The 72,089-nt window shown below is 43.0% G+C and overlaps 1 protein-coding gene, 1 long non-coding RNA gene and 4 pseudogenes across 5 annotated transcripts; 5 read left to right on the top strand and 1 right to left on the bottom strand.

The window, feature by feature from the left end:
• Positions 1-1,031: 1,031 nt before the first annotated feature.
• On the bottom strand, positions 1,032-11,813 carry LOC140582353 (uncharacterized). Of its 4 annotated transcripts, XM_072706727.1 has the most exons (14): positions 9,146-11,813; positions 8,627-8,716; positions 8,383-8,411; positions 7,970-8,121; positions 7,542-7,685; positions 7,168-7,264; positions 6,594-6,740; positions 6,353-6,513; positions 6,083-6,219; positions 5,853-5,946; positions 5,063-5,393; positions 4,778-4,949; positions 4,515-4,642; positions 1,032-4,412 (listed from the first exon to the last, which is right to left on the bottom strand). In XM_072706727.1, exons 2-11 carry the CDS (start codon positions 8,659-8,661, stop codon positions 5,118-5,120), a joined length of 1,272 nt encoding a protein of 423 aa, XP_072562828.1. In that variant the 5' UTR covers positions 8,662-8,716; positions 9,146-11,813; the 3' UTR covers positions 1,032-4,412; positions 4,515-4,642; positions 4,778-4,949; positions 5,063-5,117. The 4 variants fall into 4 exon arrangements, 2 of the variants coding, with proteins under 2 accessions (XP_072562828.1, XP_072562827.1); XM_072706726.1 differs by having other exon boundaries at positions 8,383-8,716; XR_011985288.1 differs by having other exon boundaries at positions 7,163-7,264; positions 8,383-11,813.
• A 6,921-nt stretch (positions 11,814-18,734) lies between these two features.
• Positions 18,735-25,513, top strand: LOC140582412 (uncharacterized). Its single transcript, XR_011985380.1, has 3 exons — positions 18,735-20,181; positions 22,086-22,187; positions 22,940-25,513. It is a non-coding gene; the product is annotated as an uncharacterized lncRNA (long non-coding RNA).
• On the top strand, positions 21,657-21,785 carry LOC140582576 (U2 spliceosomal RNA; annotated as a pseudogene).
• LOC140582598 (U5 spliceosomal RNA) lies at positions 22,207-22,337 on the top strand (annotated as a pseudogene).
• A 21,392-nt stretch (positions 25,514-46,905) lies between the features above and the next one.
• Positions 46,906-47,085, top strand: LOC140582600 (U2 spliceosomal RNA; annotated as a pseudogene).
• Positions 47,086-67,322: 20,237 nt separating this feature from the next.
• On the top strand, positions 67,323-67,555 carry LOC140582553 (U2 spliceosomal RNA; annotated as a pseudogene).
• The last annotated feature ends 4,534 nt before the right edge of the window (positions 67,556-72,089 follow it).

Raw genomic sequence — 72,089 nt, 5'->3', positions numbered from 1 at the left:
GCATCTTACCTTTAGTCTTGAAAGAGATGAGGGATATTATTAGCCAACCTTTGACTTTAATATTCCAGAAATCGTTATCTGCGGGTGTGGTACCATCAGATTGGAAGCATGCTAATATAACACCCATATTCAAAAAAGGGGATAGAAGTAATCCAGCAAACTATAGGCCAATCAGTTTAACTAGCATTACTGGAAAAATAATGGAAGCTATAATTCAAGTGAAAATGGTAGATTACCTAGATGCAAATAACATTATAAAGGATAGCCAACATGGATTTAGGAGAGGTAGATCCTGCTTAACGAATCTGCTTGAGTTCTTTGAGGAAGCTACAAGTGAAATTGATCACAAAAAGGCCTATGATGTGATTTACTTAGATTTCCAGAAAGCCTTTGATGTTGTCCCCCACAAACGGCTCTTGTTAAAGCTTAAAGCTGCAGGAATTTTAGGAACTGTGGCAGCTTGGATCAAAAACTGGCTAACTGATAGGAAGCAGCGAGTAGTTATTAGAGGCACTATGTCACAGTGGGCCTCCGTTTATAGTGGGGTACCGCAGGGTTCAATTTTAGGACCACTATTGTTCCTAATTTACATTAATGATATTGACACGAATACATACAGTAAACTGGTTAAATTTGCAGACGACACTAAGGTGGGCGGGGTAGCAGATACTAATCTAGCAGCAGAGAGGCTTCAACGGGATCTGGATTTAATTAGCGAATGGGCTGATACTTGGCAGATGAAATTTAACACAGATAAATGTAAGGTAATCCATGCAGGGAGCAGAAATATACAGTACAGATATTTTATGGGTTCCACTGAAATAAAGGTAGCTGATTACGAGAAAGATCTCGGTATGTATGTTGATGCTTCCATGTCCCACTCTCGCCAATGTGGGGAAGCAATAAAAAAGGCGAACAGAATGTTGGGTTATATCTCTAGATGTGTGGAGTTTAAGTCAAGGGAGGTGATGTTACACTTATATAATTCCTTGGTAAGACCCCACCTAGAATACTGTGTGCAGGTTTGGTCACCACACCTCAAGAAGGACATTGCTGCCTTAGAAAAGGTGCAACGAAGAGCTACGAGAATGATTCCTGGTCTTAGAGGAATGTCTTACGAGGAGAGGTTAGCGGAACTGAATCTGTTCAGCCTTGAGCAAAGGAGACTAAGGGGGGATATGATTCAGGTCTATAAGATTCTAACGGGTCTGGATGCTGTTCAGCCAAATGACTATTTCAATATTAGTCTAAATACTAGAACTCGTGGCCATAAGTGGAAATTAGCGGGAGAACATTTTAAAACAAATTTGAGGAAGCACTTCTTTACACAGCGTGTAGTCAGAGTATGGAATAGTCTTCCTGCTATTGTAGTGGAAGCTAAAACCATGGGTTCCTTTAAATCAGAGCTAGATAAGATTTTAACAACTCTGAGATATTAGCTAAGTTCTCCCCAAACGAGCTTGATGGGCCGAATGGCCTCCTCTCGTTTGTAAATTTCTTATGTTCTTATGTTCTTATGAACGCTTGTTACAGGTCCACACTCTATACTCTTGAAAGGCTGAGATTCCCAGTGGTATGCGATAGCCATTTGATGTTTAAGTGCTAATGACTTCGTAATGTTTTTGAAATTCTTTACACTTTTTTTAAAAAAGCGATGCTTTGCTTCGTAACGCATCCCCCAAACATGAACAAGCGGGCCTATCTTCCTGATGCATCGGGGATAATGGATCATGAAGTGATGCTTGGGAATAAGATTCCTTGGATAGAGTTCTTTGAACAGCGTGTGGTGTTCACAGATCAAATGTTTCAGATAAACAGTCATTCCATTCGAGATGACTGGAGAAAACACAATATTTATTATCTGCAGTAGAAGCAGCAGTAATCTCCAGTGCTTATTTTCTACTTCAACCAGATCTCCAAAAATCAGTGGCAGATTTCTAATGAGGCAAAATGTCTGGATGGCATTGAGACCCAACCCAGTCCCAGCTTGTTCAAACTTAACCATGGTAGGTCGGTTTTTACATTCAACATAACCATAGTTAAATTAGTAAATTCTGTTGCTCGCAGACTGTAAGGATACAACATTGCTCTCCGACAGATAATCAAAAAGCAATTTCATCTCTAACTGTGCTACTCCCTCTAGTAAATCGTGCATGATATCCATGGCATAGTTTTCAGAAATATTAACACTAGAAAGACTGACTGGGTCAATTGACCCAAATCAAACAAAATCACTGCTATTTCTCATTGAAGTTCTTGCTACAAAAATCTGAAAAAATCTGACTTTTATTTTTTTATCATTCTTGAACAGAACATGGTAACACAAATGAAGTTGCTGGTGAAATTAGTATTTTACAGCAGTATATACCTAGAAAGACTGACTGGGTCAATTGACGTAATGTCATGCAAATGAATTAGATAACCAAGTCATAATAACAATAACATAATAGTCATAACACCATCACCGACAGGGCAACTTGAGAGAAGAGTCAGCTGTCAAGTCACGGTCGCTTGTAAACGCAACAAAACTGTCACTACCTGTGACACGTGCAAGCGTCCTGTTTGCGGCAAATGCTTGGCCAAAATATGCATGAGCTGTCAAACGAAAGCTAACTGAAGCTAACTTTTTTCAGATTTTTGTAGCAAGAACTTCAATGAGAAATAGCAGTGATTTTGTTTGATTTGGGTCAATTGACCCAGTCAGTCTTTCTAGTGTTAAAATACTCCAACTCGTTAAGTAAACATGTTCTTTTGACACCAAATGATGACTGTAAACCATCATCAGTAAGGAGGCTTTGACAGTGCTCAGCATGTAAAACTCTGTCACGCAGTGTGATGTCCGGATGATCGTCAAAGAAAATGGTCTGAGAAGAAAGCTTATCAATTAGACAAAACCTGCAAAAATAGTTTGCGCTAAATGACTGTACAAACCCAAAGAGTGTGTGCACTCCTAAATTATAACCAGTTACTTGAGCTATTGTTCCACGTATTGGTTCTTCAGAGAGTGGCAACTTAATTCCAGAACTCTCAAGAATTTTAATATCACACACAATAGGCTCCAGAATTGCATTAAAGCCATACCACTTGAGATCTTGTGTGTGAAAAAGTGCCAAGAGATGAATATTCATTAGGGCAGAGTTGACCTTAGGAGACATGTTTCTCAAAACAAAATACATACTCCCAACCTTATGAATGCCATGTTTGGATCCCAGAGGATTTGAGGTTTCAAAGTCATCATAAAAAAGTTGTATTTGAAGAGACTTCTTTTCTTTGGAAAAAAGGGAATGCTCTTTAAAATAGCTACCATCACAAAACTCTCTTAAAATTTCCCTCTCCTCACTTGGCTGTACAAAATGTTTATGGATTTCTTCATTTCGGAACATGAAACTTAACGTCTGCAATACAGGAACATATACGAATTTATCAGTGACTGGCACTTGATCATATGTACCTGTAGTTGTATTTCGCCTAGTGTCATATCTCTGTCCTAAAGGTATTTCAATTGGTTCTACAACACCCTAAGTCTCAAAGAAATACTTTTTCCATTTTGTTTCTGTTGTGAACTTAGAGAAGGGATTCTCAAGACAGTCAAAATATTCTTCAATAGCTTTCCTATGTTCATCAGTTTCAATCAAGTTAACAACATCCTCTTTAATGTTTGAGTGCAATTCATACACAAGTTCCTCCATATTTTCAGCCACTGATGTAACAACATTGGTGGGTACTCCACTACTCTGCAGTTTTGCAATTAGAGATGCACACATTTCTTGGGTTCGCAATGTTCTCTCATGGCCACTTGTGCTTGGTTTTTCTGAAACTGTGCGGGAGGGCTGCATTAAAGAGGGTCTAGAGGGAGGTTCTAATGAATGCATGTCAGAGCTTTTACTCTTGTGTCTACTTTGGATGTGTTTTCTGAAGCCGGAGAATGTAACAAATCTTTGACAACACCCATCCTGATCGCATACCAACTGTGACTTTCTGCCAGGAAAAATAGCATGAGTAAGCTTGAGATGGCGAATTAACTCTGTTACTGTATCAGAAATCAACTTGCAAATAAAGCACCTGAACATGTTTTAAAGATGACTGTGTAACAACGCTTAATTAAGAAACTTGGCTCGAAGATCTCTGACTCGTGGGCTTTCACGGGTAATGCCTACATCAATGTTGTAAATCGTGGTCTGAAGAAAGGTAAATATATTGTGCAAAGCGGCATCATATGAAATGCCAAACACATAATGAACTTTGAAAAGTTCGTCAAAGGCTGAGAGAGAGGACTTAGCCATGCAGGGGATGAGCCACTTATCCACAGCAATGTAGTAGTCATGGATGCTACTCTTCGAAGTGCCAACTGCCAAGATGTAGGGCTGTGTTGTCTGTGTTGATCCAAGGACTTCTTCAAAACTGCAACAGGACTGAAAACAGAAAAAAGAGTCACATTTAAATTAATGTACATCTAGATGTTAAACATTCTAGGCATGACATGCAGTTCTACATAAAATTAAGAGTAAGCATACCTTATGAAATCTTACTACGCGATCCAAAGCTTCACGAACACTGATCTTGACAAACTTCTTATTTCCGCTAGAAGGTGGTGGCAGGAGATAGACCAGCAGTAACAGGGAAGACATATCACAGTCCCAGTCTAAATTCAAAAAAGAAAAAAGCAAACCATAACAAATCTATATAAGCATATATACCAATATACATAAGTTATTTTATATACACATAAAATGATTATCATTACTCTTGATTAGCATACATAATGAACTGTCTGTACCTTCTTGACAGGTGTTGCAGTTTTCTGCAGACTGAATCAGACAACTCAAAAGTGGTGACTGAGTGAGGTTTTTGGCTTCTTGAATTACTTTTTGCTTCAGAGTACAGTCCCACTTCTCCAGAAGTTTAGATGCAGTCTCCACTCCAAACAGTAACTCAAAGTCTTGAAGCACCTAAAGTTGTATACAGTTAAAAGCAAGAAAATAATTAGTTACATTACAGAGTGTTGCAGCTAAATAGTCCATTCAATTTTGAACAACAACAACCTATTGTGTGCAACACTTACAAGTCCTTTTGTGTCAAGAAACCTTGGAAATAAGGAAAGAACAGATGATGATTTTTCAGGATCTTGGATCATTTTCTGGCGATACTGGAAGGTAGATTTCATTTTTGCAGTAACTTGTTCTGGATCTGAGCAATGTTTCAAAAATGAAATGGCTTCTTGACAGCGATCTCCTTCTAGCTGCTTTTCTGTTGGGGAAGACTCTTTCGGTTCGAGGACCCCTCCTCTCACATTTATCATCAGAAGTGGTTCTGCTGCAGCGGTTGTTACGTTGAACTGTCTTCAGTCTCCAGGCTATATATCCTGAGTTACCTTCTGCATCATAGAAGTGTTCCTACAATGTAAACAATAAATGTAAAAATTACAGCACTTACATGAAAGACAGTTTTACGTTGATAAATGAAATATATAAACAGACCTAAAAGTAGTGATAATTATATGGTAGGGGTGGAGCCGAACCCGAATACGGTATTCGGAAAGGCACAAATAACGTGTTTTTTACGAATACTTATTTCAAACAAACATCAACCAATATTGCATATCCATAATTATTATAATGGATATAATTAAAGAATACATACACTATAATGTAAATTAGAAGTCTAATGCAAAAAACTGAATTTTTATGCCTATTTTGAATTTTACTCAAATACAAATACAAATACAAATAGTTTTCCCCCCTCAACAAATACAAATACAGATACAAATACCGGCTGCTTTGCACATCCCTATTATATGGCATGCTAATAATAACAACATGCATCCCTACTAAAAAGTAAATTAGAGAACTCACGTAGCCTTTTCTGGAAAAGGGATCTTTGAGAGAGGGAAACAGAGTCACAATCCCAACTGCATATTTAACTCTGATCTCCTTAGGTGGAATACTCCTAAGTAAACAAAAAAAAGCTACATTGTTCTATTTAGTCATTAAGTGTGCTTAACTGAGTAGTTAGAATGGTTATTCACACACTGTATAGTCAAATTATTTAAACAGAGTAAAGGGAACAACATCCTTTACCCTACCCATATTTATCGATCATGTCTCCAACTAATGCGTTCACAAGAATCCGTCTTGTGGAATCTGTGATTTTCCCAGTTGTTTTGTATTCCTGCAATATCTTCTCCCCAGCAGGCTTTTTTTCTAAAACACTTTTCACAAGCTTAAAAACAAACAAAAAATAAATAAATTGTAAAATCATCTAACAAAACAACATTCACATTTTAGTAGGATTGCGACGAGCCTGCAACAAGTTCATCAGCAAGTGGCACATATATAGCAAAAGCACATATTACCTCCTTAGCTTCTTGCAAATGGTCATCAGAACGAGTTCTTTTAGGTGGGAAGAAAGGACCATCACTGTCTGATGGCTGTGTGTCTGACGATGATGCAACTGAATGAAGTGATGGTGCATCTGTCTCATTTGAAGATGGATAGCTTGTGTGTGCAGGAGAGTCTTAAAATCAAATAGAAATTTAGAACAAAAGCATATATACACATTTACACACATATACATATAATTACATCTTTTCATACCTGTTACAGCCACAGCATCAATTACCATCCAAAGAGTGTCAGGCTTCTGCTCAATAATGTCAGCAAAAACATCTTCATCTACTTCTGTTCCAGTCTCGTCAGCTAAAAAAACCTTATGATCTGTGGAGATGTCAAACTTCTGCTTGACTGGAAAGACAAAATGGAAATTACGGAACAGAAATAGGTGAACAGGAAAAAAGATTTAAATAAAAGATCTCATCCATCATGCAAAAATCATGCATTCTTAACCATTTCCCTCAAATTCACTGATTTTGATTTTGAAGTTGACAATTTACAGCAATTGACAAAAAATCCCTGAATCTGATCTGGGGAAGTTACCTTTTTAGTAACCTAACCTATCCACGTATAAGAGGTGAAAAAGAAATAATTAATATAGAATAAAAAAAGCAATGTTTCTGCTTTTACATTATAATTGTTCTTTCATTTTATATTTACAAAAGAAAATATCCTTGAGCATCAAAGTGGGGGAAAGACTTGTTATTAACAATGGAATGCATATAAACCATATTACAATTATTAGCCAGATATCACCATTGAGGAGCACTTACAGTACCATCCTTGATTACAGAATCATAAGACGATCCAGTAAGCTTTATGTACTTTTTGTGATGTTGGTACTGCACTTTTAACAGCATAATGTTGATGTTTTGCTTAAAAAAACATGTTTAAAAAAGCATTCCTACATTAAAATAGGCATATAAATTAAAAAAAGGTGTGGAACACGGTCTTTGTATCAGAAATTAACTAATGCTTAGGAGTGTAACGGTACACAAAATTTATGGTTCGTTTTGTACCCATTTTAAAACGTAAAATTGATTGTCTTTTAAAATTTAAATTAGTAAAAATCAACAGTTCACATATATTCAATATGAAACACTATAAATAATTTTATTTATCAAAACAAACAATCAGGAGTGTAAGTCTTACCTGTGGCTTTATCTTGCATTGATTTGCGAAAAGACCATAACTGTCCTTCAAGCGCGCTGTTTCAAACGACCAACAACATGACGACTGCAATGTCCCGTATGTAAAGTAAGCACCGAACCAGTGTAGATGTTCGCGCCAAAGTTTCTATGCAAATTGAAATTATTCGATTAAAAAACAGCCTACGGCCATATATGAAATTCAGTTTTCACTAACAATTAACAGTTACAAAACGTACAAAATAACTTACTAAAATGCAGAATGTTTTAAACAGCTTTAACATTCAGGCACCCTGCTTCAGAAATAGGTATCCTCTATAATAACTTTTTAACAACTTTACTTTTACACACTAACCACATATAACTTACTCAAATTATAAAAATAGATTGGCCGTCATTTAAAACAAACATAATCAGAATTGTAAGCCTTACCTGTGTTTTTATCTTGTATTGAACAGAGAAAAGACCATAACTGTGTGCTTCAAGCTCGGTTCTCCTTTCTTTCAAACGACCAACATGACGACGGAAATGTCCCGTATGTAAAATAAGCACCGAATCAGTGTAGATGTTCGCGCCCAAAATTCCTATAAAATTGAATTAATCCGATCAAAAAATAAAGCCGTATAGTCACAATAAATAACGCAGTTCTAATGTTTCGAAATGTCCGATTTCACTAAAACTAATGTTACAAGATAGGCCTATATAGCCTGCCAGTGACTCACTAAAGCTAGTTTACGTTGCGTCTCATGGAAATAAAACATATTAAAATGAACTCTGCGTATCAATTAAATGTATATATAGTTGTATTAAAACAACATGTTAAAAGTGAATATTCTTAATCTTACCTTTGTGTTTTGCTTTCGATCGCAGGACTCTACCGAAAGAGACGCCATTATTTTCACAGTCAAATGCGGACTGCATTGCCTCAATTGCTCAAAAGTTCCCGTATGTACAATTAACACTGGACAGGTGTTTGGAAGCGCAACACCAAAATATTACACCACTTGGGGGCATCATTTCACACAAGCTGGTGTTTATTACAGTAAATGTACACTTTTATTTTAACACTTCAACACCATAAGGCCTTACACTGAAATTTTAACACCACCGAATTTGCTGTGCATCCCTCCTGGTCCCTGGCTGGCACGCAGGAGCCATTTCTGGGGTTTTTGTTCTTGCCTTATTCATCACAATCGCGGTGGATTTAAAAAAAAAAAATCTATTAAATCAACAACAGTACTGTGTCATGCTATGCAAATATACATCCAGCACCACTGGTCTACTGCGGAGGAGGTGGTACCAGGAGCTGCACAAAAAAAGAGTATCACAACTTTCCTGACACCTTTCTACATATGTTAATCATCCAAGGGAAGGACTGGCAATCAAACATATCCCCACGCCATTAGAATATAGACTACTCCGGAGAGATACCCTATACTTCTGCAAGAGTCTTTTCTCTGACTCAACAGCAAGATGCTATAAGACCACAGCTCTCTATTCTTCAAGATCAATCACAAGATCATTGGCCTCACAAATAACAAATCAATGAATGAACATTAATAACTTTTACTTTAGATGTTGGTCAACTTCATGATTGCCTATGCTTACCTTTTGGATTGCCTGTGCCTAGGATCCACCTCTTCGACAGCTTCCAAGTGTTTGCAAAACCAGAGCAGCGCTCAAGCGGGAGACCGTTGGAGAATGCAGGAAGTGCGCATGCGCGAAGGCGGTTCGGCGGTCAGTCCAAACCGAGAGATTACAGCATTTTAAAAAAATATACCTCCAAAATATTAATAAATGTTTGCAGAGTGCTACCAGAATGATTTTTTCAACTTTTTTAAAAAATATATTATATTGTTATATTTTGACGCAAGATCAGCATAGTGCCAACGCTGTTCCTGCTTGCTCACAGCAGGCATTGAAATCTCAACATCATATTTATGTTGAAACAATGTTGTCAACATAAAGACAGGATTTCAACTGTCATTCAACGTTGTGACAATGTCGGATGCCTGCTGGGTATGTATATTGGTTTGTATATTTAGTGTCTGTCCTGTGCTGCCTTATGCTGTCTTACACAGTCTTAATTACTTCTGTGTAAGAAGTGAAATTTGCTTTGTGTTATCCTTATGTTGACTATGTGCATCTTTTTATGTCTGCACATTGAGCCTGGGGATATGCAATTTTGTTCAGCTATGCTTCCGTTGTTGTACTGTTGTATGGAGTGAATGACAATAAAGTTCACTTACTTATATAAATGATTTGATTCAATAGTCAGTTCTTGATGCCAGCATTTGGATTGAGTGGGCTGCTAGCCTTGGTGCACATGAACCTTTCCAGCGTTGCCATTCTCTATAGTAAATGCTGTTCTGCATATCAGGCAATCTGTGCACTGACTGGTGTGTTTTTATAGGTGAAGTACCCCAACGGAAATGCAGGCGGCCCAATCCGAGACCAGCGCGTAAGTCTCCCAAGCATTCGTTTCCTGTCTCCAATGAGACAATGAGACGGCAGTATTTTTCTCAATGTGCAGTACTGACTGCCAAGTGTGCTGTCTGTCTGTCACTAACAGCCATCAATTGATTTGACTCTTGTATTTTTACACTTTATTTTGCATAATTGTACCGTCATTCTTTTATCAGGACGAAGGAGGAAACCTAAAGGACGGAAGGGGGCCATATACCAAGAACTTACAAAAGCTGCCTTCGATTCAACCCATGTGGGATCGCTACCATCCTGCATCGAGTCCCAACTATGTCGCACCCTGAGCCCTACTCACCAGCCTTATCATCAACTTCCTTCTTAGTTCCCTCACCAGTCCCATCCTCTTTTGTTTTACCTCCTTCTCCATCTCTTTTTATGGACTCCCCTCCTTCATCCCCATGCGTAGCCTCACCAGTTAGCCCAGCTCCAGAACCATCTTCAGCTCCAGCCGTAGTTCATCCCACCCCTCTGCCTCACGTTCTGGTGCAGGCCCCCTCATCTCAGCTGGTCATGGGTCCAACACCACCGTTTTTGTCCCCTTCTCTTGTTATTGAAAAAATGGAAAAATTCAGTCATTACTATATAAGCAACTACAATAAGATGACCTATGATGCCAAGTGCTCTGCTCATTACTGGTGCCAGGAGTTCTGGAATGACTTCATGAGCTCAGCTCACATCTGCAAGCAACAGAGGAATGGAAACTCTGAGGCTCACTATTCGTACGGGGATAATGAGGGTGCCCCTGCGACCGAGACTTGATGAAGATGAGGTCAAATTTCCTAGTGATGTGCTGGACCAGCTGAGTGACATCCCTGGGGTTCTGGAGATGGCTGTGGAGATGGGCTATCTGTCAGATGTAAATAGCGACACTTCACATAACATAAGATAACATAGGATAAGATAAGATAGGTAAAGGTATGTTTAAGAAACAATTGCATGGGAACTTCCGGTTGACGTTCGACATGTGAGGCTGTGAGGTCCTGGAGCTCAGTGAGCAATTTCATTTTCATTATATTTACATACTTGCAGAAGCCATATTGATAGATAAATATTTATCCGAAAAGTTTAACATCACTAATTGAAGGACTAAGGCAGCAAGAAAACGCGTTTAAAAGTTTTGTTTTCCTCCTCGTTTAAAAATGGCTAGTCACTCACAGAAACCTGCTACAGCTACAGTAGCAAGAAGGCTACCACTGAGGGCGATGCACAGCAACTTTCTTCGGATTCGGTTGAGAAAATTATGACAGCGATTGAACTATTGGGCACGAAAATAGATACACAAACTGCTGTCCTCTGGCAAGAAATAACTTCTATCCGCCAAGAGTTGCATTCTATGGCTAGCTCCTTACAGACTGCTAATGCACAGCATTCCGAGCGTTTGGACGACCTCGAGCAGTCTACCACGGTGTGGAGCTCTACAGTCTTTACTTTGGAAACTGCCGTGAAAAAACTGCAGTCAGATGTGTGTAACCTGACAACTAAATGCATTGTTGGAATAGAGGAGGGCCAAGAGGGGACCAACCCGCGGCAATTCTGCGCAACTGCTTTGAAGGAGATACTGAACCTGGAGGAAACTCCACGTCTGGACCGGGGCCACCATTCATTAGGACTGAGGCCATTCATAATCCGCGTACATCATGGTGACGTGAAAGATCGCATCCTTCGTCTCTCCAGCCAGAAGAAGCAGCTGTTTTACAAGGAGAAGCGTGTGCACATCTTTCCGGACTTCACTCTGGCGATAGCAAAGAAGCGAGCTGCCTTTAAAGAGCAAAGCAGCTCCTTAGAACTGTTAAGGATGTGAAATTTGGTCTCCGTTATCCAGCTACATTCCGTATCACATTTGATGGCGAGGAAAAAACCTTTACCAATCCCCATCGGGCCATCTCGTATATAAAGACTACCATTCTCCTCCATCATGATCAGGTACAGACATAACTTTCAAAAACGGTCAGTGTTTTTTAAGTGACCAAACTGTACAGGTTTATTTCACCGTCAGTGTCAAAGTTGAATTAACCAGGTCTATAGCCTACTAAATGCAGATAGTGCTATGTTGCTCAATTTATGAGAAAGACATTTATTTTCCCTTTTTTCTCTCGGTTCTTATTAGTCTATGGAAAGGTTTGGTGTAGGCACTTTTTTCAACATGCCGGGAATTCTTGTTCTCTTCCTCATATAAATGGGCTATAACATATGAATAGTTGATTTTCTTGAGCTGCTTTTGTTTACTATAATTTTAAACCATTAAACCATAGTATTTCACATTAGGCTACTGAATTGAAAACCAATGGGCTGCTCTTTGATAGTACACTATGTTTAGTGGCCTAATATTAGTTTAGGCCTACTTCATTTGAGACATTACAAAATACATGGTATTTTGCACTATACAGTGGTATCTCGGTTCTCGAACTTAATCCGTTCCGGACTCCAGATCGAATCCTAAAAAGTTTGAGTTCTGATCTAATTTTTCCCATAAGAAATAATGGAAAACCAATTAATTGGTTCCCGGCCCCCCAAAATTACACCTAAATATGTGTGTGTGTGTGTTTTTAAGCATTTCAACACAAAATGAACAGGATAAAACAAGAAGAGCATTTTTTTTCTTAATGACTTCCAAAACGATAAAGATATTATCCCAACATTACCCCTGTCCTGCCCCGATCGTCCGCTCCTTCCGTGTGCCACGCCCCCTCGTTAAGCTCGTGTGGGATCCCCATGTGATCAGCTGTTTCTGGTTGTTGTCATTAGTCCTCTGTATTAAGTCCGCTTGTAAATTTTGTTTCCCCAGTCCGGTCATTGGGTGCGTTCGACTTGCTTACAGCGCTGGCTTAAAGCAACGCATTCTGATCCTGACGCAATGCATTACGATTAGATGCATTGCGACCTCTCACCCGGCTGCACAAACTGGAACCGCCTCCGTGACGACACACCTTTGCCCTTATTGGCTGAAGAGTTTAGTTACATGCATGACGTTTGTATCCTAGGCAGTTCTGATGCGTAATCTGCTATTTCTCCCGAATATCACGTAAAGCAGTGAGAAGTGGTTTTCAGTTAATTTACCTGGTAAAATAAAGTTTAAATAAATGACATAAATGCTCTAATAGTACACGTAAGTTAGTGGTTTATTTATTATTACTGTAATGTTGCGCTGTTTTATTTGGTTAATCATCCAGTCTGGGAAGAAGGCATTCAAGTAAGAATTGCATTGTAGTATGACTCATGGCACGTACAATTTATATTAGGTCAGTGTTCATGGTTCGACTTCTGATATTCAGATCGAGTTCTAGGTCAAACTGGTTTGTTCGACTTTCAAGAAATTCGAGTTCTAGTGAGTTTGAGAACCGAGGTACCACCGTATATATATTTCTGAATGTGATTGCTCGCTGTGCTTTGGGTAGTTTTTGGTTAAATTAGAGACCCAAGTTAGAATTTTGCAGTGTTTTGCTCTTGGGATATGCACTGTGTTCGGGATAGTGCTGGGGGGTGGGGGTGGTGGTGTTTTTGTACTTAAAGTCTCTTTTTTATTTTGTTGTTTTTTTTGTCTTTCATTTTGTCCATTAGTGGTTACACTTTGTTTCGAACATGACATCTACCAGAGTCACAGAATTAATTTACTGCAACTCAGATTATGTCTGCTGGATATTACCAGTATTAAATATGGCTAATTCAAATATGGCTCCTGGGAGGAGTGGCCAGTCAGTTAAGTTTACTAATTGGAATGTGAAAGGCCTAAATCATCCTATCAAACGCACCAAGGTCCTTGCTCATCTTAAGTTTTTAAAAACGGATATAGCCTTCTTAACTGAGACGCACATGCGCAGGTCAGATCATTTGAGTTTAAAAAGAAGCTGGGTTGGACAAGTGTTCCATTCAACCTTTCGGAGTAGGGCCAGGGGGGCTGGAATCTTGATCAACAAATCAGTATCATTTGAAGCTTCTGAAACAATATTGGACCCCAATGGCCGCTTTGTTATTGTGGTGGGTAAACTGTACCGTTTGCCTGTGATATTAGCTTGTGTAGCTTCTACTTTTGCTAATTTTAGTTCACTTTCTTTCTTATCTCTAACAGAAACTTGCGCCCATAGACGAGTTGCTTCTGTTCCTAATGCATCTCTCCGTGGCTCTGCCTCTCTGCGATCATGCCAACCATTTTGGTATCCACCGCACCACTGTCAGCAGAATTATAACGACCTGGACACACTTTTGGTACCACCTGCTTGGTTCTATCTGTCTGTAGCTACCAAAAGAAGCCATACAAGCTCAATTACCACCAGAGTTTTCCCCATATGCAAACACACAAGTGATGCTGGACTGTACAGAAATCTTTTGTCAAACACCATCATCTCTTGTTCTGCACAGCTGACATGGGCATTATGGTGGACATGGGGTTTCTTGTGCACACTCTTGTACCCTGCAAGGTTTACCGGCCTGCTGTCCTGTCAAAGAAAACTCAGATGAGTAAACAGGATGTTGAACAAACACAGTCCATCGCCCGTTTGCGGGTTCATGTCGAAACGTGTATCCGGAGAGTTAAGGAGAACAAACTTTTTGAGAAAGTTATTCCCTTATCTGTGTGTGGAAGTATTGATCAGTTGTTCCGTGTGGGTTAATTCTTGGTAAACCAACAGAATGTCGCTTGTCAAGGCATGGGCAACTGGACAATGAAAGTCTGTACTCAACTCAAAAGCCTGGACTGCCACCTGACTGGACATTTCTCTGTGAGCTTTCATATGCTGTCTTGTATTTTGTCATGTTAACAGTGCTGTTTGTTTTTTGTACCCTGTGATATACCTTTCAGTAAAATATCTGAAATATTTACATAATGGTTACATTTGCTTTTTATTGTCTCTTACATTGTCACTTATAGTAACGTGTTGCTGGAATTTGATTCGTTTTTAGTAACGGAGTAATTTAACGCGTTATAATTTTAAAATTGATAATGAGATTACTGTTACAATTTCAAGTAACTTTATGTTACCGCTGCGTTACCAATAAAATCAAGTGCTTTAACATCTATATTGTAAAAACAGAAATAATAATTCACAGTAACCTGTCAGCGGCAGGCAGATGTCTGTCTGACAGTCGCACGCGCGACGTCATCTACGGGAGACCTACATGCATGAGAAACCAGCTCAAACAAAAACAAAGTGAGCATAGCGAGTGAGAAGTACGCCTTCAGGAGCTGGAAATATAGCCATTACTTTGAGTTCATCATTATTTGTTTTTATGTGTTATGTTTTTGTGTATTATGTGTTATTAAACATTCTAAATGATTTAAGCGGATTTAGCTTAAGTTGTAACTTTTCATGTGGAATGAACTGCAATGTCTCTGAATTAATTTAATTAATACTCATTACGATCAGTTCATTTACAGTTCTTAATTTCAGGAGCCAGTTAATAAATCTAATTCATTTACAAGTATTTCTCCTATAATACGTAATACATGTTTACAATAATTCCCAGGGAAAGCATTTCCGGTAAGGCAGTGCTCATTGACACAAATTATAACGCTTGTTAGACTATGCAACATTATTTAGCAGGACTGAGAGAAGGTGAGAGCTCCCCTAGTGGCTGCAGAAGTGCATTTCCCTAGAGCAGATATAATGGGTGGCAGCCTCATTGCTTTTTAATCACAACTTGGGATACAACAACAAATTTATTAATTTTGCTCATTTAATATTTCGATTTTAATTAGGCTTCATTTTTGGATATCCATGTTTACATAATATTTAGAATCCCACCGCAGTTGAGAATGGAATGCCACAGATATTAGTCTCCACGACATATCATTGCTTGTTTTATTTCAGGATTCCTTTGGTTGTTTAAATTGATTGCTCTGTATCAGTTGGCTTGGTGTGTTTTGAGATATATAACTGCCAAAGAGTCCTGAAAAGCTGATGGTTTAGATACCAGAATTAGTATGAGCAGGACTTAATGTGTGTTCTTATGGGGGGGATGTTAGAAGACATTGAGATTATTTATTCTATCTACATCCAATCTTAGCCTCCCACCCAAGATCACTCCATAGAGTACGAACCACCAAGATCCATTTTAGCTGTGGTAGCCAATATATTTGAGGTTTTATGCGCTTGTCCTATTCAACATCATAACAGTGAATTAAAAATCTACTAAATCAAAGGCAGTACCATGTCATGCTATGCAAATATACATATACATACAGCTCAGGCTCTTTTCTGCAAATATAAGGCTACAAGGCCAAGTGTGGGTAATCAAAATGGCCTTACATTAACAAATACATCACCCCAAAAAAGCATTACATGAGCAATCACAGCTATTCCATTTTTTTTTATCTCAACAGAGAACATCTTGCAAGGTCAGTATTTGGGAGAGTTTCCTTCATGACGGTGGGTGAAATATACCACAGCTGCAGAACAGCCCAGTCTTGGCAGAATAGCCACATTAATGAGCTCTTGAGCAAAGACCTTTACTCCCAAAGGGACAGAAAACTGTATCAGGCCATGCTGGCAAAGACCCTTGTTTCAAACCTGGTACCACTTTGCGTTGAATGCTGAAAAGGGCCCTTTAAATACATTAGGTATGTTATTTGATAAACTTGGGTTTACTTTACTCATAAAAAATAATACCCCAATTTACCCAAATGAGTGAGTACAAATATTGATTTGAAATATTAATTAATGTTAATATTCAAATTAATTAATATTAATATTAAAATATTAATTGATTTGAGTAAATCTTATAGGATGGTACTGTGACAGTAGGTAGATTATAGCTTTATTTATTTAAAATGTTTCCTAGAATTGGGTATACTTTACTTAAAAAGGGTTTAAAGTCAACCCAAAAAAGTGAGTGCAAATTGTTACATCATTCAATCTGAGTAAATTCTACAGTTTATTTTTTTGAAGTTCATGCACAGAATTACAGTACATTACAGTATTTTATCGGCAAGGTTGTCATAAATATTGCCCAGAAAGCATTTTTTCTACAGTATTGTACTATTTTAAACAGTATGTTACTGTAATAATGTCACTGTTTATTACAGCAGGGGTGCAGATTGAACCCATGACCCTGGAGGCGTGAGGCTATAGTAGGAGCAACGGGCCACTATTCATACTGTGAGAAATGATGTATGTTTAATCATACATTGTAACTGATATGTCGTTACACTGCTTGTGTATGCTTTGCACCTTGCCTTTCTCCCTTACTTGTGTTTCTTGTTCTCCACACCTTGTGAGCTTCAACATGAACTGATTGATTGTTTTTCATAAGGCCCCAGGTTAGTTAGGTCCAGTCTCCTGGAAAATCACTAGAATGTGTCCTTGGCTTTGGAAGCTAAGAGCATCTTATTTTCAGGGAGAGCCCTGTAATATTTATTTTAATAAATTATTTTTATTGATAAACCTTCATACTGATAATCCTCTTGTAGTGGTCCTAAAAGAAAACATGACTGAAGATATTATGTTTGTTTTATCCATTTCAGTACAGACACATTTCACGATTCAGTAACCTGACTTGTCCAATAGATGGCAGTGTAGTACTTCGACTAGGACGTGCTCTGGAAATTGCCGGTAAAAGCTGGTTTTCCATTTTAAACGTTTGTCTGACTGAAATGACCACGTTGTACATATGTAATCGTACTATACCTCTAACCTTCAGCGTTGTATTACCTGCCTTAATTATCTGCAGCAATAAAATATGTACGTGTAATTGGGCAGCTGCAAGTTAAGCAATCTGTCTGATTTTACATTAAAGTAGGCTGTACTGTTTGCAACAGTGATTTCAGCATTGCCCATGACGGTTTAAACGATTGTAAAAGGCATGTTGAGGTGAGTTTAACAAGTGTCATTTCATGTGCTGTATTATTCAGGTCTACACTAGTTAGACACTTGGTTAGTTGCTAATGCTGTCATGAAAGACTCCTTGAAGACTTTTGTAAAGTAGCAATGGAATAAAATTAAGGAATTTGCATAAATGGTAAAATAATCTACTTATATTATTGTCAAAATACATAATTTTGACCTTCGTAATTTAGTGCGCTGCCTAGAGGAAATTAATGAACAAATTAAACTGTGAAATCAAGTTTGTTGAAGTTATCTCCCTCCTTGTCGGGGGGTTGGGGGCACCTCCCTGAATTGAGTTTTTGCAGGTTGGGATGTCTGAATTATCCCACCTTAGGGAAGGGAGGGGGTGCTGACTGTGAAAGTTGGGGGGCGGCGACAGACGATCCGTAGCCACGCCCAACATACGATCTGTAGGCACGTGGCCACTTCCCTGCGTTTGATTGCTTTTATTTCTGTGTGGACAAATTTCCAGGATGCTGCACATTATTCGGGGGTGTGAGGGAGCTGTGGTTCATTTGCGGGAGTCTTTCGGGAGAGGTGTGATGTCTACATAAGATTATGTTTTAAAATGCGATCCAGTTGTTTAAATGTTCTGCCACTACACATTTCTATGCAGGACATAATTCATGGACTCAAACAGAGCAGTAGCACCAAAATGTATTGGTTATTTTAAGAAAGCAAGATAAATTACTGCGCATATGATACAGTAAAATGAGGTCAGTAAGAGCTTTTTTTAACGTTAGTACTGCTAAATCTCACTATTGCGGCGCGCGTCAGTCAGACGTAACACGCGAGAGTATGACAGACTGCGGTCAACGACGTTGTGTGGCGCGAGCGGCACGTGGTTGTCAACGGCCAGAGTCCACACCCTTTTACTAAGGGAGATGTACGACGTTTGAGCTCCGGCAAACAAAACCAAAACCGTATTTATTTTGATAATTTCTGCTTAGACTTTATTAAACTAATACATGTATGTTTCGTGGTAACTTATGTACTTATTGATGTAACTGAGTTTCGATAATTTAGAAGTTAATTGCGAATTTTTACCTGGTTAGCCAGTTCTTGCTAGTTGGCCCTAGCATTGCGTTGTGTTTTCGTTGGTGTGACTCTGGGTTTTTTGTCTGTTAATCTATTAATTACTACAGGGAAATTTACATCGTGTTTTATAGTGAGTGAGAAATACCTCTGTGTTAATATTTCGGGAAACTATTTTTCGGATTGTGTGATTTCCATACATGTATATTATATAGGCGTCACTTGGTTTACCATAACTTGGTGTTAACTGCAGATCTGATTAGTGATTCTGAAATTGCCCAGCACGTGTCACACTGTCTTCTGATTACTGGTTGCATTAACAACATGTCACATTATATGTAAGTCACAATATTTTGTCTGTCAGGTATAGAAATAATAATAATTTTTGGATAAATTCAGTTAAACTAATCGATAGTTAGCTGTGATAAGCTGCCCTACACACAAACGCTCTGACCCCAGAGGTAAGCTGACATGTACCCAAACACAATGATCACAGAGTTAAGCTGTCATCTACTCAAATGCCCTAATTCCAGAGGTAAAGCTCCAATCCAACCAACTGCATCCAACCAAGCGCCTTGACCCCAGAGTTAAGATGACATAAACCCAAACACCCTGATAATAGAGGTAAGCTTTCATCCACTCAGACGCCTTGATCCCAGAGGTAAGCTGCCGTCCACCAAGCGCCCTGGCCCTAGAGGTAAGCTCCCAAACACGCAACCGGCCCAACCACAGAGGTAAGCTGCTGTTCATCCAAGCACCCTGATCAGACAGGCAAGCCGCTGTCCGCCCAAACACCCTGATCCCAGATGTAGGCTGCCATCCACTTAAACACATTGTTCCCAGTAATCAGCCATTCACCCAACCATGCTGATCCCAGAGGCAAGCTGCAGTCTACCCAAACACGCAGGCCCCTGAGGTAAGCTCACATCCACCAAAATGCCCTAACCCCAGTGGCAAGCTGCTGTCCATCCAAAAATGCAGGCCCCTCATGTAAGCTCACATCCACCCAAATGTTCCAACCCCAGAGGCAAGCTGCTTTCAACTCAATCCCCTGACCCCAGAGGTAAGCTCGCTTCCACCCAAACACCCTGATCACAGAAGTAAGCTGACATTCACCCAAACCCCCAGGCCCCAGAAGGAAGCTGCCATCTACTTAAACGACCTACCCCCAGAGGTAAGTTGACATCCATCCAACTGCCTTGATCCTAGGCGAAAGCTGCCCCGGTACGTCTAGGTGGTGACACTCCATCCTACAGGGTTGACATGATGCATTTTCCTGAAGCACACAGAGGACACGTCGGGTTTTAGGTAAGTGTGTTTTGTTTTTCTGTGCGTGTGTTTTATTTGGTATGGATTTTATTTATTGACATGTAAAGATTTTACTGAGCACTGTTTTGGTTGATCACTGTTAGCACTTATTCATCAATGTTAACTTTATTAATATTTATTAACATTTTGATCTGTTGTGCTGTTTATTGTGCGATTAACCTATTTTATTCCCAAGGTTACTGATTTTATGTGTTTTGGGAAGGTGTATGATGCCGTTTTAGCCCAACTCTTGTGCAGAGCTTGGAAGTCTGCGGATGTGTTCCTTTTTAACCCTCTGGAGTCTAGGGGTAGGAAACACACTTTCACTAACTGGGGCATGCTCACACATTTCATTCAATATCAAAAACTTAATTCCTGGCAAATAAATTATTTCTTATATATTTGGTTTGGCAACAAACTCATCTTAATCTTAGTGTACTTTGTAAATATGTTAGATTTATGTGAAGTTTGTAATTTGATATTCAAAGTATAGACATTGCAAAATGCAGTTTGGAACACTTGCAGAAACATTATAAAACTACATTGTAAGCAATGCTGGCAGTTTGTTTTGATCCCAGATATCTGATCACCAAAGTCTTGGCTACATGAAGATGACTAACTGGTGTAGTTGCAATATTTATTTGGATAAATAAACAAGAAAAACCTAACTCATGTAACTATTTCTGGCTCCTTTCATTGAATATGTAGCAACTTTCATGTGAATGAATGAGCCATTGTCACCTGGCCACTTCCCTCCCCCTTTTATGGCGCTGATGGGGACGTATCTGGATCGCGTTTCACCGTTGCGTTGTTCATCAAATTACCATGCGAATGCAATCAGAATACGCGCTAATGCAGCTATTTAGAATGTGAATAGCGATCTTCGGGTGAGAGCGGTACTACACACCCCCAATGCAGATAAAACAAAGTAAGGTGACATGGTTTACTTTTTTGCCAATTTAACCTAATTTTAAAAAGTTTAATACTTCCAACAATGGACATTTTGAAAAGAATGCAGATTACAGATTTAGTCAGCATTTTTTTCATGTTTCTATAATAAGATTTCAGCGAGTTATGAACTGAAATACACAAGAAAGATCGTGGCATTGCCAACGATGCTGTCGACTCCAGAGGGTTAGAGGTCTTAACTTTTTAATAGCATGCATATAAGGTGACATTTTAATTGTTTTATTGACCATATAATTGTAATTAGGTTTAAATGGTGTATAATTGTATTTGCTGGTCTTATTGCCCTTTTCCTGTTTTATTGGTAATAGTTCTGCAGGTAGTTCTGTTTGTTTAATATTATCTTTGAAAGTCTTATTGTACTGTGTTGGCATGATTTGCATAGTGTGGGAATGTTTCAGCTTTATAGATTGTGATTATGTGTTAATGTAAGTAGTACAAGCATAATATTTATTATTCATGTATTTGAGCTGATTTACATTGTGTTTTGGTATGAAAAGGTTATTTTGATACGTCCCCCATGGAGGGGACCACATATTAAACAGATTTTTGGAACAGGGAGCCGGAAGTGGGGCTTGCCCCGTCTGCTCCAGGCATTGACCCGGTATTGCAGTGCTTCCAGGAACGCTGCACCTCTACTGCCCCCTGTTGTTGAAAGGCAGAACTGACTGACTGACTGACTGAGTGGGTGACTAATAGACTGAGTGCCTCTGGATGGCCAGCTAATTAGCCGCATGTGCTGTGAGGGAAGGGCCCTATCCGTGCGTGGCCCTCGTTTCCTGCCGGTTTTCTTTTTTTTTTATTTTTATTTTTTAAAGTAAGGTGACACGCTGTTTGTGCGGTGGGCAGCTGTGCTGAGGTAAAGCATGACATCATCTTTGCCTTTTGGAATTTTCCCTCATGTTTATTTAAATGATTGCTGTTTCTTGAGAGGACAGGAGGACAGGGAGGAGTCGGGGCCCCGACACTGGCGGCTGCGACACCCCTGGGCATTCTACTCTGAGCGGGGGGGGCACGGAGACCCAGCTAACGGCGACCCGGTAAGCGGCAGCCCCATATCGACTCGGGTCTCTCTTCATCCCGTATAAATCTTTCGCTTTTTACTAAAGATTTCCGTGGGGTATAGTCATAGTTGTTTGGGTTAATTCTGACTAGCACAAAAGTTTACAAGCCCTATTTTGGCAAGAGCTAATCATAAGAGCTAATCATAAGAGCTAATCATAAGAGCTAATCCTAATCATTTTCATCCTTGCCGTTTAAATCACTCATGAATAGATGTGTTTGTGAGAAATTGGTTTGTTTTAAGCATTTTAAATTTAAATAAATACTGCAATACTCATTGCAGAAATACATCTTTTCCAATATTGTGCAGCCTAATAATGAAGTACTTACTACTACGAGATATCTAACAACATACGATGCAACATTCAACAGGGGGTAGTGAAGTGATATGTGGCAGAGCAAAGTGCCAATTCGATGTGGGGCCGTGATTAGTATGTGGAGAATGCTGCAGCAGTATTACAAAATCAGCAAATCTTTTAAAAATAATAGTGATATAAATATATTATTTATTCATAAGTATATAGAATCAGTACACAAAGTATAAGTATATAAATATAAGCATATAAAGCATGTAAGTACATAAAGTATAAGTATATAAAGTTTAAGTATATAAAGTATATAAGTATAAAAATCAAGTATAAAAATGATATGAGTATAAAAAGTTTAAGGGCTCAGAGGACCGCTTCTCCTACTCATCAGAGTGGTTCTGGTGCCTGAACTTCTTTTTCAGAGCCTCTGATAAGATGGAGGTAATGTCGTCTGAGGCCATGGGCGTCCCCTGTGTCAGTCCCCTCCTTGGCACTGGCGTCCCACCTGGCGACCTCAGCACCGGGCGCAGTTTAACACGGGGCAGCTCCGCCAGGACATCCACCATGTTGGGGCCATTGGTGGTTCCTGCGCCACTTCCCTGACGATGACTCTGCTTGGGGCCCTGGATACTAGCAGGTGGAGGAGGAGGGGGCGGGAAACAGCTTGGAGCTGAAGTGGGGACTACAAAAGGAGTCCCAGTGGTCTGCGAACTGCTCCGTGATATATGTGGATCAGTCAGGGCACCAGCAAGCACGGAGATCTCAGACCTTAAACGGCCCACCTCGTCTTCGAGGGCAGCAATCTTTTTCCAAACTGCCGCCCACTCGGACCCTGCCTCTGCTGCAACAGCAGCATGCTGGAGATCCCCGTGTCCACTGGGGAGGTGGATGCCACTCCCGACCTTTGCAGGGGCGTTGCCATTTATAGCAACCCCCGTTGCAACAGTCGAGGATGGTGCAGTGGGCTTGCGCACACGAAAGCTGGAACGCTTAAAGCATCCCAGACAGGTGTGTAGAAAACCACGCAAGTGACTGAAAGGAGCCATTGCAGACATTATTTACAGCAATGGAACACAAACAGTAAATGAAGATCACCCAAATCAAGACCGAGAGAAATAAAAATTACAGCTTCTGCTTCCAGATATACGTAGCAACAACCAATGAGCACGCAGAACCATTCGAGGTCAACTTAGCCGACCGTTTCACGTTCTAAAGTTTACAGGATACAGTGGTACCTCAGAACTCGAATTTAAATTTTTTATTTTTTTTTCTCTCCCAAAATGGCGGCGCGTGCACACGCTGCAGCTTAAATTTAAATAAATACTGCAATACTCATTGCAGAAATAGATCTTTTCCAATATTGTGCAGCCTAATAATGAAGTACTTACTACTACGAGATATCTAACAACATACGATGCAACATTCAACAGGGGGTAGTGAAGTGATTCGTGGCTGATCAAAGTGCCAATTCGATGTGGGGCAGTGATTAGCATGTGGAGAATGCTGCAGCAGTATTACAAAATCAGCAACTCTTTTAAAAATAATAGTGATATAAATATATTATTTATTAATAAGTATATAGAATCAGTACACAAAGTATAAGTATATAAAGTTTAAGTATATAAAGTATATAAGTATAAAAATCTTAAGTATAAAAATGATATAAGTATAAAAATGTTATAAGTATAAAAATGTTATAAGTATAAAAAATTTAAGTAAAAAAAGTTTAAGTAAAAAAGGTTTAAAGGCCTCAGAGGACTGCTGCTCCTACTCATCAGAGTGGTTCTGATGCTTGAACTTTTTCTTCAGAGCCTCTGCTAAAATGGCAGCAAAGTCCTCTGAGGGCATGGGCGTCCCCTGCGTCAGTCCCCTCCTGGTCACTGGCGTCCCACCTGGCGACCTCAGCACTGGGCGCAGTTTAATGTGCGGCAGCTCCGCCAGAACATCCACCATGTTGGGGCCATTGGTGGGTCCTGTGCCACTTCCCTGAGGATGACTCCTCTTCTGCTTCGGGCCCTGGATATTAGCAGGCGGAGGAGGAGGAGGAGGGGGCGGGAAACAGCTTGGAGCTGAAGTGGGGACTACAAAAGGAGTCCCAGTGGTCTGCGAACTGCTCCGGGATATATGTGGATCAGTCAGGGCACCAGCAAGCACGGAGATCTCAGACCTTAAACGGCCCACCTCGTCTTCGAGGGCAGCAATCTTTTTCCAAACTGCCGCCCACTCGGACCCTGCCTCTGCTGCAACAGCAGCATGCTGGAGATCCCCGTGTCCACTGGGGAGGTGGATGCCACTCCCGACCTTTGCAGGGGCGTTGCCATTTATAGCAACCCCCGTTGCAACAGTCGAGGATGGTGCAGTGGGCTTGCGCACACGAAAGCTGGAACGCTTAAAGCATCCCAGACAGGTGTGTAGAAAACCACGCAAGTGACTGAAAGGAGCCATTGCAGACATTATTTAAAGCAATGGAACACAAACAGTAAATGAAGATCACCCAAATCAAGACCGAGAGAAATAAAAATTACAGCTTCTGCTTCCAGATATACGTAGCAACAACCAATGAGCACGCAGAACCATTCGAGGTCAACTTAGCCGACCGTTTCACGTTCTAAAGTTTACAGGATACAGTGGTACCTCAGAACTCGAATTTAAATTTTTTATTTTTTTTTCTCTCCCAAAATGGCGGCGCGTGCACACGCTGCGGCTTAAATTTAAATAAATACTGCAATACTCATTGCAGAAATAGATCTTTTCCAATATTGTGCAGCCTAATAATGAAGTACTTACTACTACGAGATATCTAACAACATACGATGCAACATTCAACAGGGGGTAGTGAAGTGATTCGTGGCTGATCAAAGTGCCAATTCGATGTGGGGCAGTGATTAGCATGTGGAGAATGCTGCAGCAGTATTACAAAATCAGCAACTCTTTTAAAAATAATAGTGATATAAATATATTATTTATTAATAAGTATATAGAATCAGTACACAAAGTATAAGTATATAAAGTTTAAGTATATAAAGTATATAAGTATAAAAATCTTAAGTATAAAAATGATATAAGTATAAAAATGTTATAAGTATAAAAAATTTAAGTAAAAAAAGTTTAAGTAAAAAAGGTTTAAAGGCCTCAGAGGACTGCTGCTCCTACTCATCAGAGTGGTTCTGATGCTTGAACTTTTTCTTCAGAGCCTCTGCTAAAATGGCAGCAAAGTCCTCTGAGGGCATGGGCGTCCCCTGCGTCAGTCCCCTCCTGGTCACTGGCGTCCCACCTGGCGACCTCAGCACTGGGCGCAGTTTAATGTGCGGCAGCTCCGCCAGAACATCCACCATGTTGGGGCCATTGGTGGGTCCTGTGCCACTTCCCTGAGGATGACTCCTCTTCTGCTTCGGGCCCTGGATATTAGCAGGCGGAGGAGGAGGGGGCGGGAAACAGCTTGGAGCTGAAGTGGGGACTACAAAAGGAGTCCCAGTGGTCTCCGAACTGCTCCGGGATATATGTGGATCAGTCAGGGCACCAGCAAGCACGGAGATCTCAGACCTTAAACGGCCCACCTCGTCTTCGAGGGCAGCAATCTTTTTCCAAACTGCCGCCCACTCGGACCCTGCCTCTGCTGCAACAGCAGCATGCTGGAGATCCCCGTGTCCACTGGGGAGGTGGATGCCACTCCCGACCTTTGCAGGGGCGTTGCCATTTATAGCAACCCCCGTTGCAACAGTCGAGGATGGTGCAGTGGGCTTGCGCACACGAAAGCTGGAACGCTTAAAGCATCCCAGACAGGTGTGTAGAAAACCACGCAAGTGACTGAAAGGAGCCATTGCAGAAATTATTTAAAGCAATGGAACACAAACAGTAAATGAAGATCACCCAAATCAAGACCGAGAGAAATAAAAATTACAGCTTCTGCTTCCAGATGTACGTAGCAACAACCAATGAGCACGCAGAACCATTCGAGGTCAACTTAGCCGACCGTTTCACGTTCTAAAATTTACAGGATACAGTGGTACCTCAGAACTCGAATTTAAATTATTATTTTTTTTTTCTCTCCCAAAATGGTGGCGCGTGCACACGCTGCGGCTTAAATTTAAATAAATACTGCAATACTCATTGCAGAAATAGATCTTTTCCAATATTGTGCAGCCTAATAATGAAGTACTTACTACTACGAGATATCTATCAACATACGATGCAACATTCAACAGGGGGTAGTGAAGTGATTCGTGGCTGATCAAAGTGCCAATTCGATGTGGGGCAGTGATTAGCATGTGGAGAATGCTGCAGCAGTATTACAAAATCAGCAACTCTTTTAAAAATAATAGTGATATAAATATATTATTTATTAATAAGTATATAGAATCAGTACACAAAGTATAAGTATATAAAGTTTAAGTATATAAAGTATATAAGTATAAAAATCTTAAGTATAAAAATGATATAAGTATAAAAATGTTATAAGTATAAAAATGTTATAAGTATAAAAAGTTTAAGTAAAAAAGGTTTAAAGGCCTCAGAGGACTGCTGCTCCTACTCATCAGAGTGGTTCTGATGCTTGAACTTTTTCTTCAGAGCCTCTGCTAAAATGGCAGCAAAGTCCTCTGAGGGCATGGGCGTCCCCTGCGTCAGTCCCCTCCTGGTCACTGGCGTCCCACCTGGCGACTCAGCACTGGGCGCAGTTTAATGTGCGGCAGCTCCGCCAGAACATCCACCATGTTGGGGCCATTGGTGGGTCCTGTGCCACTTCCCTGAGGATGACTCCTCTTCTGCTTCGGGCCCTGGATATTAGCAGGCGGAGGAGGAGGAGGAGGGGGCGGGAAACAGCTTGGAGCTGAAGTGGGGACTACAAAAGGAGTCCCAGTGGTCTGCGAACTGCTCCGGGATATATGTGGATCAGTCAGGGCACCAGCAAGCACGGAGATCTCAGACCTTAAACGGCCCACCTCGTCTTCGAGGGCAGCAATCTTTTTCCAAACTGCCGCCCACTCGGACCCTGCCTCTGCTGCAACAGCAGCATGCTGGAGATCCCCGTGTCCACTGGGGAGGTGGATGCCACTCCCGACCTTTGCAGGGGCGTTGCCATTTATAGCAACCCCCGTTGCAACAGTCGAGGATGGTGCAGTGGGCTTGCGCACACGAAAGCTGGAACGCTTAAAGCATCCCAGACAGGTGTGTAGAAAACCACGCAAGTGACTGAAAGGAGCCATTGCAGACATTATTTAAAGCAATGGAACACAAACAGTAAATGAAGATCACCCAAATCAAGACCGAGAGAAATAAAAATTACAGCTTCTGCTTCCAGATATACGTAGCAACAACCAATGAGCACGCAGAACCATTCGAGGTCAACTTAGCCGACCGTTTCACGTTCTAAAGTTTACAGGATACAGTGGTACCTCAGAACTCGAATTTAAATTTTTTATTTTTTTTTCTCTCCCAAAATGGCGGCACGTGCGCACGCTGCGGCTTAAATTTAAATAAATACTGCAATACTCATTGCAGAAATAGATCTTTTCCAATATTGTGCAGCCTAATAATGAAGTACTTACTACTACGAGATATCTAACAACATACGATGCAACATTCAACAGGGGGTAGTGAAGTGATTCGTGGCTGATCAAAGTGCCAATTCGATGTGGGGCAGTGATTAGCATGTGGAGAATGCTGCAGCAGTATTACAAAATCAGCAACTCTTTTAAAAATAATAGTGATATAAATATATTATTTATTAATAAGTATATAGAATCAGTAAACAAAGTATAAGTATATAAAGTTTAAGTATATAAAGTATATAAGTATAAAAATCTTAAGTATAAAAATGATATAAGTATAAAAATGTTATAAGTATAAAAATGTTATAAGTATAAAAAATTTAAGTAAAAAAAGTTTAAGTAAAAAAGGTTTAAAGGCCTCAGAGGACTGCTGCTCCTACTCATCAGAGTGGTTCTGATGCTTGAACTTTTTCTTCAGAGCCTCTGCTAAAATGGCAGCAAAGTCCTCTGAGGGCATGGGCGTCCCCTGCGTCAGTCCCCTCCTGGTCACTGGCGTCCCACCTGGCGACCTCAGCACTGGGCGCAGTTTAATGTGCGGCAGCTCCGCCAGAACATCCACCATGTTGGGGCCATTGGTGGGTCCTGTGCCACTTCCCTGAGGATGACTCCTCTTCTGCTTCGGGCCCTGGATATTAGCAGGCGGAGGAGGAGGAGGAGGGGGCGGGAAACAGCTTGGAGCTGAAGTGGGGACTACAAAAGGAGTCCCAGTGGTCTGCGAACTGCTCCGGGATATATGTGGATCAGTCAGGGCACCAGCAAGCACGGAGATCTCAGACCTTAAACGGCCCACCTCGTCTTCGAGGGCAGCAATCTTTTTCCAAACTGCCGCCCACTCGGACCCTGCCTCTGCTGCAACAGCAGCATGCTGGAGATCCCCGTGTCCACTGGGGAGGTGGATGCCACTCCCGACCTTTGCAGGGGTGTTGCCATTTATAGCAACCCCCGTTGCAACAGTCGAGGATGGTGCAGTGGGCTTGCGCACACGAAAGCTGGAACGCTTAAAGCATCCCAGACAGGTGTGTAGAAAACCACGCAAGTGACTGAAAGGAGCCATTGCAGACATTATTTAAAGCAATGGAACACAAACAGTAAATGAAGATCACCCAAATCAAGACCGAGAGAAATAAAAATTACAGCTTCTGCTTCCAGATATACGTAGCAACAACCAATGAGCACGCAGAACCATTCGAGGTCAACTTAGCCGACCGTTTCACGTTCTAAAGTTTACAGGATACAGTGGTACCTCAGAACTCGAATTTAAATTTTTTATTTTTTTTTCTCTCCCAAAATGGCGGCGCGTGCACACGCTGCGGCTTAAATTTAAATAAATACTGCAATACTCATTGCAGAAATAGATCTTTTCCAATATTGTGCAGCCTAATAATGAAGTACTTACTACTACGAGATATCTAACAACATACGATGCAACATTCAACAGGGGGTAGTGAAGTGATTCGTGGCTGATCAAAGTGCCAATTCGATGTGGGGCAGTGATTAGCATGTGGAGAATGCTGCAGCAGTATTACAAAATCAGCAACTCTTTTAAAAATAATAGTGATATAAATATATTATTTATTAATAAGTATATAGAATCAGTACACAAAGTATAAGTATATAAAGTTTAAGTATATAAAGTATATAAGTATAAAAATCTTAAGTATAAAAATGATATAAGTATAAAAATGTTATAAGTATAAAAATGTTATAAGTATAAAAAATTTAAGTAAAAAAAGTTTAAGTAAAAAAGGTTTAAAGGCCTCAGAGGACTGCTGCTCCTACTCATCAGAGTGGTTCTGATGCTTGAACTTTTTCTTCAGAGCCTCTGCTAAAATGGCAGCAAAGTCCTCTGAGGGCATGGGCGTCCCCTGCGTCAGTCCCCTCCTGGTCACTGGCGTCCCACCTGGCGACCTCAGCACTGGGCGCAGTTTAATGTGCGGCAGCTCCGCCAGAACATCCACCATGTTGGGGCCATTGGTGGGTCCTGTGCCACTTCCCTGAGGATGACTCCTCTTCTGCTTCGGGCCCTGGATATTAGCAGGCGGAGGAGGAGGAGGAGGGGGCGGGAAACAGCTTGGAGCTGAAGTGGGGACTACAAAAGGAGTCCCAGTGGTCTGCGAACTGCTCCGGGATATATGTGGATCAGTCAGGGCACCAGCAAGCACGGAGATCTCAGACCTTAAACGGCCCACCTCGTCTTCGAGGGCAGCAATCTTTTTCCAAACTGCCGCCCACTCGGACCCTGCCTCTGCTGCAACAGCAGCATGCTGGAGATCCCCGTGTCCACTGGGGAGGTGGATGCCACTCCCGACCTTTGCAGGGGCGTTGCCATTTATAGCAACCCCCGTTGCAACAGTCGAGGATGGTGCAGTGGGCTTGCGCACACGAAAGCTGGAACGCTTAAAGCATCCCAGACAGGTGTGTAGAAAACCACGCAAGTGACTGAAAGGAGCCATTGCAGACATTATTTAAAGCAATGGAACACAAACAGTAAATGAAGATCACCCAAATCAAGACCGAGAGAAATAAAAATTACAGCTTCTGCTTCCAGATATACGTAGCAACAACCAATGAGCACGCAGAACCATTCGAGGTCAACTTAGCCGACCGTTTCACGTTCTAAAATTTACAGGATACAGTGGTACCTCAGAACTCGAATTTAAATTTTTTATTTTTTTTTCTCTCCCAAAATGGCGGCGCGTGCACACGCTGCGGCTTAAATTTAAATAAATACTGCAATACTCATTGCAGAAATAGATCTTTTCCAATATTGTGCAGCCTAATAATGAAGTACTTACTACTACGAGATATCTAACAACATACGATGCAACATTCAACAGGGGGTAGTGAAGTGATTCGTGGCTGATCAAAGTGCCAATTCGATGTGGGGCAGTGATTAGCATGTGGAGAATGCTGCAGCAGTATTACAAAATCAGCAACTCTTTTAAAAATAATAGTGATATAAATATATTATTTATTAATAAGTATATAGAATCAGTAAACAAAGTATAAGTATATAAAGTTTAAGTATATAAAGTATATAAGTATACAAATCTTAAGTATAAAAATGATATAAGTATAAAAATGTTATAAGTATAAAAATGTTATAAGTATAAAAAATTTAAGTAAAAAAAGTTTAAGTAAAAAAGGTTTAAAGGCCTCAGAGGACTGCTGCTCCTACTCATCAGAGTGGTTCTGATGCTTGAACTTTTTCTTCAGAGCCTCTGCTAAAATGGCAGCAAAGTCCTCTGAGGGCATGGGCGTCCCCTGCGTCAGTCCCCTCCTGGTCACTGGCGTCCCACCTGGCGACCTCAGCACTGGGCGCAGTTTAATGTGCGGCAGCTCCGCCAGAACATCCACCATGTTGGGGCCATTGGTGGGTCCTGTGCCACTTCCCTGAGGATGACTCCTCTTCTGCTTCGGGCCCTGGATATTAGCAGGCGGAGGAGGAGGAGGAGGGGGCGGGAAACAGCTTGGAGCTGAAGTGGGGACTACAAAAGGAGTCCCAGTGGTCTGCGAACTGCTCCGGGATATATGTGGATCAGTCAGGGCACCAGCAAGCACGGAGATCTCAGACCTTAAACGGCCCACCTCGTCTTCGAGGGCAGCAATCTTTTTCCAAACTGCCGCCCACTCGGACCCTGCCTCTGCTGCAACAGCAGCATGCTGGAGATCCCCGTGTCCACTGGGGAGGTGGATGCCACTCCCGACCTTTGCAGGGGTGTTGCCATTTATAGCAACCCCCGTTGCAACAGTCGAGGATGGTGCAGTGGGCTTGCGCACACGAAAGCTGGAACGCTTAAAGCATCCCAGACAGGTGTGTAGAAAACCACGCAAGTGACTGAAAGGAGCCATTGCAGACATTATTTAAAGCAATGGAACACAAACAGTAAATGAAGATCACCCAAATCAAGACCGAGAGAAATAAAAATTACAGCTTCTGCTTCCAGATATACGTAGCAACAACCAATGAGCACGCAGAACCATTCGAGGTCAACTTAGCCGACCGTTTCACGTTCTAAAGTTTACAGGATACAGTGGTACCTCAGAACTCGAATTTAAATTTTTTATTTTTTTTTCTCTCCCAAAATGGCGGCACGTGCACACGCTGCGGCTTAAATTTAAATAAATACTGCAATACTCATTGCAGAAATAGATCTTTTCCAATATTGTGCAGCCTAATAATGAAGTACTTACTACTACGAGATATCTAACAACATACGATGCAACATTCAACAGGGGGTAGTGAAGTGATTCGTGGCTGATCAAAGTGCCAATTCGATGTGGGGCAGTGATTAGCATGTGGAGAATGCTGCAGCAGTATTACAAAATCAGCAACTCTTTTAAAAATAATAGTGATATAAATATATTATTTATTAATAAGTATATAGAATCAGTAAACAAAGTATAAGTATATAAAGTTTAAGTATATAAAGTATATAAGTATAAAAATCTTAAGTATAAAAATGATATAAGTATAAAAATGTTATAAGTATAAAAAATTTAAGTAAAAAAAGTTTAAGTAAAAAAGGTTTAAAGGCCTCAGAGGACTGCTGCTCCTACTCATCAGAGTGGTTCTGATGCTTGAACTTTTTCTTCAGAGCCTCTGCTAAAATGGCAGCAAAGTCCTCTGAGGGCATGGGCGTCCCCTGCGTCAGTCCCCTCCTGGTCACTGGCGTCCCACCTGGCGACCTCAGCACTGGGCGCAGTTTAATGTGCGGCAGCTCCGCCAGAACATCCACCATGTTGGGGCCATTGGTGGGTCCTGTGCCACTTCCCTGAGGATGACTCCTCTTCTGCTTCGGGCCCTGGATATTAGCAGGCGGAGGAGGAGGGGGCGGGAAACAGCTTGGAGCTGAAGTGGGGACTACAAAAGGAGTCCCAGTGGTCTCCGAACTGCTCCGGGATATATGTGGATCAGTCAGGGCACCAGCAAGCACGGAGATCTCAGACCTTAAACGGCCCACCTCGTCTTCGAGGGCAGCAATCTTTTTCCAAACTGCCGCCCACTCGGACCCTGCCTCTGCTGCAACAGCAGCATGCTGGAGATCCCCGTGTCCACTGGGGAGGTGGATGCCACTCCCGACCTTTGCAGGGGCGTTGCCATTTATAGCAACCCCCGTTGCAACAGTCGAGGATGGTGCAGTGGGCTTGCGCACACGAAAGCTGGAACGCTTAAAGCATCCCAGACAGGTGTGTAGAAAACCACGCAAGTGACTGAAAGGAGCCATTGCAGAAATTATTTAAAGCAATGGAACACAAACAGTAAATGAAGATCACCCAAATCAAGACCGAGAGAAATAAAAATTACAGCTTCTGCTTCCAGATGTACGTAGCAACAACCAATGAGCACGCAGAACCATTCGAGGTCAACTTAGCCGACCGTTTCACGTTCTAAAATTTACAGGATACAGTGGTACCTCAGAACTCGAATTTAAATTATTATTTTTTTTTTCTCTCCCAAAATGGTGGCGCGTGCACACGCTGCGGCTTAAATTTAAATAAATACTGCAATACTCATTGCAGAAATAGATCTTTTCCAATATTGTGCAGCCTAATAATGAAGTACTTACTACTACGAGATATCTATCAACATACGATGCAACATTCAACAGGGGGTAGTGAAGTGATTCGTGGCTGATCAAAGTGCCAATTCGATGTGGGGCAGTGATTAGCATGTGGAGAATGCTGCAGCAGTATTACAAAATCAGCAACTCTTTTAAAAATAATAGTGATATAAATATATTATTTATTAATAAGTATATAGAATCAGTACACAAAGTATAAGTATATAAAGTTTAAGTATATAAAGTATATAAGTATAAAAATCTTAAGTATAAAAATGATATAAGTATAAAAATGTTATAAGTATAAAAATGTTATAAGTATAAAAAGTTTAAGTAAAAAAGGTTTAAAGGCCTCAGAGGACTGCTGCTCCTACTCATCAGAGTGGTTCTGATGCTTGAACTTTTTCTTCAGAGCCTCTGCTAAAATGGCAGCAAAGTCCTCTGAGGGCATGGGCGTCCCCTGCGTCAGTCCCCTCCTGGTCACTGGCGTCCCACCTGGCGACTCAGCACTGGGCGCAGTTTAATGTGCGGCAGCTCCGCCAGAACATCCACCATGTTGGGGCCATTGGTGGGTCCTGTGCCACTTCCCTGAGGATGACTCCTCTTCTGCTTCGGGCCCTGGATATTAGCAGGCGGAGGAGGAGGAGGAGGGGGCGGGAAACAGCTTGGAGCTGAAGTGGGGACTACAAAAGGAGTCCCAGTGGTCTGCGAACTGCTCCGGGATATATGTGGATCAGTCAGGGCACCAGCAAGCACGGAGATCTCAGACCTTAAACGGCCCACCTCGTCTTCGAGGGCAGCAATCTTTTTCCAAACTGCCGCCCACTCGGACCCTGCCTCTGCTGCAACAGCAGCATGCTGGAGATCCCCGTGTCCACTGGGGAGGTGGATGCCACTCCCGACCTTTGCAGGGGCGTTGCCATTTATAGCAACCCCCGTTGCAACAGTCGAGGATGGTGCAGTGGGCTTGCGCACACGAAAGCTGGAACGCTTAAAGCATCCCAGACAGGTGTGTAGAAAACCACGCAAGTGACTGAAAGGAGCCATTGCAGACATTATTTAAAGCAATGGAACACAAACAGTAAATGAAGATCACCCAAATCAAGACCGAGAGAAATAAAAATTACAGCTTCTGCTTCCAGATATACGTAGCAACAACCAATGAGCACGCAGAACCATTCGAGGTCAACTTAGCCGACCGTTTCACGTTCTAAAGTTTACAGGATACAGTGGTACCTCAGAACTCGAATTTAAATTTTTTATTTTTTTTTCTCTCCCAAAATGGCGGCACGTGCGCACGCTGCGGCTTAAATTTAAATAAATACTGCAATACTCATTGCAGAAATAGATCTTTTCCAATATTGTGCAGCCTAATAATGAAGTACTTACTACTACGAGATATCTAACAACATACGATGCAACATTCAACAGGGGGTAGTGAAGTGATTCGTGGCTGATCAAAGTGCCAATTCGATGTGGGGCAGTGATTAGCATGTGGAGAATGCTGCAGCAGTATTACAAAATCAGCAACTCTTTTAAAAATAATAGTGATATAAATATATTATTTATTAATAAGTATATAGAATCAGTAAACAAAGTATAAGTATATAAAGTTTAAGTATATAAAGTATATAAGTATAAAAATCTTAAGTATAAAAATGATATAAGTATAAAAATGTTATAAGTATAAAAATGTTATAAGTATAAAAAATTTAAGTAAAAAAAGTTTAAGTAAAAAAGGTTTAAAGGCCTCAGAGGACTGCTGCTCCTACTCATCAGAGTGGTTCTGATGCTTGAACTTTTTCTTCAGAGCCTCTGCTAAAATGGCAGCAAAGTCCTCTGAGGGCATGGGCGTCCCCTGCGTCAGTCCCCTCCTGGTCACTGGCGTCCCACCTGGCGACCTCAGCACTGGGCGCAGTTTAATGTGCGGCAGCTCCGCCAGAACATCCACCATGTTGGGGCCATTGGTGGGTCCTGTGCCACTTCCCTGAGGATGACTCCTCTTCTGCTTCGGGCCCTGGATATTAGCAGGCGGAGGAGGAGGAGGAGGGGGCGGGAAACAGCTTGGAGCTGAAGTGGGGACTACAAAAGGAGTCCCAGTGGTCTGCGAACTGCTCCGGGATATATGTGGATCAGTCAGGGCACCAGCAAGCACGGAGATCTCAGACCTTAAACGGCCCACCTCGTCTTCGAGGGCAGCAATCTTTTTCCAAACTGCCGCCCACTCGGACCCTGCCTCTGCTGCAACAGCAGCATGCTGGAGATCCCCGTGTCCACTGGGGAGGTGGATGCCACTCCCGACCTTTGCAGGGGTGTTGCCATTTATAGCAACCCCCGTTGCAACAGTCGAGGATGGTGCAGTGGGCTTGCGCACACGAAAGCTGGAACGCTTAAAGCATCCCAGACAGGTGTGTAGAAAACCACGCAAGTGACTGAAAGGAGCCATTGCAGACATTATTTAAAGCAATGGAACACAAACAGTAAATGAAGATCACCCAAATCAAGACCGAGAGAAATAAAAATTACAGCTTCTGCTTCCAGATATACGTAGCAACAACCAATGAGCACGCAGAACCATTCGAGGTCAACTTAGCCGACCGTTTCACGTTCTAAAGTTTACAGGATACAGTGGTACCTCAGAACTCGAATTTAAATTTTTTATTTTTTTTTCTCTCCCAAAATGGCGGCACGTGCACACGCTGCGGCTTAAATTTAAATAAATACTGCAATACTCATTGCAGAAATAGATCTTTTCCAATATTGTGCAGCCTAATAATGAAGTACTTACTACTACGAGATATCTAACAACATACGATGCAACATTCAACAGGGGGTAGTGAAGTGATTCGTGGCTGATCAAAGTGCCAATTCGATGTGGGGCAGTGATTAGCATGTGGAGAATGCTGCAGCAGTATTACAAAATCAGCAACTCTTTTAAAAATAATAGTGATATAAATATATTATTTATTAATAAGTATATAGAATCAGTAAACAAAGTATAAGTATATAAAGTTTAAGTATATAAAGTATATAAGTATAAAAATCTTAAGTATAAAAATGATATAAGTATAAAAATGCTATAAGTATAAAAAATTTAAGTAAAAAAAGTTTAAGTAAAAAAGGTTTAAAGGCCTCAGAGGACTGCTGCTCCTACTCATCAGAGTGGTTCTGATGCTTGAACTTTTTCTTCAGAGCCTCTGCTAAAATGGCAGCAAAGTCCTCTGAGGGCATGGGCGTCCCCTGCGTCAGTCCCCTCCTGGTCACTGGCGTCCCACCTGGCGACCTCAGCACTGGGCGCAGTTTAATGTGCGGCAGCTCCGCCAGAACATCCACCATGTTGGGGCCATTGGTGGGTCCTGTGCCACTTCCCTGAGGATGACTCCTCTTCTGCTTCGGGCCCTGGATATTAGCAGGCGGAGGAGGAGGAGGAGGGGGCGGGAAACAGCTTGGAGCTGAAGTGGGGACTACAAAAGGAGTCCCAGTGGTCTGCGAACTGCTCCGGGATATATGTGGATCAGTCAGGGCACCAGCAAGCACGGAGATCTCAGACCTTAAACGGCCCACCTCGTCTTCGAGGGCAGCAATCTTTTTCCAAACTGCCGCCCACTCGGACCCTGCCTCTGCTGCAACAGCAGCATGCTGGAGATCCCCGTGTCCACTGGGGAGGTGGATGCCACTCCCGACCTTTGCAGGGGCGTTGCCATTTATAGCAACCCCCGTTGCAACAGTCGAGGATGGTGCAGTGGGCTTGCGCACACGAAAGCTGGAACGCTTAAAGCATCCCAGACAGGTGTGTAGAAAACCACGCAAGTGACTGAAAGGAGCCATTGCAGACATTATTTAAAGCAATGGAACACAAACAGTAAATGAAGATCACCCAAATCAAGACCGAGAGAAATAAAAATTACAGCTTCTGCTTCCAGATATACGTAGCAACAACCAATGAGCACGCAGAACCATTCGAGGTCAACTTAGCCGACCGTTTCACGTTCTAAAGTTTACAGGATACAGTGGTACCTCAGAACTCGAATTTAAATTTTTTATTTTTTTTTCTCTCCCAAAATGGCGGCACGTGCACACGCTGCGGCTTAAATTTAAATAAATACTGCAATACTCATTGCAGAAATAGATCTTTTCCAATATTGTGCAGCCTAATAATGAAGTACTTACTACTACGAGATATCTAACAACATACGATGCAACATTCAACAGGGGGTAGTGAAGTGATTCGTGGCTGATCAAAGTGCCAATTCGATGTGGGGCAGTGATTAGCATGTGGAGAATGCTGCAGCAGTATTACAAAATCAGCAACTCTTTTAAAAATAATAGTGATATAAATATATTATTTATTAATAAGTATATAGAATCAGTAAACAAAGTATAAGTATATAAAGTTTAAGTATATAAAGTATATAAGTATAAAAATCTTAAGTATAAAAATGATATAAGTATAAAAATGTTATAAGTATAAAAATGTTATAAGTATAAAAAATTTAAGTAAAAAAAGTTTAAGTAAAAAAGGTTTAAAGGCCTCAGAGGACTGCTGCTCCTACTCATCAGAGTGGTTCTGATGCTTGAACTTTTTCTTCAGAGCCTCTGCTAAAATGGCAGCAAAGTCCTCTGAGGGCATGGGCGTCCCCTGCGTCAGTCCCCTCCTGGTCACTGGCGTCCCACCTGGCAACCTCAGCACTGGGCGCAGTTTAATGTGCGGCAGCTCCGCCAGAACATCCACCATGTTGGGGCCATTGGTGGGTCCTGTGCCACTTCCCTGAGGATGACTCCTCTTCTGCTTCGGGCCCTGGATATTAGCAGGCGGAGGAGGAGGAGGAGGGGGCGGGAAACAGCTTGGAGCTGAAGTGGGGACTACAAAAGGAGTCCCAGTGGTCTGCGAACTGCTCCGGGATATATGTGGATCAGTCAGGGCACCAGCAAGCACGGAGATCTCAGACCTTAAACGGCCCACCTCGTCTTCGAGGGCAGCAATCTTTTTCCAAACTGCCGCCCACTCGGACCCTGCCTCTGCTGCAACAGCAGCATGCTGGAGATCCCCGTGTCCACTGGGGAGGTGGATGCCACTCCCGACCTTTGCAGGGGCGTTGCCATTTATAGCAACCCCCGTTGCAACAGTCGAGGATGGTGCAGTGGGCTTGCGCACACGAAAGCTGGAACGCTTAAAGCATCCCAGACAGGTGTGTAGAAAACCACGCAAGTGACTGAAAGGAGCCATTGCAGACATTATTTAAAGCAATGGAACACAAACAGTAAATGAAGATCACCCAAATCAAGACCGAGAGAAATAAAAATTACAGCTTCTGCTTCCAGATATACGTAGCAACAACCAATGAGCACGCAGAACCATTCGAGGTCAACTTAGCCGACCGTTTCACGTTCTAAAGTTTACAGGATACAGTGGTACCTCAGAACTCGAATTTAAATTTTTTATTTTTTTTTCTCTCCCAAAATGGCGGCGCGTGCACACGCTGCGGCTTAAATTTAAATAAATACTGCAATACTCATTGCAGAAATAGATCTTTTCCAATATTGTGCAGCCTAATAATGAAGTACTTACTACTACGAGATATCTATCAACATACAGTACGATGCAACATTCAACAGGGGGTAGTGAAGTGATTCGTGGCTGATCAAAGTGCCAATTCGATGTGGGGCAGTGATTAGCATGTGGAGAATGCTGCAGCAGTATTACAAAATCAGCAACTCTTTTAAAAATAATAGTGATATAAATATATTATTTATTAATAAGTATATAGAATCAGTACACAAAGTATAAGTATATAAAGTTTAAGTATATAAAGTATATAAGTATAAAAATCTTAAGTATAAAAATGTTATAAGTATAAAAATGTTATAAGTATAAAAATGTTATAAGTATAAAAAGTTTAAGTAAAAAAGGTTTAAAGGCCTCAGAGGACTGCTGCTCCTACTCATCAGAGTGGTTCTGATGCTTGAACTTTTTCTTCAGAGCCTCTGCTAAAATGGCAGCAAAGTCCTCTGAGGGCATGGGCGTCCCCTGCGTCAGTCCCCTCCTGGTCACTGGCGTCCCACCTGGCGACCTCAGCACTGGGCGCAGTTTAATGTGCGGCAGCTCCGCCAGAACATCCACCATGTTGGGGCCATTGGTGGGTCCTGTGCCACTTCCCTGAGGATGACTCCTCTTCTGCTTCGGGCCCTGGATATTAGCAGGCGGAGGAGGAGGAGGAGGGGGCGGGAAACAGCTTGGAGCTGAAGTGGGGACTACAAAAGGAGTCCCAGTGGTCTGCGAACTGCTCCGGGATATATGTGGATCAGTCAGGGCACCAGCAAGCACGGAGATCTCAGACCTTAAACGGCCCACCTCGTCTTCGAGGGCAGCAATCTTTTTCCAAACTGCCGCCCACTCGGACCCTGCCTCTGCTGCAACAGCGGCTTCTCTCTCTCCCGACTAAACAGTGTTTTCGTGTTTTTCGTCCTGGAAGTTGCAGTGTTTTTGTACGTCTTTGTCGCGTTTATCTGTTCTTAAGCCCGTATATAGGCGAACATTTTTGCTCAACATCGGCAGAAACAAACTTTTTAAGTTAGACTCTGTGGATGCCGAAGAGCTGAATGATCTGGGTCTGCTCCGCAGGCCTACTCAATCACCGACCCCCACTCCTGCACCTCGCCCAAAATGGAGGTGCCTCAAGCGGCGTGAGAGGAAGCAGAAGAGGGGTAAGAGCGGAGGTATCCGAGCTAGGCTGGTGGCTTGCCCACACAAACCCGCTATCCCCTCCATCGGTCTGGCCAACGTACGCTCATTGGATAAGAAACTGGCCGACATCCGACTACTATGTTCATCTCAGAGGAATGTAAAGGACTGTTGTGTTTTTGTGTTCTTGGAAACATGGCTCAACGCCTGGTGCTGCGATGCTGTTGCGGTCTGCAAATACTGTTCACCAGTGTTGGAGTTTATGGTTATTAAGTGCCGGCCGTTCTATCTACCGAGGGAATATACAGCTATACTGTTGTTTGCTGGGTATATCCCTCCCACCTCCAATGGCAGCAACAGGAGGGAGGCACTGAATGAACTGTACCAGCATGTATCAGTGAGCAGCAGACAGCCCACCCAGATGCTTTTATCATCTTGGCTGGGGATTTCAATCATGCAGACTTAAAGAGTGTGTTTCCCAAAATACAGCAACACATAGACTTTCCTACACGGGGAAATAACACACTGGACCTTGTTTACACCACCCAAAGAGGAGCTTACAAGGCTTTCCCCCTCCCCCAGCTCGGTGCCTCAAACCACATTACTGTCATGCTAATGCCTGCTTACAGACCGCTCATTAAAGTCACCAAACCGGTTCGGAAGCAGATACAAGTGTGGCCGGAAGGGTCTTCAGAGGCTTTACAGGACTGCTTTAACACCACAGACTGGAGTATGTTTAAGCAGGCTGCCACATACGACAACACCACTGACCTCCAGGAGTACTCACAGACTGTTACAGCCTACATTAACAAATGCACTGAGGATGTAACAGTTACCAAAACCATCACTGTCCGTGCCAACCAAAAGCCATGGATGACAGGGGAGGTCTACAGGCTGCTGAAAGCTCGGAACGTTGCCTTCAGAGCTGGAGATGAGGCAAACCTGAAGACAGCTAGGGCCAACCTGTCCCGTGGCATCAGGGAGGCTAAGAGACAGTACTCCAGAGGAATATCCCATCGCTTCAAAGACAGCAGAGACACATGGAGCCTATGGCCATCACAGATTACAAGCCCCCACCACAGACCTGTGATAGCACCATCTCCCTGCTGAATAGCACCAGTGCACAGAAGACCCCTCCCTCTCCTGGTGACCAGGTGATGACTGTCCCCAGACAGTGTGAGGAGATCCCTCAGCAGGGTCAACGTACGCAAAGCTCCGGGTCCTGACAACATTCCTGGTCGCGTACTGAGAGACTGTGCAGTGGAACTCACTGATGTCTTTACAGACATCTTTAACATCTCACTCAACCAGGCTATCGTCCCCATTTGTTTCAAAACCACCACCATTATTCCAGTCCCAAAAAAGTCATCTCCCTCCTGCTTTAACGACTACCGCCCTGTTGCACTTACTCCCATCTTAATGAAGTGCTTTGAACGACTAGTCGTGCAGCACATTAAGTCTGTCCTGCCCCCCTCCTTGGACCCCTTCCAGTTTGCGTATCGGCCCAACCACTCGACGATGACGCCATCCTCACTGCACTCCATTCAGCACTCACATATCTGGATAAAAAAGACTCATATGTCCGAATGCTGTTCATAGACTTCAGTTCAGCATTTAACACTATAATCCCCCAACAGCTCACTCAAAAACTGGTCCAGCTGGGGCTCAACACCTCACTGTGAAACCGGTTGCTGGATTTCCTTACCGGAAGACCACAAGCAGTACGGGTCGGCAGTAACATCCAGCACCATCATTCTTAACATGGGGGCCCCTCAGGGATGTGTGTTGAGCCCCCTCCTCTTTACTCTGCTGACCTACGACTGCACACTGTTGATAGATATCTCTGCACAGCTCCACGGAAGAGCCAAGGCCCCACGTTCCCACGACAGCCGCGTCCCCACCCCAGCAGGAGGAGGAGGGAGGTCCCAGGCGCAGCCCCCGCAGCCAAAAGGGCACGAGAACCAGAGGCAACCCCGCGAGGGTGACGGCCGCTCCTGCACGGGCCAGGACCCCAAGCGGCCGGGAGACGGCCGGCCCCCGGCAGAGAGCCCCACCCGCGCCAGAGAGGCCCGAGCCCCCCCCAGGCCACCACCCGGGGAGGAGGGCCAGCAACCATGCCAAGGAGGCAGCCGCGCCCAGGAAGGAGCAGCTAGCCCCGGACCCAGGCCCACACAGACACACCTCTCAGCCATACACATAGACCATACACCCACTCACACAACATACACAGACACATACACAGAGACAAAAAGACATAAGCCCATCCACTCCGGACCAACCTCCACCATGCGGGGGAACGGACGCCACCCCCAGCGCCAACCGCAACCCCAGGGTGCCGCCAGCCGGACGACTACCCGAGTGCCCCCCCACCATCGCGGGCAGGGAGCAGGGGTGTAGGAAGACCCGCCCACTCTCCTCCCCCACGCACCTGTGTGAGAGGTGGAGTGTTGGATGCATGTGTTGGTGCATGTGAGTGTATGTGATGTAAGGGATGAGTATGACTGTTGAGAAACTTAAGATGGATTTAAAATTGACGGGGGAAGCGAGGAGGAGCGCTGCTTGCAAACAGCTCTCCTCCCCATCACCCCCCCAAGACCCTCAATGTATATGGTGTGAGTAAAATTGAGGGGCGGGCAGCAGTGAAGAGGTGAGTGAGGCCACCTCAGCGGCCCCACCTACCAACCTCTGAGTAGTGCCCCCACCCCCCAAGGCCCTGTGTGTATACTGATATGTGATGACTAAAGTGCAATTAAAACAAGGGGAGGCAGAGGGCCGCGCCGCACAGCGAGTAAGGCCATGTGAATGGCCCCATCAGTGCGTGCGCGGCACATTCCCACCCCGAGATCCTACATGTGTGCGTGGCATGTTGTGTGAGTGAAGGAGGAGAGGGGCTGGGATTCATAATAGCAGGGGGGAGATTACTACCCCCCGGCAGAAGAGAGCCAGCTGGCTCAGTAGGCACCCCAGCCCCCCACCGCTACATGGGAAGGAGCGGACCCGAGGCCCCCGGCGACAACATCCCGGAGCAGTGCCGACGCCAAGAGCTAGCCCCCCCCACCCCGAAGGGCAGCCCGTACTCAGTCACCCACTCATTCGACGACAAATAGTGGCAGACCAGCCCGGGCTCGAGACATGCCACCCCCCACACAGCACAGGCTGGACCTCCTGACACGGACTGACCCACCCCCCCCCCCGGCAGTGCCCCGGAGGGAGCACAGGCCACCCCCGCGCAGGAAGGCACCCACCGAGGAAACGGCCAGGCCCCGGGCACCAGACCCCCCACCCAAGCCCGCACCGAAGAGGCCAACCACCCATCCCAGGGCCAGCCCCCGTCACCACCGGTACCCCAGACCCCACGCCCCATGACTGCCAGGCAGCACCCGCCCAAGCCCCCCCCCACACCACCAGCCAGGGCAGACACCCAGACATCACAGGATGGCAGCCACAGCCCCCCCAGCTCCAAGAAGCCACTAGCCGCCCATATCTAATACACTTGCATCACCTAAAATGCACAATGTAGGTGAGGTTGGGATATAGCAATTAAACCAAATTCATAGATCTTCACATATCCTTTGCCAGAACTTCTGCACCGGTGTGCAGGACCATATGGCATGCATGTAGTTCTCCACAAAGTTACCTGAGCAGTGGGTGCATAGGTTTGAGTGTATAAGGCCCATTTGGAACATCCTTTGTCCTGTATAATGAGCTCTATGCAGAGTTTTGTATGGTATAAGCTGTAAGTTGGGGTTTTTAGTCATTTTGAAGGTGTTTAAACATATTTCTTTCCAAAAGTTTTGATCTGGATCGATGGATAGATCTTGCTCCCATTTTGAGGTTGGGAGGGAAATTGAGTCATCCATTTTTGACAATAACTTATACATTTTTTGCAATAATTTGGGGCTAGAAAGATTTAAAAATTCTAGCACCCATGGAGGTATTTCTAAGTTAAACTGATTAAGATTGAACCTTGCCTGAATTGCTGGTACTCAAGAAATTTACTGTTGCTAATTCCGTATTTTGAGACTAGTTCGTCGAATGAAATCAATTTCCCGTTTTGCATAACATGTTCAAGATTTCTAATCCCTTTATCATGCCATAAGGGAAAGCTCAATTTTATCTTTTTTCGGCAAATATCTGGATTGTTCCAAATGGGTGTTAATTTGCAGGGGATAAGTGGAGACCTAGTTATTTAAAAAAAATTCCCACCAGGCTGTTAATGAGGTGTTAATACTAAGGCTCTTAAAACACTTATAAAAGGCAGATCAGACAATTTTACTTCTCCGCAGATTGCTTGTTCTAAGTCCAGCCATGGACTATCTACCGGGCTTGATTTGATCCAATTTGTTATATACTGCAGTCTGTTGGCTAAGAAGTAGTGATAGAAACTTGGTACAGTAGTTCTAGACCACCATTACCTTTGGCTTTTTGCAGAGTATTCTAGCTAATTCGTGATGGTTTGTTCTTCAATAAAAATGACAAGATGCTTGAGTCTAGTGATTTAAACCAAGCCATAGAGGGTTTATTATTGATCATTGAGAACAAGTAATTGATTTTAGGTAGGACCGTCATTTTAATGGTGGCAACTCTTCCAATGAGTGATAAAGGTAGAGATTTCCACTGCACAAGATCCTCTTCCACTTTTTTTTAACAAAGGAATATGATTCATCTGTACTAGATCTGAGAGTCTGGTGGAAAAATTTATGCCTAAGTATCTAAGGTTACCTGACTGTAAAGGAGTAGTAGTTGTGTTTTGGAAACTACAATTCAAAGGCAAAACTGTTGATTTGCTCCAGTTGACGGAGTAGTCTGATATAGATGAGAACTTATCTATAAGTGATATTGTCTTCAGAAGAGAGGTTGGAGAATTCCTAAGAAAATGTAATACGTCATCTGCATAAAGGCTTATCTTATGGTCTGTTTTTTCTGTTTGAATTCCTTTAATATCTACATTTTGTCTAATTAGTTTCTTGTTTTTAATTGTATTTGATCATTTTAATATTTCATGGCCAATTTTAATATTGTCACTTTGAATGTCAGGGGTTTGAGGAACGTTTTAAAACGCACGTTGGTTTTTAATCAGCTGGCATCTTTCCCTTCAGCATTTGTTTTCTGCAGGAAGTCCACCTCCGGGACCAGCGGGACGAGGCTCTCTTTTCACGACAATGGAAGAGGGGTAGATCCTACTGGAGTGTAGGTGGTGTCCACTCCTCAGGCGTCGGGATTCTTTTTGGCGACCGCGCCTTTGAGGAAGTAAGTTAATTTACCGTCCTTCAAGGCAGGGTTTTGGGAGTGGACGCCACATGGAGGGGACAGCGCCTCCGGGCCATATGCATCTACGCTCCAGTGGAGGCCTCGTCCCGTATAACTCTCTCTGAAGAGTTGTCCCCGTTCTGTGTCACAGATCGACACTTGATTTTAGGAGGGGACTTTAACATCGCGTTGGAGGGTAGAGAGGATGTCAGCTCAGGGCATTTTCGCCATTTTATTCATTCCTTTAAACTTGTGGATGGTTTTAAAACATGCAACCCCAGCATGCCGGGCTTCACCTGGCATAATAGTCGCGGAGCCAGCAGTCGCATCGACTACATTTTAGCTTCACCCCCCGTTGTTTTTGAAAAGGTGTCCCTCTCCCCACAGTGGCCCACTGACCACTTGGCAGTGGAGGCCACTGCCTCCATAGACGCTCCTGTATATGGGGGCGGCTATTGGAAAATGAACCTGCAGATCCTGGAGGAGAGCGATTTTAGACACCTTTTCTTAGATCACTTCTCCGAGTGGCAGAAGGACAAGCCTACCTTCCCCTCTGTGGCCGAATGGTGGGAGAGTGTGAAGGACAGGATCCGAACCTTCTCCATGCAGTATAGCAAGCAGCGCAGGATGGAGAAGAAATTCTCCATTCTGCAGCTGGAGAGAAGGTTGCGGGATGAATATGCCACTTACAACAATGGGGGCATGTATTAGGATGAATTCACGGACGATTACGTCACCCACGTGGCATGGAATTAATCCTTTTACTATAATATTCTGGGAAGTTGTAATTGTGGATTAATTCTGATCGTATGTGGACTGATCGTCCTGAAATTCAGATCAATCGTCCATGATTCACCCCGAATGTTACTAGACTGCACGAACATGTTATTTACCGATCCCCTGTAAAACCTAATTTTGCCATAAATAACTTGGGCTCATAAAAAGAAACCAGGATGCTCATCTTGCATCAAAAGCATGCATTTGAGATGACATTTTAATTGTATAAATGGCCATATGTGTTTACTTAGATTTTAATGGTGTGTAAATATATTGGTTGCTTTTATTGCTTTTTTTTTTGCTTATTTTATGGTGAATGGTTCTGCAGATAGTTTGTTTAACACTATTTTAAAATATTTTCAGTAATGTCTTATTGTATTGGCATTCACTTGTATGATGTGGGAAAATTTCAGCCTGTTATATTATGACTATTTCTGAATATCATTGTTTTAGTAGGAAAATGTTTTTAATTCCCTTGTTGACAGTGCCAATTTTTTAAGTGCAGTTTCTATTATATGTTTTAATGTGTTTGTGTCGATGTACATAATTGTGCAGAACTGTTTAATAAAGTATTTGGATCTGAAAAAAAAAAATCTGTTTTATCAGTTTAATATCTGATACGTCCCCTATGGAGGGGACCACATATTAAACGGATTTTTGGAACAGGGAGCCGGAAGTGGGGCTTGCCCCATCCGCTCCACTATTCGACCCGGTATTGCAGTGCTTCCGGGAACGGTGCACCTCTACTGCCCCCTATTGTTGAAAGGCAGAACTGACTGACTGACTGACTGACTGACTGACTATATAAAGTACATGATCTTACCACACTGACATTTCTGATTTTGCTAACAATCATGTACAGTAAATTTAAAAGCTTTTTGTTTTGTCATAAATTATTTATGCTATTTTACAATGCAGATAAAGTATTCCTGTCGATACAAGGAGGATATATTTTTTTTCTCGATGGATATCGTTTTGAACCTAAAGGTTGTTTTTTTGGAAGAGCAGTATATAGTTACTGGCTACATTTTTTGCTGTGCATGTGATTTTGATGAGAATATTACATTTTTATATCTCTGCGTAGATTTTTTCAGCAATAATTGAGTCTATCCTTGTGTATTTAAGGTTTTGGTAATTCATGATTACCAAATAAGATTTGGTGTCATTGTACAAATATAAGAAGATTCAGTGTGCAGTTACCAGGTTACAAATAAACAAACAAATAAATAAAATGGCATCAGAAGAGAAGTACGATGACAGTAAAATGTGTGAAAGTAGTGGAATGTGAAAAATGTGTGTGCATATAAGTCTCCACATGTATAAAGCAGCTGTATAGCATAACGAAAAGGAGCAATGGATAACTGACATAAAGTGCTTACTGTCCATAACGACAATGAGTCATGTACGGCGTAAGATAAACACAACATGCGTTAACTTTGGATATGCATAATGCGCACACAAGAATCATATGTCTTTGGCATCGAGAGAACTATCAGATAACTTCAACAAGTTACCAAATGGATGCAAAATCAAAGATAGGCTATTAATTTCTGCCTGGCACTAACCTTGTATTCCTCTGTCACATGACCGGTGGGAAGTAGGACCCAAATGCAAGCTGTAGGGCAGAACCCCCTTTGCGGGGAGCTTTTCTGGCAGGCAGGCTTGGGCACAGAGACGCAAACAGACAAGGACAGAACTGGAGAACATTGGCCTGGGCACTTTACCAAACTGAGGAATGGGAAAACACAAGGCAGCTGGTAGTTACTGACAGAAGGACAGGAACATGAGGTGAGACTAATAAAGACCAAGCGTGGCTCATTAGGGCCACGTCAGGGAGGAGAACTGGAGAGTAAGGTTGACAGGACGGGCAGGCCATGACAGTAACACCCCCCCATCCCCCAATCCTGTGCCCTCCTGGTGCAAAGGCATCATTAAGGGGACACACAGACCAGGGTAAAACCAAGGACAGCAGGGGAGACAAACCGCCAGGACACAACTCATGACAGGCCAGGTAACCCGGCAGGGATGCAGACTAGGGACCAAAAGACAAACAGCGGGTGTCAGTGGGCAAGTGGCAACAAAGGAAACAGAAGAAGGAGACAAAGGGAGGGATTGGACTCCAAAAGGACCAAAGGTGACACAGGACAGACAGGGCAGGACACAACCAGACAAGCAATGTGCAACAAGAATAGGGCCAGGAGAGGGAGCCAGGGGGAACCTAAAGTGGGAAGCAAGAGTGACTGGAGTGGGGGCTGGAAGAGTGAAATCGGGCTAAGAGGTGAAACCAGGGAGAGCCACGGGGAAGCAAGACTACAGATCAAGCTCCGAGGTGCCGCAGAAGGGTCGCGGCCAGGGGGACCTTCGGAGTCCTGTCTGGGCCTGTAGAAGGACGAGCTCCTCTCGTCTGCGGCAGCCGAGGGAAGAACAGCATCGGTAGACGGCGAGGGGTCGGCAGAGCCGGAGGGCATCGAGGAGCAGGCAGGACAGGAACCGGACCACACCTTGGACCCTGCAGAACAAAAGCACAGGCCAGTACCAGTGCCGGAGGAAACCGCAGGTGGTTCCTTTCGGGAACCAATGGATGGGGTCCCCCGAAAGACCCCCTTGGACCGAGCCGGGATCAGGCGGTAAGTCTGGGAAGCATACCCCAGATTTTTCCTCCTGGAGCCGAGCCCCCGACCAGTTTTCCTTTGACCCTGCCGTTGTCGCGGCGATAACCTCCTCGGCTGGGGAAACTCTGGTCACGGGGCTGACACCACGGACTGGGACATAGGGCAAGAACTGGAGGGTCCCACTCCATGTCCTCCGGGGGAATGTCCTCCGGGCCTGTGCCTTAATCCATACTAAATGTAATTAAACAGAATGAAGCTTAAAAGAATAAAATGGTAAAGAGAGGAAAATTTAATGTGTACGTTTCAAAAAACGGGCTCTTGCTTTTATCCAGATGTTTGCAGGCGTTGTGACTCTGTGATGAATGCTGACGTATGAGATCCTGAGAATGGGCTACGCCTCCAAGGGTGAGTGGCAGGTGGCATTTCCCAGGAATTACAGGCTGGAGATGTCTGAGGAGCTCTCCTGGAGTGAAGACAAAAGAGAAGAAGGGAACAAGCAGAGGGTGTGGGGAGAAAAAGACTGCAGATCCAGTTACAGGTGAATTGTACAAATGCCCTTGAAGTCTTGGTCCATGAGGGATCCTATTTTTAATTTAAAAAAAAAAAAAAAAAGACAATAAATTATTTAAAAATAGAGCTTATCATTTACATCTGTCTAGGAGTTAAAACACATAAAATCAATTAACTTACCTGGTGATTTTGGAACTTCTGACCCCAAATCAAAATAATATAGATTATAACTAAATGCATCATTTTATTTGGGAAAAAGGGATAAATTAAATAAAAGGTTAACTTTGGAATCTAAAACAAAAACAGCAATTTCACATCAGGAATAAATATCATTTCAAGGGTCTTCAGTACATTTTTCCTGTGTCTGCTCCATTTACACGTAGATAGTGATATAAACATGTACCTTTAAAATATATTATGTTCAGTTTATAAGCTTAATTATTTCATTTGTAACAAACAAGCACAATACACAAGTGCCCTAAAGCCCAACACATGGTTCAGAAGCTTCCTACCCCACCTTACACCAGCCACATGGACGCCATCTGTCCAACTGGGCATCCTCAGTGTCTTGTGCCTCCTGAAACATCACATCAGTTTCTTCTTCTTCCTCACATCCTTCTTCCTGAATGGTTTCCAGCAATGATCTGCCTCCTTGTGACAAAGTATATCCCAAAACATTCCCTCTCTTTTCTCTCCTTCTCCCTTAACCTCCTCCACATTCACTCCCACCTCACATCCATTCTCCTCACCTCCATTTACCATATGCATTACATCCATAGCAGCCTCTGCCCCCTCCATCTCACCATCAGAGGCATTCCCCTCAAATTTACCCCTTTCTGATATCTCCTTATTTTCCCAAGTAGCCCTTTCTAGGGCTACTGACAGTTTGGCTGCCATTAAAAAGGCCCATTAGTGATATGAAACTGTGTGACGCTACCTTTACGTCAAGATATCTCAGCAACGACTTAAAAACCAAAGACCAAATTTTCTGGATATGTTCATGATATTATTAGCTAGCTTTATTAAAAAATTGATCAATTTTGAAATATAGGTTTTTTTCTTATTGAATTTTAAGGCACATGATCGAGCTGGACAATAGCTTCAAAACAATATGAGGACCATTTCTGTGCAGCTTATATTAAGGTAAATATAGCCAGTCAAAGTCATAGTTCCCCCAGAAAAAGTTAAAACTTTGTTCGCTTAAATCTCCCACAATATTGATCCAAGACTCGCCCAATTTCAGTTTCATGAGTTACTCATGTGACCAAATCAGCATGCCAAGTTTCATTAAAATCCATGACAATGAGGTTCGAAAGTGTGACGATTTGACATGGAATGACCCAATACACCATATGCACAATAAACAGCAAATGACACCAAATTATAACTAACATCAAATAGGAAACAACAGCGCTCCACAACAAGCGAAAACCCAGATGAATGCTACCAAGAACTGTGTTAACACTGATGAAACTAAGAGTATTTTATTTTTATTCTATGCAACATTGTTTTTTAAAAATGTAATAGTCAGCTTGAAACATTTACCTGATTCCGAAAGCAATGCCCCAAATTACTTAAACATTTTACCATACATTACCGTAAGGGTTCCCAGCCCCCGTCCACACTCAGTATTCTGGGGGAGGGGGGGGGGGGGGGGGCTGCCTACCGTCCCGTTTATTACGGGTTCATGCCGTATTAAAAAGAAAACTGTCCGTATTGATTAGTCCCGGATTTCCGTTCGCATCGCCAATCTCCCACCACTCAACATATTTTATCGTGGAAACCCCGGCAAATTACACCGCCGTTTTAGCGGTCAGGGACATTTTTGGAAATATAAATATAAGATTTGAAACCCTAACTAAACTAACCTGTTTGAAAAGGATTTACTAACCAAATAACTGTCTGTCAACACTTCAGTATAAGAACATCCCCAATAAAAATAAAAACCACAAGTTTTAATGACATTAAAACGTGCAATAATTTTAATGTATTATTGACATGTACTACACTGTAAAAAAGATATTTTTTTTTACAGTTTTTGCCAATGAATTTGACAGTGTTTTCCCTGTTTTTTTAAATTACAGAAATGTTTTATTACAATTACAAAAAAAAAACTGTTTATTGACTCATGTGACGTAATTTAACAGAGAAACTTTGTATAAATGGAATACAGTATATATCTGTTTTTTAACAGAAAGTGTTTGAAAAATCTCAACACTGCAATTTTTTATTTTTTTTTTGGGAACAGATTCATATTCTGTTTCCTTTGCTTCCAGTAAAAAAAACTGCAGACCTGGTCAAATTCATTAATAATTTGATTTGGAGTAATTTTTCCATTACATCTGATATATGGAAATAAAAGCTATTAAAAGTATTTATACTTTATTCACTTTTTTAAAACACACTGCTATTTATTTGAACTGTATGCAACTTGTCTTTAATTCTGTTTTCTTGTTGGGTTTTTTTACACATGTGAAAATGTCAAATAAAAATAATTTTTTTTTAACGTTTGCAGGCATACTTTCAACATTTCAGGGATTTTTGAAAAAAATGCAACATGAAAAACCAATGGCGCACTTGCTGCACGTGGAGATGGTGGCCCTAGTTCGAGAGCTCCTCAGCAAATTTATGAAGCCGGAAGCCATCCCACTGAGCGCAAAGGATATCATCAAGGTTGATGTCCGGAGTAAAGATTTGCAACTATAAGACAAAAGGTTGTCTGTTGGAAGATACTGCTACTCGGCACTAAACAAGGCCCGTGTGGAGAGGCTGATATGGGTGAGAAACATTTACAACTCTCTCAGAGAAGGGTTCATGAAGTCATCAGAGTTCCTTCTCAAAAACCTTCCTCTGGACAACAAGATAATCACCTCACTTTCTGCACTCACTCCCTCTCTGATTCAAGATGACTCCATCTGTGGGGCTTTTATCACATCAGGAGAGGCCTTGCCTAATGTGGTCGCACCAGAAGAGATTGGTCAGGTGGAGGAAGAGATACGGGCGTACCAAATAGAGGTGGACCTGGTAACGTGTGCCCAGAACTACATTGAAGAAGAAGGCCGAGTTGATGTAGATTGGTGGAGCAGAGTTGTATCCATGAAAAATCCAGAGAGAGGTGTGAGATTTCCCATTCTGGGTCAGCTGGTCAAAGCACTACTTAGCATTTTCACAGGCCCCCTGGTTGAGGGATCATTTAATCTCATGGATGATATTCTTGAAGCAGACAGATGCTCCATGAATGTGGAAACTTATGAGAGCCTTGCAATTGTAAAATCCACGATTAAAGCAAGGGAGTGGACAGCATCGACAATGACAATAGACCAGCCATTAAGGTGGTCTTGCCTGTCATCGTATCAAACATATCAAAAACATCTGCAGAAAAAGAAAGAGGCAGAACAGGCACAAAAGAAGAAAAGGGTGAATGAGGCAGCAAGGATTCGGCCATCACAGATGGCAAACAAACTCATACGGCAGGCCAGGAATATCGCTGGATCAGCCAAAGCCTCCTCTAGACGAGCCAAACACTCATCCTCCTCCACTGGACCATCCAGACCTTTTTCAACCTCCTCTGGACCAGCCAGACCCTCACCAACCTCCACTGGACCATCCAGACCCTCACCAACCTCCACTGGACCATCCAGACCTTTTTCAACCTCCTCTGGACCAGCCAGACCCTCGGCCTCCTCCTCTGGACCATTCAGACCATTTTCAACTTCCTATGGACCAGCCAAACTCTTTCTCTCTCCCTCTGGACCAGCCAAAGCCTCATCTTCATCCTCTGGACCAGCCAAAGCCTCATCTTCATCCTCAGGACCAGCCAAAGCATCATCTTCATCCTCTGGACCAGCCAAAACCTCATCCTTATCTTCTGGACCAGACTCTTCTGGACTAGCCAAACTCTTTCTCCCTCCCTCTGGACCAGCCAAAGCCTCATCCTCATCATCTGGACCAGCCATAGCCTCATCCTCCTCCACTGTACCAGCTCCATCTTCTGGTCCAAATATCTTAAAAAGAAAGAGTTTGCAAGACTTTGCTTACAACCCAGAAAAAAAGAAAAAATAAGTGATAATGGCCTTGATGTCACTTCTAATCTTCAGTTTAGCAGTTCAGTTCTTTAGCACTTTGAGCACTTGTTATTTATGCACTTTAAGCACTTGCTATTGTTTAGCAGTTTTTTTTTGTACTTTATTTTTGTTATTATTGTCAATATTTGAAGTAAGTCCTTCAAATAAAAAAGTCCCCTGTATTGTTATGATGTCTGCACTCTGTGCTTATTGTCCTTTGTGGGTTGCTGTAGCGGCAAGGGGAATTGTGGGATGGCGGAAGTGAATGATATGGTATGTTGGAACTGCACGAGCAGCAATAAAGATAGATGGTGGCTCACAAAGCAGATTACGGATATTTATGCATAAGTCTACGGGCAGAATATTACATGGTGTCAGAGTAGATCGGACTACACGCACACTGGCAGCGCGAAATGGATTCGTTGGGAGTTCCTGCACCACGGATGGACTGGGATTCAGCCAATCTTCCCGATGCCTGGCGGAGGTTCGTACAACACGTGAAGCTAATGTTTAGCGGCCCGCTAAGCGGTAAGCCCGAGGAGACCCAGTGCAGCTATCTTCTTCTGTGGGTGGAAGAAAGAGGCAGAGACATTTATAACACATGGCAGCTATCTGATGAAGAAGCTAAAAAGCTGACCACCTATCTCGATAGGTTTGAACAGTACCTCATGCCGAAAACGAACACCATTTTTGCTAGATACAAGTTTAATGAAAGACTCCAAGGCGAAGGGGAGACATTTGAACACTTTGTGACAGAGTTAAAGTTACTCGTCAAGCAGTGCGGCTATGTTAACAGTGATGAAATGGTCCGAGACAGGATTATCTTCGCAACCAGTTTCCCACAGGTCAGAGAAAAGCTGCTGAACCAAGGGTCAGATTTGACTCTAGAAAAAGCCATAGACATTGCACGCTCCTATGAGATCGCACAGAACCAATTGAAAGCCATGGTCGACCCGCACACGTGCCTGCAGGGAGCTGCGCCTGCGCATGCGATATCCGCAAAGCGCCAGAGCGTGCAGCGAACACAAAGGTGGACACCTCATCATAACAAAATAGGAAAGTTGTGCGGAAGATGTGCACGAGCACACAGCCCGAAGGAGCAGTGCCCTGCAAAAGGGAAGAGGTGTAAAAAGTGCAATAAAATGAATCACTTTGCCAAAGCATGCCGCTCAGAAGCACCATATCAACCCAACCCAGTGTATTCTATTAACCCTGACACTCCAAGCGATGAAGCGGAGCTATTCATAGACTCCATAACAAAGTGCAATGAAGGGGAAGCCGATGAACAGGCTTACGCTGACGTGGAAGTAGGCCCACTGCGTCACACTGTGAGTTTTAAGCTTGACACAGGAGCCACTGCTAACGTCATCCCTGCCCGATTATTCGGGAAGTGTTTCACGCAAGTCAGCTTGGCACCACCCAAACGCACACTATCTGGCTATGGTGGAGAAAAACTCAACATCAAAGGCACCTGCCAGTTGAAGTGCAAGTGGAAAGACATTTACAAGATGCTGACCTTTGACATAGTAGAAACTGCAGCGCCCCCCATCTTAGGGTTGAGAGCATGCCTGGATCTAAACCTAGTCAAGCTGGTCATGTCAGTACAGTGCACAAGCATCATGGAGGAGTTCGCAGACGTGTTTCAAGGCATAGGGAAATTCCCTGGAGAATACGACTTACACATTGACCCAGACGCCACGCCCGTCGTATGCCCCCCACGGAGAATCCCTTTCGCACTGCGGGAACGACTGAAACGGGAGTTGGATGACATGGAGAAGAGCCGCATAATCGTCAAAGTAAAAGAACCCACAGAATGGGTAAACGGACTGGTGGTCGCAGAGAAACGTAATGGGAAACTCAGAGTGTGCCTTGATCCTCGCGATTTAAACAAAGCCATCAAAAGACCCCATTACCCTCTGCCAACATTGGATGACATCACACCAAAGCTGACAGGAGCACGGTACTTCAGTGTCATGGATGCTCGCTCTGGCTATTGGGCCATCCAATTAACCACCAAATCATCACTCCTCACCACATTCAACACAACCTTTGGCAGGTACCGCTTTCTGCGTCTTCCCTTTGGGATAATATCAGCACAAGACGTTTTCCAAAGGAAAATCGACGAGACGTACGAAGGACTTAACGGAGTAGCAGCCATTGTGGACGACATCCTCGTGTTTGGCAGGACAAAGGAGGAACACGACGAGAACCTCCGAGCCATGCTTGAGCGCACAAGGGAGCGAGGAGTGCGTCTCAACCTAGAGAAATGTGTCATAGGCGCCACAGAAGTGAGTTATTTCGGACACAAACTCACCCAGGAGGGCATCCAGCCAGACCCAAAGAAAATACAGGCCATAAAGGACATGCCACCTCCGGAGAATAAGAATGAGCTCGAGACAATTCTTGGAATGGCGAACTATCTGTCCAGATTCGCACCACGACTGTCAGAAGTGAACGCACCGCTGCGTCAGCTGCTCAAGCAAGACTCGGAGTTCATCTGGGACCAGAATCACGACAGAGTCTTCCAGCAAATGAAAGATCTCATAACCAGGGAACCAGGCCCCATACTAGCATACTACGACACGACCAAGGAGCTACGGCTACAGGTGGATGCATCGAAGTACGGTTTGGGAGCTGTGTTGATGCAGGACGGACACCCAATAGCATATGCTTCAAAGACACTGACCCCAACAGAGGTTAACTATGCACAGATCGAGAAAGAGCTCTTTGCAGCGTTGTTTGGATGCAAACGTTTCCACACCTACATATACGGCCGAAAGGTCATCGTCGAGTCGGACCACAAGCCGTTGGAGCACATACTGAAGAAGCCAATCTCTGTAGCCCCCGCTCGCCTCCAGCGCATGCTGCTACAGCTGCAGAGATACGACATAGAGATCGTGCACCGACCCGGGAAAGATATACCTGTGGCTGACACACTGTCCAGGAAACCATTGCTTGACCAAGACAGCACGCTGAGTGAAGGCATGGAGGACCAGGTCCACTCAGTGATGAACAGCCTCCCAGTAAGTGACAAAAAGCTCTCAGAGATACAGGCTGCAACAGGATGCGACCCGCAGCTCACCCTGTTGGAGAGAACCGTACATGATGGCTGGCCTGAGGATAGAAAGAAATGCCCCAGAACCCTCTTGGACTTCTGGAATTTTAGGGATGAAATTTCACACTTCCACGGCATCATCTTCAAAGGTGACAAAATCATAGTGCCAACAGCCTTAAGAAGCAATATGCTAGAGAGAATCCACACTGGGCACATGGGGATTGAGAGGAGTAAGCAGAGAGCAAGGGACGCCCTCTTCTGGCCAGGCATGGGCAAGGACATAGCTGCTACGGTGGAAAACTGTTCCATATGTCAGGAGAGGCGTGCAGCAAATCCCAAAGAACCTCTCATTCCACACCAGATTCCCGAGAGACCATGGCAGGCCGTGGCTTCAGATCTCTTCACATGGCGTGGACGAGACTACTTAGTAGTTGTGGACTACTACAGCCGCTACTTTGAGGTTGAAAGGCTATTCTCTACCACTGCAGGGTCTGTCATCAAAAAGCTAAAGGCTATATTTGCCAGACACGGTATACCAGAGAAGCTTATCTCAGATAACGGCCCACAGTATAGCTCTCGAGATTTCAAGGATTTTGCAGTCACATGGGACTTCGTCCACATGACCTCAAGTCCTTTGTACCCACAAAGCAACGGCCTTGCCGAAAGAACAGTCAAAACGGCCAAATCAGTTCTGGAAAAAGCTCATGCTCAGGGAGCAGATCCCTACCTGTCTCTATTGGAGCAAAGAAACACGCCAGTCGACGGCTTCAGGTCACCCGCGCAGCTCCTCATGAGTCGACGGCTGCGCTCAGTGATTCCCATCACCGGGCACCAGCTGGTACCTCGCATCATAAGCCAGACGGTCGTGCAAAAAACACGGATGGAAAGACAAGAGCATCAGAGGCGGTACTATAATCGCAGCGCCGCATCACTACCGAGGCTGCAGCAGGGGGACCACATTCGCTTTCAGCATGAGTCCGGAAGCTGGAAACCGGCTGTTATCATCCGACCTGCAGAGACTCCCCGCTCTTTCGTGATCCGCACTGGCGAGGGACAGATTATACGGCGTAACCGACGGCACCTGAGAGGCGACAAGGCGTCACCGACACCCTCAACACCAACATCCGATCCGGTAATCCAGCTAGATCGTGCAGCTCAACAAGAGACAGAGCCCCTGTTGTCATCTGGAGACACCAAAACACCAGGCATGGACACTAGCCTTGCACTGACCACCAGATCAGGGCGAGTAGTCAAACCAAGGGTCATCCTTGACCTGTGATTGTAAAGGGTGTAGGCGGATCGCTGCCCTAAAGAAAATAAGCATGTCAAATGTTGATGTACTGATGAGTGCATACCCTGTTACATTGTTGATGAGTTGAATGCCGCGTTGGTTTTGCACATGACAGTGTTGGTAAACTGTTCCGTATATGCATGTCCAGGATGTTCTATGTTGAAATGCATATCAACTATGTTACTGGCAGACATTTAAAAAAAAAGGGAGATGTATTGTTATGATGTCTGCACTCTGTGCTTATTGTCCTTTGTGGGTTGCTGTAGCGGCAAGGGGAATTGTGGGATGGCGGAAGTGAATGATATGGTATGTTGGAACTGCACGAGCAGCAATAAAGGTAGATGGTGGCTCACAAAGCAGATTACGGATATTTATGCATAAGTCTACAGGCAGAATATTACACCCCCCCCAAAAAAAGTTCAGGCTCAGTTTTTTTTTTACTTTAACCCCTGTTAACCACTATACATGACATAACACACAGCACATTTATAATCACACAAGCGATTACTGAGAACTGTTTATAAGCTATCATCAGTCCAAGGAGTGACGCCGATGTTTCCGTTCTGCCTTATTTGCTGTAACTGTAGTTCCGCTTTTTGCCAGTAGGCTGCGCACAGACAGCGTTTCTGTGGGCAGCACATTGTATGTTGTTAGATTAGTATTTCATAACTGGACTGCAGGACATTGCGTAAAATCATTTTCTGCAGTAAGTATTGGAGTGTTTATAAAGGATCTTTTTAAAAAAATAAATAAATCAGTTTCTCACAAACACCTCCATTCATGACTGACTGAAATATCAAGGATGAAAGTGATTAGGATCAGCTCAGAGAGCGCATGCCGAGCTGTTGCTAAAGTAGCAGCAGTCAACTTTAAACCAATGTTAAACAAATACTAGTTAATACTGAAAACAATCAGTCATTAAAATTAAACAGCTTGCTAAGTTGTGTTTCCTTTAACAATATAAATGTTATAGAAAAATGGAAACCCCACGCTCTCCGCGAATATTAATCACCAAGATTTATAAAAACCGCAACTGTACTGAAAAATAACGTTGCTTATGAATGTTGGCAAGTAAAAAAGTATTTGTACTTTGTGATCAAGTGCCATTCTTGGCACATCACACAACGACGAAATGTGTCCTCTGCATTTTAACCCATATGTGACATATTAGCTATATTATTTAGCTTCATTCTTAAAATAATAATACTAATACCAATAATAATAATAATAATAACAAAACCAAATGTAGCCAGGTCTATAAAGCTACCATAAGGCTTTGAAGCTATTATAGAGCGTAATTTGTAAAGAGGGAGACATGAACCTTACAATAAGTGTGTGTATACCAAAGTGGGCAGCTGTCTCTTTAAGACGTTCCTGAGTGCCGAAAGGTAGGGTGGGAGTTTTTTTTCCGGCGGGTTTTTCTAGACGGAGGAAGGCGGGTAAAGAGAGCGGAAAGAGGAGTGAACGGCAACTTAGGGAAATAAACGTATATATACATATATATATTTGTGTAGATGTCAACGTTTAGAGCACTGTTTATTTTTTTCGGCCTAAGCATACAATTGCAGCAATTAGTGGATAGAAAGATTTTGGTGCAAGTGCTCTCTTTTGGATATCCTGGTAGGTCAATTTACCTGTTTGAAAATATAGATATAGGGATCATTAGTGTGAAGGAAAAACAGTCAGGATATGAATGTGAACCTTTGCTGATTGTGTGGTTGATTATTTTCTTTACTAATGTATTATTTTTTGTAGTTGTATGTAAAATGCTAAAGCTACCTATAAGGCTACTTGCTAATTGATCGGAATACGTTGACTGTGATATGGTGTTATACAGTTTAGCCACCCTGTTAGTACCATTGCAGGTTGAAATGTTTATAATGTGCATATATAAGTATATACATGTATATGTGTATATTAATGTTATTCAGGAAATCTGTATAGTATGGCCTAATGTGAATCTGAGATTGCGCTGTATGTTAATGGATGATGGAAAAAAATATAATTTTGTGTGATGTTTAAGTAAGACATCTAACTCTCTGTACTTTGTGTGCAGACTGTTTTTTTTTGGATTTGATTCCGTTCCGAATTCAGTATTTTTTCGACCAAGGAAGATCGCTTGTTTCACAGAGTCGCCCCCTCTGCGTTGAACTGCGCAATGTAACAAGTTTTTTGCAACTGGAGATTTTTTTTCTTTCCCAGCGCTTTGTGAAGACATCCTCAAGTGTTGCAACGGGGATTGCTATAAATGGCAACGCCCCTGCAAAGGTCGGGAGTGGCATCCACCTCCCCAGTGGACACGGGGATCTCCAGCGTGCTGCTGTTGCAGCAGAGGCAGGGTCCGAGTGGGCGGCAGTTTGGAAAAAGATTGCAGCTCTCGAACACAAGGTGGGCCGTTTCCGGTCCGAGATCTCCGTGCTTGCTGGTGCCCTGACTGACCCACATATATCCCGGAGCAGTTCGGAGACCACTGGGACTCCTTTTGTAGTCCCCACTTCAGCTCCAAGCTGTTTCCCGCCCCCTCCTCCTCCTCCGCCTGCTAATATCCAGGGCCCGAAGCAGAAGAGGAGTCATCCTCAGGGAAGTGGCACAGGACCCACCAATGGCCCCAACATGGTGGATGTTCTGGCGGAGCTGCCGCACATTAAACTGCGCCCAGTGCTGAGGTCGCCAGGTGGGACGCCAGTGACCAGGAGGGGACTGACGCAGGGGACGCCCATGCCCTCAGAGGACTTTGCTGCCATTTTAGCAGAGGCTCTGAAGAAAAAGTTCAAGCATCAGAACCACTCTGATGAGTAGGAGTAGCAGTCCTCTGAGGCCTTTAAACCTTTTTTACTTAAACTTTTTTTACTTAAATTTTTTATACTTATAACATTTTTATACTTATATCATTTTTATACTTATATACTTTATATACTTAAACTTTATATACTTATACTTTGTGTACTGATTCTTTATACTTATTAATAAATAATATATTTATATCACTATTATTTTTAAAAGAGTTGCTGATTTTGTAATACTGCTGCAGCATTCTCCACATGCTAATCACTGCCCCACATCGAATTGGCACTTTGATCAGCCACGAATCACTTCACTACCCCCTGTTGAATGTTGCATCGTATGTTGTTAGATATCTCGTAGTAGTAAGTACTTCATTATTAGGCTGCACAATATTGGAAAAGATGTATTTCTGCAATGAGTATTGCAGTATTTATTTAAATTGAAAATGCTTAAAACAGATCAATTTCTCACAAACACATCTATTCATGAGTGATTTGGCCCATATTGGAGATAAAGTCATGGATGAAGCAAAATTTCCTGCAGCTGAACAGCTCTAAAACTGAAGCTATGTTAGTAGGCACCCCACACCAGGTTAGGGCCTCTAACATCACCAGTATTACCTGGTGAAGATATCCCATTGTCAACATCTGTTATAAACCTTGGGGTTAAAATGGACACTCATTTGTCGTATGAGGCTCATGTCAAACATCTGTGTAAAACATCTTATTTCCACCTCAGGAATATAGCAAAACTGTATCATTACATCTTTTGAAAACTCCTAAGACTAAACTTCAGTGCATGGGAGATCGAGCCTTTTGCGCAGCTGCACCTAGACTGTGGAATGCTCTTCCTGAGTATCTGAGGATGCCACAGACTGTTGATGCTTTTAAATCTGGTCTTAAAACTTATCTTTTTAACAGAGCTATTCGGGTCGAATTAATTTTGTAGCACTTTGAGATTTGCTTTCAAATATAAAGTGCATTATAAATTAAATGTATTATTATTATTATTATTATTTAAACGGCAAGGATGAAAATGATTAGGATTAGCTCTGGCCAAAATAGGGCTTGTAAACTTTTGTGGTACTCAGAATTAACCCAAACAACTATGACTCTATAATCCTCTATAATCACTCTCACTCTGTCACACTTGAATCAAACTCCAGACCTCGCATGTAATGAGCAAAATTTTCTTCTTTATTCAGCAATCCAGCATAGTGTTCCAGCCACACTCGGGGACAATGCGCAATGCACCCCGCACCCAGAAATCAGCAGGTTAATATACTATAAGACGAATTCCCCTATATGGACTTCTAAGTCCTGATTGGTTACCAAACATCTGTAAACCAGGTGTCTTAAAATGGATGAGAGAGGGATATAGGGCTCTCGAAGGAACAAACAGGCACGATTAGGTTCACTCAAATACACTTTAATAAGTAATACAAAATGATCTCACATTAACACCAATACTGAGCTATCATATTGAAGGCAATGCAAAATAACTCGTACTACAACGGATATCAAATAATATATATCTTATAGCTAATAGTATTAGGTGCAAAGGTATGAATATATATAGAAAAGAAGCAATAATACATAAAAGAAGCAAGGAAACATAAGTTACGAAATATTATCACAAGCGGCGATAATTTACTCGCAACAATCAATGGAAAGCATAAGCAGTTGCAAAGCTATTTACACTCGGACGTGCTATCATCACCCACCTTCATGGACTGGGGAGCCCTTTCAGTCCTGGCAGGAGACCAACACGTGAGTTCCGAGAAAGTGCCGGGCGATGCGCGCTCTATCCCACGGCTGAACTCCGGTCAGTACTGGGATCTCCCCCTTCCTTTATACTAAATTTAGAGTTGCGTGTGGGCAGGGGGTAAGCTGGCCAGGCTCACCCCTTCCCCCCAGGCAATATATGGTGCTCCAATTCCCCCTTTTGTCCGAGTGATTCTGCTTACGATAATACAATACAATGGGCGTCCTGGCGCCAGGTGACTTTGCGCAACGCCTCCCTGTTCCCCCCTACAGGCAATATAGGGTGCTGTATACCAACCCCCCACCCTATCTCCCGAAACCAAGATAAGCATCCTGGCTTCTTTTATGAGCCCAAGTTATTAATGGTAAAGTTAGGTTTTACAGGGGATCGTTAAATAACGTGTTCGTGCAGTCTAGTGACATTTGGGGTGAATCATGGACGATTGATCTGAATTTCAGGACGATCAGTCCACACGCGATCGGAATTAATCCACAATTACAACTTTCCAGAATATTATAGTAAAGTTAATTCCATGTCACGTGGGTGACGTAATCGTCCGCAAATTCATCCTAATACACCAGGTTTCAAACATACAACAAACATAATACGCCACCTCTATTGGTCTACTTCAAGGATGTTCAACTTCCAATCCTCGTTAGGCCTAGGCCTCCTATGAGTCCCACACATAAGCCTGTCTATCCAGCCTAGGAAGGAGGGCAAAAACCCTAAACATTAGGGAAATTCCACTCCCACCCCAGCAAAAAGATGCAACCCCCCCTTCGGTGTCCATGGCTGGCATGGCTCACAACGCTATCAGTAAGGGAAACCCCAACCCTATACTACCTAAATAAAGACTTCAGCGTAAACATATACAACCCTTATGGATACATAACTTGCTTGTGTGTTCAAATGCTACCATACAACAAACTGCGTCTAGCATAGTATAGCAGCTACATTTCAAGGCTTCCTGCAGGTCCCCTTTCTCCCCCCGGCGATGTTCCCTTCAGCCCAGTTCTACAAGGTCTGTGGCCTGCAAAGCTGGTTCCATGCAGGTGGCTGCGAGGCAAGGACACACGGCACCATCCCCAAAACAACAAAACCTGAGACACAAGAACAATCCCACAATGCCTCCCAACCCTGGCCTACCATCACTTTAAATTTCCCTTCCACACTCTGAACTAATGTTAAACATACTGTACATAATCCTGAAAAGGAGTGGTCACTAAAATTAAACAGCTCGCAGATCTTCACAATGCAAGAAATGCAAAGATGGAGAAAGCGAAGAACAGTTCACAGCCGGCTGGGCACATTGTCATCATCAAAGATTTTAGGCATGTTTATTTATATAGCACAATTCGGGCACAAGGCAATTCAAAGTGCTTTACAAAGACAAGGATACAATCAAATTAAAATGTCAAAATCACATTTCAAAGATAAGTAAAAGAAATAATAATGAAAATAAATAATTTTATTAATCAATTACAATGAACACATAATAATAAGAAAAAGCCAAAATAAATAAATAGGTGACTGAAAAGACGTCACATTTTAATGACAGAAAATGACTGGTGCTGCACTAGGAAACTCTGACCATGCAACAATTCATCTAATTCCAGCATACAGACAAAATCTGAAAACTGCTAAACCTGTCGTTACTAGAGTGAAACACTGGAGATGTGGAGCTGTAGAGCAATTAAAATCATGCTTTGACTCGACAGACTGGAATGTTTTCAAAACTGCTATTAACAGCGTGGATGAATACACGGACACTGTAACATGGCACATAAGCTTCTGCGAGGACTCTCGCATTCCCAAAAAGTCTGTTGTCAGCTATAATAATGACGAACCATGGTTTACAACTGAACTCAGGCAGCTTCCTAAAACAAAAGATGTAGCTTACAGGAGTGGTGACAAAAACCTGTTCAAATTCTACTGCGGGTTTGAAAAGCCACATTCGCGCATCATACAGCCCTCACCTTTTCAATGGCCTTCTTCACACCTGGGTACCTTCACACCTCGCCCACACTATACCCAGCTCACCCCCCCCCCCCCCCCACGTCCAGCCACCTCCCCAGGAGAATCAACGACAGAGATGTAAACAAGATCTTCAGTAGCCAGAATACAAGGAAAGCTCCTGGTTCAGACTCTGTCTCCCCAGCCACTCTGAAGCACTGTGCAGATCAATAGTCACCTGTCTTCACAGATATTTTCAACCAGTCACTGAACCAGTCAGTGACTACAGACTGGTGGCTCTCACATCGGTGGTAATGAAGGCTTTTGAGAGACTTGTGCTATCATACCTTAAAACCATCACAGACTTATCGCTTGACCCCAGGCTACAGTCTGCCTACAGAACCAACAGACCTGTTGGACGATGCAGTTAACACTGGACTCCATTTCTTGCTCCGACACTTGGAGTGCCCTGAGACATATGTTAGGATTCTGTTTGTGGACTTTAGCTTTGCATTTAATACTATTCTATCGGAGCTAATGCGGAATGAACTCTCACAACTGTCCGTGCCTGATCCAAAATAACATGTTATAACCACGATGGCCCAGTTTTACGCTACAATCATTGAGTCCATCGTCACCTCCTCCATCACAGCCTGGTTTGGATCAGCCACTGAACGAGACAAGGCCAGACTGCAACAGATCATTCACTCAGCAGAGCGAATAATCGGCAGTAACCTGCCTACCCTCCAGACACTGTAGATCACCAGAACCAGGAAACGGGCATACAAAATCTTTGAGGACCCATCTCACCCTGCTCACCACATCTTTCAAGCCTTACCCTCCAGGAGAAGACTCATGGCAATCAGAACCAAGACCACAAGACATGCCAAGAGCTTCTCCCCTCAGGTAGTCTCTCTCATTAACCAAACCAGTCTCTGAATGGACGTTCAATTAATAGTCAGCTGCAGTGAAATATCCACCAGCATAACCAGTGAACAACTGATAAACTTCCTCTATGATTATATTCTGCACTCTTGCACATTATGCACACATACTGCAAACTCTGTATACATATTGCACTCTTGCACATATAGTTGACTTGGCTGCTACTTAATAACGGCACCATTTAAGAGCCCTTTAAATGATTATACCATTTATATAGTTTATATTCATACTACAATGATTACTATGTACACACACATATATAAATATCATAATACCATCATTACTACCATTAATAAACTTAATTATCATATAATTATCATATTACCCAATTGCCAGTCTATTGTTTATTACCTTTCTGCATATGTCTTTGCTAAATGTGGGTAACTCTCGCCAGTGTGGGGAAGCAATAAAAAAGGCCAACAGAATGTTGGGTTATATCTCTAGGTGTGTGGAGTTTAAGTCAAGGGAGGTGATGATACACTTATATAATTCCTTGGTAAGACCCCACCTAGAATACTGTGTGCAGGTTTGGTCACCATACCTCAAGAAGGACATTGCTGCCTTAGAAAAGGTGCAACGAAGAGCTACGAGAATGATTCCTGGTCTTAGAGGAATGTCTTATGAGGAGAGGTTAGCGGAACTGAATCTGTTTAGCCTTGAGCAAAGGAGACTAAGGGGGGATATGATTCAGGTCTATAAGATTCTAACGGGTCTGGATGCTCTTCAGCCAAATGACTATTTCAATATTATTCTAAATACTAGAACTCGTGGCCATAAGTGGAAATTAGCGGGAGAACATTTTAAAACAAATTTGAGGACCGTCAGACTCATGTAGGGCTCCGTTGTCCTGCTGGACCACAAGTCTGTTGTAGTTGCATAGTATTCCACGTGCGACAGTTCTGCTTCAATCTTAGATTTGCATTTTTCATACAGCTCTTTTATCGCAGCTTGGGAAAAATATGTGCGGGATGGTATAACATACCGCCTGTCAAGCGTTCGGATCATTTTCTTAAATCCCTCTTTGGCGACGGTATTTAATGGCAACATATATTTAGCGATATGAAACGTTATTGCGTCTGTTATTTCTTTCTGTCGTTGAGAGCCTTTCTGGTAAGGTGTCACACTGGCAAAGGCATCACAAATATTTGTTTGTTTTGGTTGACATCCAGATTTGGCTTTGTATTCGTCGTAAAGAGCTTTGTGGTGCCGTTTTAAGTGATCAGACAAATTGGTGGTGTTTCCATGTTTTGTGGCCACAACTTTATGACACTCCATGCAAAGTACCTCTTTTTGGTCAACATCCACCTTTTTGTAGCCGAAATAGTCCCAAATAGATGATTTCGACTTTCTTTTTGGTACGAAATCATTTTTTTTACGGCGGATTCTCTTCGTCGCGCATTTTTAGCAGTGAATGTTGGCTGTGAGCGGTGAGCAGCGACACAGCGAACCAATCACTGTGCAGGCACGCGGAACGTGCATGTCACCCCAGCAACAAGCCATACAACAAACTCGTGTTTACTGTGTGCTACCGTTCTCTTAATACACAATGGGCTTCTACCCTTCACATCGTATGTTCCGGCGATGTGACTATCGCTCACGCGCACATCGCGATGTCGATGTCAAAACAGAATATCGTTCAGCCCTAGTGCAGAGCTTGGAAGTCTGCGGATGTGTTCCTTTTTAACCCTCTGGAGTCTTGGGGTAGGGGACACACTTTCACTAACTGGGGCATGCTCACACATTTCATTCAATATCATAAACTTAATTCCTGGCAAATAAATTATTTCTTATATATTTGGTTTGGCAACAAACTCATCTTAATCTTAGTGTACTTTGTAAATATGTCAGATTTATGTGAAGTTTGTAATTTGACATTCAAAGTATAGACATTGCAAAATGCACTTTGGAACACTCTGCGGGTAGTTCTGTTTGTTTAATATTATCTTTGAAAGTCTTATTGTACTGTGTTGGCATGATTTGCATAGTGTGGGAATGTTTCAGCCTTATAGATTGTGATTATGTGTTAATGTAAGTAGTACAAGCATAATATTTATTATTCATGTATTTGAGCTGATTTACATTTTGTTTTGGTATGAAAAGGTTATTTTGATACGTCCCCCATGGAGGGGACCACATATTAAACGGATTTTTGGAACAGGGAGCCGGAAGTGGGGCTTGCCCCGTCTCCTCCAGGCATCGACCCGGTATTGCAGTGCTTCCAGGAACGGTGCACCTCTACTGCCCCCTGTTGTTGAAAGGCAGAACTGACTGACTGAATGGGTGACTAATAGACTGAGTGCCTCTGGATGGCCAACTAATTAACCGCATGTGGTGTGAGGGAGGGGCCCTGTCTGTGCGCGGCCCCCATTTCCCGCCTTTTTTCTTTTTTTTTAAAGTAAGGTGACACGCTGTCGTTTGTGCGGTGGGCAGCTGTGCTGAGGTAAGGCATGACTTCATCTTTGCCTTTTGAATTTTCCCTCATGTTTGTTTAAATGATTGCTGTTTCTTGAGAGGACAGGAGGACAGGGAGGATGCCGGTGGCTGCGACGCCCCTGGGCATTCTACTCTGCGCGGGGGCGTCACGGAGGCCCGGCTAACGGCGACCCGCTAAGCGGCGGCCCCATATCGACTCGGGTCTCTCTTCGGTCTTCAGGACCGGTATACGTTTCTTCTCTTTTCTGGATTGGAAAAGACAAGAGCAAAAGTGGAAGAGTTGACGAAATGGCGTCGGATGGCGTAGCTTCTAGCGGTGGGGCGTAAAGACCTTGCATTCCAGAGCATCGCTGCGCATATGAGAGTCTGCTCCATACATCTCCGTTCAGGTAAGTCAGGTTCCGGTGTGATCACTAGACTCCATTCCTGTGTTTGTCCCTAAAGAGAACAGCCAGGATAGGAAATGCTGGAAACCCATCCCTTCCCGGTGACACAGTAACCCGAAAGTGTTTGTGAGTGTGGTTTATGTCAGATTAGGAGAGCTGAAATGAAACTTTTGTTGGATGATAGTCGGCAACCAAAACAAGAGCTAGATCACAGAAAAGTGTTTCAAAAGCGACAGCGTCAAAGTGAAATGCAACGCTGGATGGAAGTTTTCTAGTACTGATGAAGGATGTAGAATCGGAATCCAGATATGTTTCCATACAAGGAATTTGCCTTGGTGGTGCTTTTACATGACATTACAAAGAACATAAGAACATAAGAAATTTACAAATGAGAGGAGGCCATTCGGCCCATCAAGCTCGTTTGGGGAGAACTTAACTAATAGCTCAGAGTTGTTAAAATCTTATCTAGCTCTGATTTAAAGGAACTCAGGGTTTTAGCTTCCGCTACACTAGCAGGAAGACTATTCCATACTCTAACTACACGCTGTGTAAAGAAGTGCTTCCTCAAATTTGTTTAAAAATTTTCTCCCGCTAATTTCCACTTATGGCCACGAGTTCTAGTATTTAGACTAATATTGAAATAGTCATTTGGCTGAAGAGCATCCAGACTCGTTAGAATCTTATAGACCTGAATCATATCCCCCCTTAGTCTCCTTTGCTCAAGGCTAAACAGATTCAGTTCCGCTAACCTCTCCTCATAAGACATTCCTCTAAGAGCAGGAATCATTCTCGTAGCTCTTCGTTGCACCTTTTCTAAGGCAGCAATGTCCTTCTTGAGGTATGGTGACCAAACCTGCACACAGTATTCTAGGTGGGGTCTTACCAAGGAATTATATAAGTGTAACATCACCTCCCTTGACTTAAACTCCACACACCTAGAGATATAACCCAACATTCTGTTGGCCTTTTTTATTGCTTCCCCACACTGGCGAGAGTTAACCACATTTAGCAAAGACATATGCAGAAAGGTAATAAACAATAGACTGGCAATTGGGTAATATGATAATTATATGATAAGTAAGTTTATTAATGGTAGTAATGATGGTATTATGATATTTATATATGTGTGTGTACATAGTAATCATTGTAGTATGAATATAAACTATATAAATGGCAGTCTGGCCTTGTCTCGTTCAGTGGCTGATCCAAACCAGGCTGTGATGGAGGAGGTGAGGATGGACTCAATGATTGTAGCGTAAAACTGGGCCATCGTGGTTATAACATGTTATTTTGGATCAGGCACGGACAGTTGTGAGAGTTCATTCCGCATTAGCTCCGATAGAATAGTATTAAATGCAAAGCTAAAGTCCACAAACAGAATCCTAACATATGTCTCAGGGCACTCCAAGTGTCGGAGCAAGAAATGGAGTCCAGTGTTAACTGCATCGTCCACAGGTCTGTTGGTTCTTTTGGCAGACTGTAGCCTGGGGTCAAGTGATAGGTCTGTGATGGTTTTAAGGTATGACAGCACAAGTCTCTCAAAAGCCTTCATTACCACCGATGTGAGAGCCACCAGTCTGTAGTCACTGACTGGTTCAGTGACTGGTTGAAAATATCTGTGAAGACAGGTGACTATTGATCTGCACAGTGCTTCAGAGTGGCTGGGGAGACAGAGTCTGAACCAGGAGCTTTCCTTGTATTCTGGCTACTGAAGATCTTGTTTACATCTCTGTCGTTGATTCTCCTGGGGAGGTGGCTGGACGTGGGGGGGGGGGGGGGGGGGGGGGTGAGTTGAGTATAGTGTGGGCGAGGTGTGAAGGTATCCAGGTGTGAAGAAGGCCATTGAAAAGGTGAGGGCTGTATGATGCGCGAATGTGGCTTTTCAAACCCGCAGTAGAATTTGAACAGGTTTTGTCACCACTCCTGTAAGCTACATCTTTTGTTTTAGGAAGCTGCCTGAGTTCAGTTGTAAACCATGGTTCGTCATTATTATAGCTGACAACAGACATTTTGGGAGCGGGCTGTTATTCATCCACGCTGTTAATAGCAGTTTTGAAAACATTCCAGTCTGTCGAGTCAAAGCATGATTTTAATTGCTCTACTGCTCCACATGTTCAGTGTTTCACTCTAGTAACGACAGGTTTAGCAGTTTTCAGATTTTCTCTGCATGCTGGAATTAGATGAATTGTTGCATGGTCAGAAGTTCCTAGTGCAGCACCAGTCATTTTCTGTCATTAAAATGTGACGTCTTTTCAGTCACCTATTTATTTGTCATTAAAATGTGACGTCTTTTCAGTCACCTATTTATTTATTTTGGCTTTTTCTTATTATTATGTGTTCATTGTAATTGATTAATAAAATTATTTATTTTCATTATTATTTCTTTTTCACTTATCTTTGAAATGTGATTTTGACATTTTAATTTGATTGTATCCTTGTCTTTGTAAAGCACTTTGAATTACCTTGTGCCTGAAATGTGCTATATAAATAAACATGCCTAAAATCATTGATGATGACAATGTGCCCAGCCAGCTGTGAACTGTTCGTGCGCTTCAAGAGATTTGTAGTTTTTAAACTCTTTAAAAGTGTACGCACTAATGACAGAAACTAGGTGGCTGACAGTGTCCCCATAAGAAAGCCAAGGCAGCGCATCGGAATCCCTTGTCCATGTGTTTGCTGGCATTTCATAAGGGTCGACGAGGACACCATAAACAGTGGTGTCCTCTCACTGTTCTTCGCTTTCTCCATCTTTGCATTTCTTGCAGTGTGAAGATCTGCGAGCTGTTTAATTTTAGTGACCGCTCCTTTTCAGGATTATGTCGTATATGTTTAACATTAGTTCAAAGTGTGGAAGGGAAATTTAAAGTGATGGTAGGCCAGGGTTGGGAGGCATTGTGGGATTGTTCTTGTGTCTCAGGTTATGTTGTTTTGGGGATGGTGCCGTGTGTCCTTGCCTCACAGCCACCTGCACGGAACCAGCTTTGCAGGCCACAGACCTTGGAGAACTGGGCTGAAGGGAACATCGCCGGGGGGAGAAAGGGGACCTGCAGGAAGCCTTGAAATGTAGCTGCTATACTATGCTAGACGCAGTTTGTTGTATGGTAGCATTTGAACACACAAGCAAGTTATGTATCCATAAGGGTTGTATATGTTTACGCTGAAGTCTTTATTTAGGTAATATAGGGTTGAGGTTTCCCTTACTGATAGCATTGTGAGCCATGCCAGCCATGGACACCGAAGGGTGGGTTGCACCTTTTTGCTGGGGTGGGAGTGGAATTTCCCTAATGTTTAGGGTTTTTGCCCTCCTTCCTAGGCTGGATAGACAGGCTTATGTGTGGGACTCATAGGAGGCCTAGGCCTAACGAGGATTGGAAGCTGAACATCCTTGAAGTAGACCAATAGAGGTGGCGTATTATGTTTGTTGTATGTTCGAAACCTGGTTTGCAGATGTTTGGTAACCAATCAGGACTTAGAAGTCCATATAGGGGAATTCGTCTTATAGTATATTAACCTGCTGATTTCTGGGTGTGGGGTGCATTGCGCATTGTACCCGAGTGTGGCTGGAACACTATGCTGGATTGCTGAATAAAGAAGAAAACTTTGGTCATTACATGCGAGGTCTGGAGTTTGATTCAAGTGTGACAGAGTGAGAGTGATTATAGAGGATAGATTGTAGAAGACCAAGCCCCCCAGCATGCGGGCGACCACCCGCCTGGGAGCCGGAGCAGCGGCCCCAGCAGATAGAGCCCACGCCCCCAAACCCACGCACCCCAGGCGGTGATCCCAGTGCTCTGACCGGCACTCTTCTGAGAACACTACCTCATCCGGAACCACGATTTCATTAGTCCACCTAATCCTCCCCCACACATTACATGCGAGGTCTGGGGTTTGATTCAAGTGTGACAGAGTGAGAGTGATTATAGAGGATTATAGAGTCATAGTTGTTTGGGTTA

This window comes from Paramormyrops kingsleyae, chromosome 24, assembly GCF_048594095.1.
Source record: "Paramormyrops kingsleyae isolate MSU_618 chromosome 24, PKINGS_0.4, whole genome shotgun sequence".
Lineage (NCBI taxonomy): Eukaryota > Metazoa > Chordata > Actinopteri > Osteoglossiformes > Mormyridae > Paramormyrops > Paramormyrops kingsleyae.
The sequence above is the reverse complement of the archived record's forward strand: the minus strand, read 5'-3'. Positions and strand labels throughout refer to the sequence as shown.

What these genes read in the sequence shown, in the direction of transcription:
- LOC140582353 (XM_072706726.1), bottom strand. Translation starts at nt 8,458, where the DNA reads ATGCAGTCCGCATTTGACTGTGAAAATAATGGCGTCTCTTTCGGTAGA. An exon ending in GACATGATCGATAAATATGG is followed by an intron (nt 5,947 to 6,082) that starts GTAGGGTAAAGG and finishes TTGTTTACTTAG; the next exon opens with GAGTATTCCACCTAAGGAGA. An exon ending in CCTTTTCCAGAAAAGGCTAC is followed by an intron (nt 5,394 to 5,852) that starts GTGAGTTCTCTA and finishes TTTACATTGTAG; the next exon opens with GAACACTTCTATGATGCAGA.